Raw genomic sequence first — 72,089 nt, 5'->3', positions numbered from 1 at the left:
CCTGTGTACTCACTGTATATACTGACAGCAGCTCCCTGTGTACTCACTGTATATACTGACAGCAGCTCCCTGTGTACTCACTGTATATACTGACAGCAGCTTCCTGTGTACTCACTGTATATACTGACAGCAGCTCCCTGTGTACTCACTGTATATACTGACAGCAGCTCCCTGTGTACTCACTGTATATACTGACAGCAGCTCCCTGTGTACTCACTGTATATACTGACAGCAGCTCCCTGTACTCACTGTATATACTGACAGCAGCTCCCTGTGTACTCACTGTATATACTGACAGCAGCTCCCTGTGTACTCACTGTATATACTGACAGGAGCTCCCTGTGTACTCACTGTATATACTGACAGCAGCTCTCTGTACTCACTGTATATACTGACAGCAGCTCCCTGTGTACTGACTGTATATACTGACAGCAGCTCCCTGTACTCACTGTATATACTGACAGCAAGCTCCCTGTGTACTCACTGTATATACTAACAGCAGCTCCCCGTGTACTCAATGTATATACTGACAGCAGCTCTCTGTGTACTCAGTGTATATACTGACAGCAGCTCCCTGTGTACTCACTGTATATACTGACAGCAGCTCCCTGTGTACTCACTGTATATACTGACAGCGGCTCCCTGTACTCACTGTATATACTGACAGCAGCTCCCTGTGTACTCACTGTATATACTGACAGCAGCTCCCTGTGTACTCACTGTATATACTGACAGCAGCTCCCTGTGTACTCACTGTATATACTGACAGCAGCTCCCTGTACTCACTGTATATACTGACAGCAGCTCCCTGTGTACTCATTGTATATACTGACAGCAGCTCCCTGTGTACTCACTGTATATACTGACAGCAGCTCCCTGTACTCACTGTATATACTGACAGTAGCTCCCTGTACTCACTGTATATACTGACAGCAGCTCCCTGTGTACTCACTGTATATACTGACAGCAGCTCCCTGTGTACTCACTGTATATACTGACAGGAGCTCCCTGTGTACTCACTGTATATACTGACAGCAGCTCTCTGTACTCACTGTATATACTGACAGCAGCTCCCTGTGTACTTACTGTATATACTGACAGCAGCTCCCTGTACTCACTGTATATACTGACAGCAAGCTCCCTGTGTACTCACTGTATATACTAACAGCAGCTCCCCGTGTACTCAATGTATATACTGACAGCAGCTCTCTGTGTACTCACTGTATATACTGACAGCAGCTCCCTGTGTACTCACTGTATATACTGACAGCAGCTCCCTGTGTACTCACTGTATATACTGACAGCAGCTTCCTGTGTACTCACTGTATATACTGACAGCAGCTCCCTGTGTACTCACTGTATATACTGACAGCAGCTCCCTGTGTACTCACTGTATATACTGACAGCAGCTCCCTGTGTACTCACTGTATATACTGACAGCAGCTCCCTGTGTACTCACTGTATATACTGACAGCAGCTCCCTGTACTCACTGTATATACTGACAGCAGCTCCCTGTGTACTCATTGTATATACTGACAGCAGCTCCCTGTGTACTCACTGTATATACTGACAGCAGCTCCCTGTACTCACTGTATATACTGACAGCAGCTCCCTGTACTCACTGTATATACTGACAGCAGCTCCCTGTGTACTCACTGTATATACTGACAGCAGCTCCCTGTGTACTCACTGTATATACTGACAGGAGCTCCCTGTGTACTCACTGTATATACTGACAGCAGCTCTCTGTACTCACTGTATATACTGACAGCAGCTCCCTGTGTACTTACTGTATATACTGACAGCAGCTCCCTGTACTCACTGTATATACTGACAGCAAGCTCCCTGTGTACTCACTGTATATACTAACAGCAGCTCCCCGTGTACTCAATGTATATACTGACAGCAGCTCTCTGTGTACTCACTGTATATACTGACAGCAGCTCCCTGTGTACTCACTGTATATACTGACAGTAGCTCCCTGTGTACTCACTGTATATACTGACAGCAGCTCCCTGTGTACTCACTGTATATACTGACAGCAGCTCCCTGTGTACTCACTGTATATACTGACAGCAGCTTCCTGTGTACTCACTGTATATACTGACAGCAGCTCCCTGTGTACTCACTGTATATACTGACAGCAGCTCCCTGTGTACTCACTGTATATACTGACAGCAGCTCCCTGTGTACTCACTGTATATACTGACAGCAGCTCCCTGTACTCACTGTATATACTGACAGCAGCTCCCTGTGTACTCACTGTATATACTGACAGCAGCTCCCTGTGTACTCACTGTATATACTGACAGGAGCTCCCTGTGTACTCACTGTATATACTGACAGCAGCTCTCTGTACTCACTGTATATACTGACAGCAGCTCCCTGTGTACTTACTGTATATACTGACAGCAGCTCCCTGTACTCACTGTATATACTGACAGCAAGCTCCCTGTGTACTCACTGTATATACTAACAGCAGCTCCCCGTGTACTCAATGTATATACTGACAGCAGCTCTCTGTGTACTCACTGTATATACTGACAGCAGCTCCCTGTGTACTCACTGTATATACTGACAGCAGCTCCCTGTGTACTCACTGTATATACTGACAGCGGCTCCCTGTACTCACTGTATATACTGACAGCAGCTCCCTGTGTACTCACTGTATATACTGACAGCAGCTCCCTGTGTACTCACTGTATATACTGACAGCAGCTCCCTGTGTACTCACTGTATATACTGACAGCAGCTCCCTGTACTCACTGTATATACTGACAGCAGCTCCCTGTGTACTCATTGTATATACTGACAGCAGCTCCCTGTGTACTCACTGTATATACTGACAGCAGCTCCCTGTACTCACTGTATATACTGACAGTAGCTCCCTGTACTCACTGTATATACTGACAGCAGCTCCCTGTGTACTCACTGTATATACTGACAGCAGCTCCCTGTGTACTCACTGTATATACTGACAGGAGCTCCCTGTGTACTCACTGTATATACTGACAGCAGCTCTCTGTACTCACTGTATATACTGACAGCAGCTCCCTGTGTACTTACTGTATATACTGACAGCAGCTCCCTGTACTCACTGTATATACTGACAGCAAGCTCCCTGTGTACTCACTGTATATACTAACAGCAGCTCCCCGTGTACTCAATGTATATACTGACAGCAGCTCTCTGTGTACTCACTGTATATACTGACAGCAGCTCCCTGTGTACTCACTGTATATACTGACAGTAGCTCCCTGTGTACTCACTGTATATACTGACAGCAGCTCCCTGTGTACTCACTGTATATACTGACAGCAGCTCCCTGTGTACTCACTGTATATACTGACAGCAGCTTCCTGTGTACTCACTGTATATACTGACAGCAGCTCCCTGTGTACTCACTGTATATACTGACAGCAGCTCCCTGTGTACTCACTGTATATACTGACAGCAGCTCCCTGTGTACTCACTGTATATACTGACAGCAGCTCCCTGTACTCACTGTATATACTGACAGCAGCTCCCTGTGTACTCACTGTATATACTGACAGCAGCTCCCTGTGTACTCACTGTATATACTGACAGGAGCTCCCTGTGTACTCACTGTATATACTGACAGCAGCTCTCTGTACTCACTGTATATACTGACAGCAGCTCCCTGTGTACTTACTGTATATACTGACAGCAGCTCCCTGTACTCACTGTATATACTGACAGCAAGCTCCCTGTGTACTCACTGTATATACTAACAGCAGCTCCCCGTGTACTCAATGTATATACTGACAGCAGCTCTCTGTGTACTCACTGTATATACTGACAGCAGCTCCCTGTGTACTCACTGTATATACTGACAGTAGCTCCCTGTGTACTCACTGTATATACTGACAGCAGCTCCCTGTGTACTCACTGTATATACTGACAGCAGCTCCCTGTGTACTCACTGTATATACTGACAGCAGCTTCCTGTGTACTCACTGTATATACTGACAGCAGCTCCCTGTGTACTCACTGTATATACTGACAGCAGCTCCCTGTGTACTCACTGTATATACTGACAGCAGCTCCCTGTGTACTCACTGTATATACTGACAGCAGCTCCCTGTGTACTCACTGTATATACTGACAGCAGCTCCCTGTACTCACTGTATATACTGACAGCAGCTCCCTGTGTACTCATTGTATATACTGACAGCAGCTACCTGTGTACTCACTGTATATACTGACAGCAGCTCCCTGTACTCACTGTATATACTGACAGCAGCTCCCTGTACTCACTGTATATACTGACAGCAGCTCCCTGTGTACTCACTGTATATACTGACAGCAGCTCCCTGTGTACTCACTGTATATACTGACAGGAGCTCCCTGTGTACTCACTGTATATACTGACAGCAGCTCTCTGTACTCACTGTATATACTGACAGCAGCTCCCTGTGTACTTACTGTATATACTGACAGCAGCTCCCTGTACTCACTGTATATACTGACAGCAAGCTCCCTGTGTACTCACTGTATATACTAACAGCAGCTCCCCGTGTACTCAATGTATATACTGACAGCAGCTCTCTGTGTACTCACTGTATATACTGACAGCAGCTCCCTGTGTACTCACTGTATATACTGACAGTAGCTCCCTGTGTACTCACTGTATATACTGACAGCAGCTCCCTGTGTACTCACTGTATATACTGACAGCAGCTCCCTGTGTACTCACTGTATATACTGACAGCAGCTTCCTGTGTACTCACTGTATATACTGACAGCAGCTCCCTGTGTACTCACTGTATATACTGACAGCAGCTCCCTGTGTACTCACTGTATATACTGACAGCAGCTCCCTGTGTACTCACTGTATATACTGACAGCAGCTCCCTGTACTCACTGTATATACTGACAGCAGCTCCCTGTGTACTCACTGTATATACTGACAGCAGCTCCCTGTGTACTCACTGTATATACTGACAGGAGCTCCCTGTGTACTCACTGTATATACTGACAGCAGCTCTCTGTACTCACTGTATATACTGACAGCAGCTCCCTGTGTACTTACTGTATATACTGACAGCAGCTCCCTGTACTCACTGTATATACTGACAGCAAGCTCCCTGTGTACTCACTGTATATACTAACAGCAGCTCCCCGTGTACTCAATGTATATACTGACAGCAGCTCTCTGTGTACTCACTGTATATACTGACAGCAGCTCCCTGTGTACTCACTGTATATACTGACAGTAGCTCCCTGTGTACTCACTGTATATACTGACAGCAGCTCCCTGTGTACTCACTGTATATACTGACAGCAGCTCCCTGTGTACTCACTGTATATACTGACAGCAGCTTCCTGTGTACTCACTGTATATACTGACAGCAGCTCCCTGTGTACTCACTGTATATACTGACAGCAGCTCCCTGTGTACTCACTGTATATACTGACAGCAGCTCCCTGTACTCACTGTATATACTGACAGCAGCTCCCTGTGTACTCACTGTATATACTGACAGTAATTCCCTGTGTACCTCATACAGCTAATATCAGAATCCCCTCCTCCAGGCTGTGCTGCCCTGCTCGGTCGTGTTTCTGTCCATGAGATGGCCAACATGGAGGAGCATGTGACCGTGGACACCAGGGGGCGGGGCATGGTCACATTCTCCTCCATGTCAGCCTTGCCGCAGTCACTGATTGGCTGAGAGGGACCTCCGGGAGCCTCAGGTGCAGCTGCAGCATGGAGCAGGTAATGTACGCTCTGGCTGGTGGGGGGTTAAGGGGTCCGGATGACAATCCCGCTGCGAGTATGTAATCTCTGAAAATGACAGAGATCGCACCCGCAGCGGATTTTGCTGCGAACTTGCAGTGTGAGATCCGCTGGGGTTACGGTACATGTGAACCTACCCTCAGAGGCTAACAGTATTATTGGGTGTCTGAAGCTGGCAGTATTAGGCGGTCTGAGGTCTTTACTATTAAGGGATCTCTACGACGGGGGTCCCCATCTGTCACCACCACTAAGACAGGCACTAACATATGTGTGGTGTATGCACTTATGTTATATAGTTCTGTATTTATGACATGTGTGGTAGGACCCGCCACCGACAGAAAGGGGAAATGTCCAAAGGTTGCAGTGTACGTGCTGTGTAGGTGGTGTTGGAGAATCACAGACTCAGGTGATAACAATGACTTGGTTACTACTTGTAAACATGCAGCAGGTAATACAGATGAGCTCGGATATACACTTGATACAGTTCCAATAAATACTCGAACATAGAACCACCAGATCTGTGGGATAAGTGCGGAGTAGGATGTAGTAGAGTTGGTAGAGTTGTACTGAGGTAGTAGGGAGGAGCATGCCGTGAGAGTCTCAACCCAAGTACTAATGTGCTCTGCAGGGAGGTTGGAGTGTAGAGAAGAATTCTTGTAGAAGAAGGAGAAACAACCTGTGCCTGTGTATTGACCTTTCCTATAGTCTTCACACCACCTTCTGCCCACTAGCTTTGGCGGAACCGTACCAATGGGTGACACAGGCCCCAGACCTCGTTACCTGGGATGAGCGGAATGGTCAGAATTTTCTGGGTACACGCGCTGCGAGATGGAGTTCATCGACTTTTAGTAACTTTGCTCCACCCGGATCAGTTCCTAGCTCTTTGGCTTTTTTTGTGGATACTGTACTGCACTGTATAGTCCTCTGCGTGATTTGAGGGGATCAGTTGGCTAGTCCTCTCTTGGAGGGTTTGGCAGTGCATCCCACAGTGTGTTTGATGCTTCAATAAAGAGGTTGGTAAGAGGGCTCTGTCCCCTGTCCTACCCATGCGGGGTACTGACTAAGACTGTAGAGAGACCTGGCAGAGGGCCAGGGCCCAGGTAGAACCACTGTGGAGAGCTATCTGAGCTGCGTCCTTTCTCCACAGAATCCTGAGTGAAACTGATCTACACTTCCTCTTTCCCATGTAACTGTTTCCTTTAGTGCATATAAGCTGGGCTGTGAATGGGGGAGGAGTGTGTGTGAAAGTGGAAAGAGAGATAGGATAGGAGGAGAGAAGAAAGAACTCCTATTGGTCTATAAATCCATGTGGTACAAGAGAAAAAGCAGTAACTTTGGCTGGGACATTCACAATACTGACATCTAGTGGCAGACAATAAAATAACTTCTAAGAACTCCAGTTTCACTTAAACTGACAAAATACCTTTTTGGACAGGTGTACAAGACACAGACAAAAAAGACAATAAGTACAGACTTTTGCGCACGGTTTGGATAGCAGTAACACCCCTAGTGGGACACCACACATGTACTGTTGGTATATAGTCATGTATGCAATATGTCCACTGTTGTTATATAGTTGTGTTTGTGGGAGGAGGGAGTGTTGTTTCAATTTTTGCCTCAGGCAGCATAAAACCTAGAATCTGCCCTGGTGGAACCCCATATCTCCGCCCACATCTGCACCATACACTCTGCTCCTTCAGTGACATCATCAATGTCCAGGCCCCTCTCTAATTTGGCCATCACAGAGAGAACAAGGACTAAGCCTCTAGGTTGGCCAATTGTGGTGCTCACTGCTCATGTGGTGTTGTAGCAGCTGCGACCAGTCACTTGTGATGGGTCCCTTGGGCTCTTATAACGGTGGTCTGGAGTGCAGATATGACCCACCCAGACTGTCGGTACCACCACCTACAGAAAGGGGAGATGACCCAAGGATGGTGTAGCTGCTGTGTAGGTGCTGGTGCAACAATCAATGAGTCCCGGTAAAATAAATAAACTCTTATTTTACTGAAGGAATACTTTGGCATACAAGAAGACAATATACTTTAGACTTGACTGGACTAGATCTGCACTGAGAACTGTAGAGGTAGAATAGCAGTGCTGACTTGGTTGCATGCTGAGAACGTAGAGTGAGTTCAGAGAAGCAGAGAGGAGTAGATCGTTGTCCACTGCCGGGACAACTAAGGAGGAAACACACAGCCGGGACAACTAAGGAGGAAACACACAGCCGGGACAACTAAGGAGGAAACACACAGCCGGGACAACTAAGGAGGAAACACACAGCCGGGACAACTAAGGAGGAAACATACGGGCGGGACAACTAAGGAGGAAACCCACAGCCGGGACAACTAATGAGGAAACACACAGCCGGGACAACTAAGGAGGAAACACACAGCCGGGACAACTAAAGAGGAAACACACAGCCGGGACAACTAAGGAGGAAACACACAGCCGGGACAACTAAGGAGGAGACACACAGCCGGGACAACCAAGGAGGAAACCCACAGCCGGGACAACAAAGGAGGAAACACACAGCCGGGACAACTAAGGAGGAAACACACAGCTGGGACAACTAAGGAGGAAACACACAGCTGGGACAACTAAGGAGGAAACACACAGCCGGGACAACTAAGGAGGAAACACACAGCCGGGACAACTAAGGAGAAAACACACAGCCGGGACAACTAAGGAGGAAACACACAGGACAACTAAGGAGGAAACCCACAGCCGGGACAACTAAGGAGGAAACCCACAGGACAACTAAGGAGGAAACACACAGCCGGGACAACTAAGGAGGAAACACACAGCCGGGACAACTAAGGAGGAAACACATAGCCGGGACAACTAAGGAGGAAACACACAGGACAACTAAGGAGGAAACCCACTGCCGGGACAACTAAGGAAGAAACCCAAAGGACAACTAAGGAGGAAACACACAGCCGGGACAACTAAGGAGGAAACACACAGCCGGGACAACCACGGCGGAAACCCACCGCCGGGACAACTAAGGAAGAAACACACAGCCGGGACAACTAAGGAGGAGACCCCCAGCCGGGACAACTAAGGAGGAGACCCACAGCCGGGACAAGTAAGGAGGAGACACACAGCCGGGACAATAAGGAGGAAACACACAGCCGGGACAACTAAGGAGGAAACCCACAGCCGGGACAACTAAGGAGGAGACACACAGCCTGGACAACTAAGGAGGAAACACACAGCCGGGACAATAAGGAGGAAACACACAGCCGGGACAACTAAGGAGGAAACACACAGCCGGGACAACTATGGAGGAAACACAGCCGGGACAACTAAGGAGGAAACACACAGCCAGGACAACTAAAGAGGAGACCCCCAGCCGGGACAACTAAGGAGGAGACACACAACCGGGACAACTAAGGAAGAAACACAGAGCTGGGACAACTAAGGAGGAAACACACAGCCGGGACAACTAAGGAGGAAACACACAGCTGGGACAGCTAAGGAGGAAACACACAGCCAGGACAACTAAGGAAGAAACACACAGCCCAGACAACTAAGGAGAAAACACACAGCCCAGACAACTAAGGAGGAGACCCCCAGCCGGGACTACTAAGGAGGAGACCCACAGCCGGGACAAGTAAGGAGGAGACACACAGCCAGGACAACTAAGGAGGAAACACACAGCCGGGACAATAAGGAGGAAACACACAGCCGGGACAACTAAGGAGGAAACACACAGCCGGGACAACTAAGGAGGAGACCCACAGCCGGGACAACTAAGGAGGAAACACACAGCCGGGACAACTAAGGAAGAAACACACAGCCGGCACAACTAAGGAGGAGACCCCCAGCCGGGACAACTAAGGAGGAGACCCACAGCCGGGACAAGTAAGGAGAAGACACACAGCCGGGACAATAAGGAGGAAACACACAGCCCGGACAACTAAGGAGGAGACACACAGCCTGGACAGCTGTTTGTTTTCTCCTTAGTTATCCCGGCTGTGTGTTTCCTCCTTAGTTGTCCCAGCAGTGTATCTCCTCCTTAGTTGTCCCGGCTGTGGGTTTCCTGCTTAGTTGTCCCGGCTGTGTGTTTCCTCCTTAGTTGTCCCGGCTGGGGGTCTCCTCCTTAGTTGTCCCGGCTGGGGGTTTCCTCCTTAGTTGTCCCGGCTGTGAGTCTCCTCCTTAGTTGTCCCGGCTGGGGGTTTCCTCCTTAGTTGTCCCAGCTGGGGGTTTCCTCCTTAGTTGTCCCGGCTGGGGGTTTCCTCCTTAGTTGTCCCGGCTGTGAGTCTCCTCCTTAGTTGTCCCGGCTGGGGGTTTCTTCCTTAGTTGTCCCAGCTGGGGGTTTCCTCCTTAGTTGTCCCGGCTGGGGGTCTCCTCCTTAGTTGTCCCGGCTGGGGGTTTCCTCCTTAGTTGTCCCGGCTGGGGGTTTCCTCCTTAGTTGTCCCAGCTGGGGGTTTCCTCCTTAGTTGTCCCGGCTGGGGGTTTCCTCCTTAGTTGTCCCGGCTGGGGGTTTCCTCCTTAGTTGTCCCGGCTGGGGGTTTCCTCCTTAGTTGTCCCGGCTGGGGGTTTTCTCCTTAGTTGTCCCGGCTGTGGGTTTCCTCCTTAGTTGTCCCGGCTGTGTGTCCTCCTTACTTGTCCCGGCTGTGGTTCTCCTCCTTAGTTGTCCCGGCTGGGGGTCTCCTCCTTAGTTGTCCCGGCTGTGTGTTTCTTCCTTAGTTGTCCCGGCTGTGTGTTTCCTCCTTAGTTGTCCCGGCTGTGGGTCTCCTCCTTAGTTGTCCCGGCTGTGGGTTTCCTCCTTATTGTCCCGGCTGTGTGTTTCCTCCTTAGTTGTCCGGGCTGTGGGTTTCCTCCTTAGTTGTCCCGGCTGTGAGTCTCCTCCTTAGTTGTCCCGGCTGTGGGTTTCCTCCTTAGTTGTCCCGGCTGTGGGTTTCCTCCTTAGTTGTCCCAGCTGGGGGTTTCCTCCTTAGTTGTCCCAGCTGGGGGTTTCCTCCTTAGTTGTCCCGGCTGGGGGTTTCCTCCTTAGTTGTCCTGGCTGGGGGTTTCCTCCTTAGTTGTCCCGGCTGGGGGTTTCCTCCTTAGTTGTCCCGGCTGGGGGTTTTCTCCTTAGTTGTGCTTAGTTCATCCTGTCCCCTTTGCAGAGGTTGTACTCATTCTTTTTCCTCCTCCAAACACAGCAAGTGAAGATAATAGAAAAAAGTTATTTTGGTCTCATCTGACCACATGACCTTCTCCCATACCATCTCTGGATCAGATGGTCATTGTTGAACTTCAAACAGGCCTGGATATGAGCTGGCATCAGCAAGAGGACCTTGTATGCCCTGCAGGATTATAATCCATGGCGATGTAGTGTGATACAAAAGGTAATACTGTATGTGAGACTGTGGTTCTAGCTCTTTTCAGGTCACTGACCAGGTCCTCCCGTGTAGTTCTGGGCTGATTCCTGACCCTTTTCGGAATCATCCGTACCCTGCAAGGCAAGATCTTGCATGGAGCCCCAGACTAAGGAAAATTGAGCCAGAATTCTTGCTGGTTGGTCAGTGATCAAATGCTTATTTTATGCAATAGAGTGATTAATTATCATACAATGTGATTTTCGGGGAAATTTTGTATAGATTCTGTCTCTCAAAGAACCCCCCCCCCCCCCAATCCCTGGAAGTTAGTTAGTATGTAGTATCCCCCAATATTATAGGTAGCTCTAGTATCACCCACGGTAGATATCATCCCCAGTAATATAATTAAGAAAGAGGAGGTTGGTGCAGCTCACTTCCTGGTTTGGCCGAGGTTAAAGGGGAACTCTGGGTAGAGGTACAAAAAATGAAACTTCTGCAGAAGCATATAACATTACTTACCTATCTATTCCAGCTTTGAAACTACCAAAAATCCATTTGTTTTAGGGGTTTTTGTTGTGTTTTGTGTTTCTGTATTTCCTGGTAGAGCAGATGTACTCAGTACTACAGGTTCCAGAATGCAATGCTTTCCCTCAGCGGTTCATCACCGTCCCCCACCCTGCCTATTCCCCGCCCAAATCTATAGCAGAACATCTAGGCTGTGTTCACACATTGCAGTTTCATTGTGTTACTGAATTATTTGCAGTACTTTATCATTTCATTGTGTTTAGACCCGCACAGCACTGTATTCTCTACCTGTAACGCTGATATTGGAATAAAGCAAAGAACTTTTTCAATTAAAGTTTTTTTTTTCTTTTCGTTTCCACACACATATTATGATCAAGCATCTTTTATCTTTGAAGTTGATTCCCACAATAAGGAAATTATCCGATATTATCTTACATGGCATATACTGTTTAAGCTTGTTTTTTGTGCAGGTGGGATTGGCAGTGCCGGCTCTTATCCTCTCTGCTGTTTAGCAATATCTATTTGTGTTACTGCATCATTTTTGTGCAGATACTGCACTACTGCAATGACACTCCAACATGTGTGAACACAGCCCAAATTTCTCTGTGGACTTTTGCACAATCAGCGAAGTTGAAACACCTGCTTCTGGCCGGTCAGAAATGGTGAATCACGCCCTGCCCCCTGTCTGCATCATCAGCCTGTGTCTAGCAGACAGACACAATGTGAGACAGAGGACTGGAATATTTGTCTCCTAAGGGGGGATAGCAGTGGGAGCAGGAGACAATGTGGATTGGCACAGGGGCCATTGTTCTTCACTTCCTGGATTTCTATCAGCTACCAGTGTGGCAGAACCATACAGATACGGTAATACATTGTATAGACACATCTATATAACTTTTAATGTACTTTTAATAGAAAACAAGTTTTCCTTATCCGGAGTTCCCCTTTACCTGTACTATGACTAGCTTGATCATAGATAAAAACAAGAATCAAAGGAGAAAAAGAGTTATACAAGCATTTTTGTTTTTAAGAGAAATGTTTTCTCCAGTGACTGTATCCTAACAGCGTGTAGGTGTAATGAATTCCAAATGTTGCTTAAGGCTATGTTCACACTACGTACGCATCCGTACGCATTTCGTACGGCGCCGTACATGTGCGGCTGAAACAACGGCCGTTCGAATATTCGATGTGCGCACGGATGCGTACGCAGTGTGTACGCAATGCGTACGCATTGCGAACGTACGCCCGTAGTATACTTACGCTTCCTGAGCCCCCTACGAAGCGATCTGACAGCGGTCTTTTACTTTGAAATTTTCGCCTAGCCCCGGACACCCCACAGAGCCTTTTGGATCGGCATAGAAGAGCGGAAAAATGAAGAAATCACCACTTCATACGGATTCGCGCGATACGCTACGGGCGTAAGTTACAGCCTTCCGGCCGGAAACAATGGTCTTGTTCATTTCTTACGGCGCCGTATACGATCCCGGCGTACATTCGTACGAAGTGTGAACTGTGCGGCCGGGATCGTATACTTGGCATTGTACGCTAACTACGTAAGTTTCCGGCCGCATATTCACGGAGCGCACTACGGACGGAAACTTACGTAGTGTGAACATAGCCTAATGGTGCGTTCACACCTACAGGATCTGCAGCTGATTTCATTTAAATAACTGAACACAGCATCAAATCTGCTGCAGATCCTGTAGGTGTGAACGCACCCTAAAAGGTAATTGCTTTCTGACAATTGCTTTGATAAAAATCACTTGTGAGTTCTTTGAGATTCTAAGGGAATTGGTGGGGGGAGGGTGCAGGGGTCTTGGGTCAGGTCCTTTAACCCTTTAAGGACAGAGCAAATTTCGATTTTTGCGTTTTCGGTTTTTCCTCCTTGTGCATCTAAGGCCATAGCACTTGCATTTTTCCACCTAGAAACCCACATGAGCCCTTATTTTTTGCGTCACTAATTGTACTTTGCAATGACAGGCTGAATTTTTGCATAAAGTACACTGCGAAACCAGAAAAAAATTCAAAGTGTGGTGAAATTGAAAAAAAAAACGCATTTTGTTTATTTGGGGGAAATGTGTTTTTACGCCATTCGCCCTGGGGTAAAACTGACTTGTTATGCATGTTCCTCAAGTCGTTACGATTAAAACGATATATAACATGTATAACGTTTATTGTATCTAGTGGTCTGTAAAAAATTTAAACCATTGTCAACAAATATACAACACTTAAAACCATTCCATTCCCAGGCTTATAGCGCTTTTATCCTTTGGTCTATGGGGCTGTGCGAGGTGTCATTTTTTGCGCCATGATGTGATCTTTCTATCGGTACCTTGATTGCGCATATACGACTTTTTGATCGCTTTTTATTACAATTTTTCTGGATTTGATGCGACCAAAAATGCGCAATTTTGCACTTTGGGATTTTTTTGCGCTGACGCCGTTTACCGTACGAGATCAGGAATGTGATTAATTAATAGTTCGGGCGATTACGTACGCGGCGATAGCAAACATGTTTATTTATTTATTTATTTACTTTTATTTATAACCTGGGAAAAGGGGGGTGATTCAGACTTTTATTAGGGGAGGGGGCTTTTTACTAATAATGACATTTTTTTTTTAACTTTTACACTTATACTAGAAGCCCCCTGGGGTTAGGGTTATTCCCCCTGGGGTTAGGGTTATTCCCCCTGGGGGACTTCTAGTATATACACTTGGATCTCTCATTGAGATCTCTGCAGCATAGATATGCTGCAGAGATCCATGAGATAGGCACTCGTTTACTTCCGGCTGCTGCAGCCGGAAGTAAACGAGTGCCGAGCCGGGGACGGCGCCATCTTGGAGCAGTCCCCGGCCGGCTTCATTTACGGAGATCGCTCCTCCGGGATAACATCCCCACTAGACATCAGGGATGACGCTGCGTCCGGTAATCGGATGCAGCTGTCAACTTTGACAGCTGCATCCGATTACTGTATTAGCGGGCACGGTGATCGGACCGTGCCCGCTAATACCTGCGGTCCCGGGCTACACGCGGCACCCGGGACCGGCGCGGTTCAGAGCGGGGCCGCCGCGCGGCCCCGCTCTGAACTCCCTTACCGGCATCAGGGCGTAAATTTACGCCCGATGTCGTTAAGGGGTTAAGTGTACCCTCTCTATAGCACACCTCGTCAAACAGGCTCCACTGTAATGCAGTTTAACAGGATTTATTCAGGTATATACAGTAAACAGCAACCAAAAGGAACATGAGTGGTGACAGTAATGAAATGCTTCCTAGTAGCCACACAGACTGACTGCTTCTCACACGGGAGATACTTACAGGTACCAGTCCCATCCTGTAATCCATCTGATTCCCACTGGGCAGAACTCTCTTCTATGCGCAGCTCCTGTGCTATGATCTCTAGCTGCTGTGTCCACATAAATCTATCATTCTTTGTCACTGTTTCTACCTCACACACAACAGGACCTCACAACACCTTTTACCTCACAACACTCTGACTGGACTCCACACAAGCTCCTTAGTTGGCCCGGCTGTTTGTTTTCTCCTTAGTTGGCCCGGCTGTGTGTTTCCTCCTTAGTTGTCCCGGCTGTTTATTTCCTCTTTAGTTGGCCCGGCTGTTTGTTTCCTCCTTAGTTGGCCCGGCTGTTTGTTTCCTTTTTTGTTGGCCCGGCTGTTTGTTTCCTCCTTAGTTGTCCCGGCTGTGTGTTTCCTCCTTAGTTGTCCCGGCTGTTTGTTTCCTCCTTAGTTGGCCCGGCTGTTTGTTTCCTCTTTAGTTGTCCCGGCTGTTTGTTTCCTCCTTAGTTGGCCCGGCTGTTTGTTTCCTCCTTAGTTGTCCCGGCTGTGTGTTTCCTCCTTAGTTGTCCCGGCTATGTGTTTCCTCCTTAGTTGTCCCAGCTGTTTGTTTCCTCCTTAGTTGGCCCGGCTATGAGTTTTCTCCTTAGTTGCCCCGGCTGTGGGTTTCCTCCTTAGTTGTCCCGGCTGTGTGTTTCCTCCTTAGTTGTCCCGGCTGTGGGTTTCCTCCTTAGTTGTCCCGGCTGTGTGTTTCCTCCTTAGTTGTTCCGGCTGTTTGTTTCCTCCTTAGTTGTCCCGGCTGGGGGTTTCCTCCTTAGTTGTCCTGGCTGTGGATTTCCTCCTTAGTTGTCCCGGCTGTGGGTTTCCTCCTTAGGTGTCCCGGCTGTGGGTTTCCTCCTTTGTTGTCCCGGCTGTTTGTTTCCTCTTTAGTTGGCCCGGCTGTTTGTTTCCTCCTTAGTTGTCTCGGCAGTTTGTTTCCTCCTTAGTTGTCCCGGCTGTGGGTTTTCTCCTTAGTTGTCCTGGCTGTGGGTTTCCTCCTTAGTTGTCCCGGCTGTGGGTTTCCTCCTTAGTTGTCCCGGCTGTGGGTTTCCTTCTTTGTTGTCCCGGCTGTGGGTATCCTTCTTAGTTGTCCCGGCTGTGGGTTTCCTCCTTAGTTGTCCCGGCTGTGGGTTTCCTCCTTAGTTGTCCCGGCTGTGGATTTCCTCCTTTGTTGTCCCGGCTGTGGGTATCCTTCTTAGTTGTCCCGGCTGTGGGTTTCCTCCTTAGTTGTCCCGGCTGAATATAAATTTTTGGTGTTTCACTGCGTTCCATAGGCTTTTGCACAATCAGCGAAGTTGAAACACCTGCTTCTGGCCGGTCAGAGATGGTGAATCACGCCCTGCCCCCTGTCTGCATCATCAGCCTGTGTCTAGCAGACAGACACAATGTGAGACAGAGGACTGAAATATTTGTCTCCTAAGGGGGGAGAGCAGTGGGAGCAGGAGACAATGTGGATTGGCACAGGGGCCATTGTTCTTCACTTCCTGGATTTCTATCAGCCACCAGTGTGGCAGAACCATACAGATACGGTAATACATTGTATAGACACATCTATATAACTTTTAATGTACTTTTAATAGAAAACAAGTTTTCCTTATCCGGAGTTCCCCTTTACCTGTACTATGACTAGCTTGATCATAGATAAAAACAAGTATCAAAGGAGAAAAAGAGTTATACAAGCACTTTTGTTTTTAAGAGAAATGTTTTCTCCAGTGACTGTATCCTAACAGCGTGTAGGTGTAATGAATTCCAAATGTTGCTTAAGGCTATGTTCACACTACGTACGCATCCGTACGCATTTCGTACGGCGCCGTACATGTGCGGCTGAAACAACGGCCGTGCGAATATTCGATGTGCGTACGGATGCGTACGCAGTGTGTACGCAATGCGTACGCATTGCGAACGTACGCCCGTAGTATACTTACGCTTCCTGAGCCCCCTACGTAGCGATCTGACAGTGGTCTTTTACTTGGAAATCTTCGCCTAGCCCCGGACACCCCACAGAACCTTTTGGATCGGCATAGAAGAGCGGAAAAATGAAGAAATCACCACTACGTACGGATTCGCACGATACGCTACGGGCGTAAGTTACAGCCTTCCGGCCGGAAACAATGGTCTTGTTCATTTCTTACGGCGCCGTATACGATCCCGGCGTACATTCGTACGAAGTGTGAACTGTGCGGCCGGGATCGTATACTTTGCATTGTACGCTAACTACGTAAGTTTCCGGCCGCGTATTCACGGAGCGCGCTACGGACGGAAACTTACGTAGTGTGAACATAGCTTAATGGTTCGTTCACACCTACAGGATCTGCAGCTGATTTTCTGCAGCAGATTTTATTTAAATAACTGAACACAGCATCAAATCTGCTGCAGATCCTGTAGGTGTGAACGCACCCTAAAAGGTAATTGCTTTCTGACAATTGCTTTGATAACAATCACTTGTGAGTTCTTTGAGATTCTAAGGGAATTGGTGGGGGGAGGGTGCAGGGGTCTTGGGTCAGGTCCTTTAAGTGTACCCTCTCTATAGCACACCTCGTCAAACAGGCTCCACTGTAATGCAGTTTAACAGGATTTATTCAGGTATATACAGTAAACACCAACCAAAAGGAACATGAGTGGTGACAGTAATGAAATGCTTCCTAGTAGCCACACAGACTGACTGCTTCTCACACGGGAGATACTTACAGGTACCAGTCCCATCCTGTAATCCATCTGATTCCCACTGGGCAGAACTCTCTTCTATGCGCAGCTCCTGTGCTATGATCTCTAGCTGCTGTGTCCACATAAATCTATCATTCTTTGTCACTGTTTCTACCTCACACACAACAGGACCTCACAACACCTTTTACCTCACAACACTCTGACTGGACTCCACACAAGCTCCTTCTATGCCCCTTCTCTCCCAGCATGCTTAGCTCTCACTTTTAACTCCCTCACTGCTGGACAATTAGCAATGTTGTGTGCTGGTACTACTGGCATTCTCTAACTGCCAGACAGAGGTAATTAATAAACCCTTGATATTGACAGTCAAGCTTGCCTTGGGCCACATATTCATCTACATAGATAGATTACAAAGAGAGAGAGCGAGAGATGAAAGAATTGTTTCCTTTTCCCTATACTGCTCTGGAGGCTTGGCCAGGTGCTCTCTGATTGGTGTGATGTCAGTGGAGGGCAGGGTTAGAGACAGTGGCGTAGCCACCGTGGTCGCCGCTGCGACCCGGCCCAGCATCGCTTCCTGTGCCGGAAGTAGCAGCCCTGGTGCACACTGAGCTCCCTGGTGCTCCCTGGGTGAGTTGTGTTTTTTTTTTCTTTGTTTTTATTTGCTTTGCGCGGGACAAGATAAGGGGGGCAAATATGAGGACAACACGGGGCCATCTACAAGGGGGGGGCATGTATAAGAGGAAAACATGGGGGGCAACATAGGGTGGTATGTATAAGGGGACATTTACAAGGGGGGCAACATAAGGGGAACAACACAGAGGAGCCATCTATAAGGGGTCAACATGGGTGGGCATCTATATAGGGCACAACATAAGGGGGCATGTATAAGGGGACAACTCAGGGGAGCAACACAGAGGGGCCATCAATAAGGGGGCAACATAAGGGGGACAACACAGAGGGGCCATCTATAAGGGGGACAACACAGGGGGCATCTATAAGGGGACAACACAGGGGGGCCATCTACAAAGGGGGGCGACATAAGGGGCCATCTCTAAGGGGGCCAACACAGGGTTTATCTAAAAAGGGGACAACACAGGGGGCCATCTTTAAGGGAGGGGGGCAGCATAAGGGAGCCATCTATAAGGGGAGGCAACATAAGGAGGCATCTATAAGGGGAAAACACAGGGGGGCCATCTACAAAGGGGGGCAACATAAGGGGGCCATTTGTAAGAGGGACAACACAGGGGGGCATCTATAAGGGAGCGGGGGCAACATAAGGGGGCCATCTATAAGGGGAGGCAACATAAGGGGGGCAACTATAAGGAAGGCCATCTATAAGGGGGACAACACAGGGGGCCATCTAAAAGGGGGGAAAGGGGGACAACATGGGGCATCTGTAAGGGGGAATACACAGAGGAGCCATCTATAAGAGGGAATACACAGAAATGGGCAATCTGTAAGGGACACTACACAGAGGGGGGGCATCTATAAGGGGACCATCTGAAAAGGGGACTACACAGAGGGGGGCCATTGACTATAGGGGATACAAATAGGGGACCATCTAAAAGGGGAATCAAAGGACCAATCTATAAGGGGGACTACACAGGGGAGGCATCTACTAAAGGGGGACTACACAGAGAGGGGCTCTCAAGGAGATGCACATGGGGCCATCTATATGGAAGACTGATCAAGGGGCCATCTACACAGTGGGGGGCATATACATCATGTCAGCCTACCCACTACATGAGGGTGTTAAGGGGCCAATACAGATGTGCAGTTAGTAGAGAGATGAGGATGGTGACAGAGTGAGGAGCCTAATATGTTTGTCTGGCAGAATCTGTGGATTTGTGGCTCGGAGAAGTTCTCATGATGGCCCAGGGCAGATGGAGAAGAAAATGAAAAGGAAACAACTCTGATCAGAGAAGACGCCCCCTGTCAGTCACCTGATATAACTGCACTGTAATGTATATAGTGTAAAGAACCTGTGTACAGCTGGGTCAGCCTCTATGTGACTGTATGAGGTGATAGTGATATGTGTACAGTGGATCTTATTCAGTAGCAGCGGTGGTGTTAGTCAGTATGTGGTGGTATTAGTCAGTATGGTGGTGTTAGTCAGAATTTTTACACTGAACCTGGGAGTGCTGTGGATTTTCCTTTGCCTATGTGAATACGGTCCTGCTTCAGACCTGGATCAGCTGGCACCCCTTATCACCTGAAGTAGTGCTGCTATTCCTATACTAGTGTTATCTATCTATCTATCTCTTACCTATCTATTTGAACTCTTGCACCAGGGCCTAAGGGGCATTAGCCACGCCCCTGGTTAGAGATGAGGTATTACAGCTTGCCTGGCAACTGAATAGACCGAGTTTATGTGACTTTTGGTCTTAGAAAGGAGGGGGAGGACAGAGGAGCCAAGACCATGTGGAGTCAGGATGGGCTGCAGACAAAAGGTCCAATTCATGTAATAGAAACCTATTACAAACAAGCTTATAGTTTGGTTTGGGGTTGAACAGGGTTAAATTTTATTAAGTGGAGTACCCCTTTAATAAGCAATATTCTAACTTCCCCACTTAACAACTACTTATTCCGTTAGTCCCATGGCATTGGTCCACTTGCATTTGGGTAGTGGTTTCGTCATAGCTTCAGCTACCATCTGTTCAGTCTCACAGTAGTAGTGGATGCCGTCTGATACATGCTGCCTTTACATGCCAACTCATTTTTTGACACTTGGTCCTTCGTCAAGACATAATATAGATTAATATGCACAATAAAAGGTAAACACAACTCCAGGAAACAGTGACGCTTCCTGGAGTGCATGAAGGTTCATCAATATGTTACAGTAATCCAACTCTGTTGTCACGACACATTGACTTAGCATAATGCACCATGTACAATCATTAGATGTAAAAATCTAAAATTGTCTTTTTAATTGTGTTTTCTCTCTTTATTCTCATTCAATTTAAATTTCCCAAATTACCATGATTACAACTTTAAAAAAATATATATATTTAAGCCCTACAGCCCACCCACACGCACATATATGCAATGAAAATTTGAGTCACCAGTTGGCTAAATCTCCTCACAGCCTGGACCCGTGCTCCCTCCTCTTACTCCCAAACTTACACCTGTATAATCTAAACTCCCAAAGTTAAGTGTATATTTATTTTACAAGAGAAGAATTTATTTTGAACGAAATGATTCCCTAAGGCTTTCAAGTGCTTGATCTTTGCTTATGTTATACCAGTCTTTGGGTAGATTTGCAGGTTTTGCGTTGTATTCTTTTGCAAACTGGGCATTGAACTCTTTAAAGATAAATTTCCAGTAGTCGGATGCGTGGATGCTGGGATCGGGTTGGATCATCCAGTCTGGATAAAACTCACGATAATCTTTGTAGGGATGGAACTTCCATTCAGTATCTGAGTTCCTGAATGACTTCTCGGTAACAACGTCTGTAGAACATAGTGAGGAACACAGCACGTTAGTGTCCACATATCTGTATCTGCCCAAACCCTGAGGACGATGGACAGTGGCAAAGTGCTCTGTATGCTCCACAGATCCGGCCTCACACGGGACTTTACAGAATGGACACTGCTTCCCACATCCAATCACCTTCTTAAATAATTCTTCTTCAGGTTTTAGGATTACGACGTCAAGAATGGACTCAATGGTTATATGTCTCATTTCAGACAAGATGTCTTCTCTAAGGCCAGAAAGAAAAGACTCGACACCAGCTGCAAACTGAGTTACAGGCACTGAATTCTGAAAAACGATCACCTTGAGATCCTCCTGTGAGATGACTAAGTCCTTGTGCAGCATCTTACAGAGATTTTTTAGGAATTCTGCAACATCTCCACTTTCCAGTACTTGGGGGTTGTGAAGAATTTCTCTTAATTTCCTTAGGATGGATGAAATTATGTTTGACTGCAATAACTGCAAATCTTTGGGGTCTTCATAATGCTCTTTAATGAAATCTAAGATTCGTTCCTTGACAAAACGCTCATAGTTATTGATGTACTTGACGTATTGCTCAAATGAATGGTCTTCAAGAAGCTTAGAGAGCACCCGCAATTGAAAGAAGGTGCGGCTCATATATTTCATGTTGTCATCCCCATTCAGTATGTCGTTGACTATCTCTTGTCCGAGATGATGGTTCACGTACTGCACTATGGCTGGCTTGAGGCACAACTCACAGAAGCGTTTTGCCCTGGTTTTGCATTCATCTTTCTTCTGGAATACGTCTTTGAAAATAGAATAATATTCAGATTTCAAGTTTTCCAGGCTTAAATTTGGATTGTTTAGGTTTACAAAATTGTCGTGCATTTCTTGAAACATAGGGGCTGCTTTTCCTAAAAGTAGAAGCTTGAGGTCCAGCTCATAATGGTCTGTGGTGTGCAGGTTCTTCACGTCTTTCTGCTGTAGCCTTTCATTGACCATTCTAAGTAATTCTAAACAAAACGTATCGTGGTAATTCTCATTCATCTTCAAGCAATGGTCCACGTATCTCAAGCCTTTCTCCACCAAGTCTTCTGCCAACTGCTTTGATTTAAAGCTGTAGTCTTCTTTATAGAATTTTTGGGGGAATTTGTGAAAGATTTTGTCATGACATTTTTGGTACCATTTAAGATCAATGTGCTCATCCCGCACTTCATATGTTGTCTTTGCAAATTCATAAAGCGTCTTGATCTTCAGCAGCTTCTCATTGATGGCACCTGACTTGTGGCTCATATCCCTGCGCAGTTGTTGAAGCATGATTTGGTCAATGTTTTGCTTTGCTATAGATTTGACTTGAAGGCCTCTTACTGTATCATCCCACATGGTATTGAATTCTTTTTCAAGCTCCTTAATGTCCAGTTTTCTATCCCGAAATGAGTGGAGAAGTGATGTCACTTTTTTTTCCATTTGTGAGATGTAACCATCCTTTAAATCTTCAATCTTACGTTTTGTCTTTCGGATATGAGAGGCTTCTGCGCACTTGTTGGTTATTTCCACTTTAAGCTCTTTCCCAAGATGTTCTATACTTTTCAAAAAGTCCTCTTTGTATTTTTCCACCAGACTTGCATTTTCCAGCTCAGAATCAAAATATGTATCCAGTAATTGGTGCATTCTGTTCTCCTCTCTTCTCACTATTTCTGATGTTGACAGTTTTATATCATCCAATGCTTCTACGAGATTTCCTATTTGCTCATTCTTTATGGATGTCAACGCTTCAGTCATCCAGTTATATATCTCTTTTCGGAAGTTCCACTCCAGTTGTGAATATTTTACTGACAGCTGGTCATAGGCATCCGCTATCAGGCTGTTTCGAAAGCTGAATATAAATTTTTCGTGTTTCACTGCGTTCCATAGGCTTTTTAACCACTCTAGAAATTCTGGGATGCTCTGAGGCTTCTGTACTTTCTTTTTCAAGAACTCAAGCAAATATTTTTTGAATGTAAGAACCCCCTCGCTGTAGCCTGTGTTTATGGGAGCCATTGGTGGAGTGCCATACCAGAGGCCAGAAATATACCACGTGTGTTCATTAAGATCATACTCCATGATATCATTAAAAGCTGTTACCCCATCCAATTTTTCCATTTTTGCTGCAGCTTGGGTCATCTGATTCAGGTGCTCCAAGAGTTTATTCCTGTCTCTTAAACCAATGGTAGGAGCAGACACATCACTAACATTCTGATGAACGAAATAACAGCTGGGTTTCTTTCCTATTTTATTCATTCGGAGAAATGCATGGACCACAATTTGTAAAATATCCTTCATTTCGGCGAAATTTTCCATTGATATGTTAATGATGGTGATATCACTCAAGCCCACCACTAGGGTGGCCAACTCATTGTCATGTTCATAGCTGTCCACCAGAGAAGCTAATTCAGGAGCTTTCAACCCCTCAGTGTCAATCACCATTATGAATTCACATCCTAGTTCATCCTGTAAGTCCTCCTCTACTTTAATGAGAGTCATGAAGGCTCCTCGTGTGCATCGTCCACTGGCCACAGGGAACTGTAGACCAAACATGGTGTTCAGAAAGGTGGACTTCCCTGTACTCTGCACTCCCAGCACAGTTATCACCCTCATCCTACATCGTCCTCCAGTCTTCTTATCCAGCTCGGTCAGGACATCAGTTATCCACTGTATGGGAATGTTGGAGGAATCTCCATCAATTAACTCCAATTGGAACCCATCCAACAGGAGGTCGGCAGCTAATCCAGGGAGGTCACAGAATTTTCTTCCAGTATCTTTATGATTCAGTTTAAAAAACTGTGATTCATGCATTTGTCCCACTTCACGTATGAAATGTTCTAGTCCAAGGGAGCTATCAGACATCTTCTGATCTATTTGCTTCAGTACCGACACACAGGTAGAGTTTTGCAAATACTCAGTCTGTAATTCTTTTAGGTTTGATCGTGCAATATCATCAAGAAATATGTTCATCCACTTTAAGAAATAACGTTTCTCAACATAAGACAGGTTAGTAAGCGCAAACAAAAACTTCTTCATGTCTTCCTGAAGTTCTTGGCGGCTTTGTTGTCCACGCAGCTCCATCATTTGTCCATTTAGCTTTGACTTGTAGGTCTCGGCATCAACATCACCATGTTTCTTCATTCTACAAAGTTCTTTTTCATTTTTAGTAATCCTTTTCCACAGATCTCCCTGCAGGGACAATATTTGCTTCTTATACAATGAAATCTCATTGATTTGACCAGTTATTCTCATGGATAGATTCTTGCCTTTTTGACACTCTTCCAACTTTTCATCTACAAAGATTCCAAGTTTAGTTGCCGTGTCGGCAACTTCCTCTAATGTTATTGGTTTAGGACACGACTTGGTCAAACTTCTTATAAGATTTTGTATCTCTTTGACAATTTCAGCCTGATTCCTCTTTGAATCTTTCACCAAGATGTGTTTACTGGTCAAGTTTAGAGATGTCATTAACTTGCGTAGAAATTTCTTGGTTTCTTCTTGGCCATATTTGTCATTAGGCAAAGTAATAATGAGATAGAGATTTGGGTTGTCTGACACAGTACTCCCCAACATTCTCCAGTATTTTTCTTGTAGATCCTCAGCAAAAATAAAAATGGCAGAAGAGACTTTGGTCATCAAACTAAACTGCTTTGAATTAGATATTGGGTCTCCACGTAGATTCATGACAGCAATTGGATCGTGAAAAACATCCGAGCTTTGGCTTCCACTGGGAAAGTACCAGAAAAGCTCAAGAACACCTTCTGAGGCTGTTCGAGGATGATATCCACATTCAATGTCCTGATGCACAAAAAAGTCATGATGAGTATAGTTTGGACTAAGGACGTTGTTGAGGATTTTGGATTTTGAGAGACTACAATTGCCAAATCGCATAAATGAGAAGATTGGCATAGAAATGTTCACCAAGTTCTCTTCTCTAAATCCTTTGCTGCTTAGTAATGATGTTGGTCTCCACTTCTTTATAATGTCTCTCATGGGCCATAGCAGAAAGGTACATGGCTTTTTCTCATCAGCAGGAAGCACAATAGGAACTGCAAATTGGCACATGGACATTTTGGAGTAAATGACTTGTTGTAGAAAGCTGTCGGAGCAACGCAGAAGAGCACATAGGACATCCAGGGGATGTACAGAATTATAGCAATTTCTAGATGATATCTCAGTGGCTCCAAAGAGTTCATCTTCTGTACTGAAGCCACTTATGTCGGCATCTTCACGGTCATCCATCATGGTACTTCGTGCAGTTCCATCCAGCGCGATAAGTTTTCCGATAAAGTTCCATGGTAGCAAACTTTCAGCAGTAGATTCACAAACGTTGTCCTTCACGATACACATCACATGTTTTAAACTGAGCTTGGAGTCCTGGTACTCCTCCAGCCGGAGTTTGGACAGTAAGCAATCCATCCGTTTATCCTAGTTAAAATAAAAAAGAAAGTAATAGGTTAACATTGTGCATTAAAGTGGTTATTCAGTCTCTAGTTGCTAAATTATTATTAGTTATTTTTAAAGCTCCCTTGATTCCAGAGCACTATACAAGCCATAAAGGTTAACAAACAGGACATAACAAGATGAAAATAAAGAGATGTTACATTTACAGACATATATTTTATTGGATCTGTGTTCTGCATTCTACACAAAGTTCTATAGGTGGAGGTGAGGACATCTGTCTGCACACTCCCAAAATCTGCACCCCAAAGACATAGCGTCTTTACCATAAGGGCTCCCTCATCTCCTTACTGGGTGCTACACCACCACCTGCACCCCTCTACACAGAGCCGGCGTCAGCACCCGGCTTACTCGGGCAAGTGCCGGGGCCCACGGATGCTCAGGGGGCCCCCCGGCACTTGCCCGAGCAGTGAGCCAGACGCCTGCCACATCACCAACCCCCCCAACTCGGGGTCTGCATCGCTGACACCCGGGGGACCTGCCCTGCCTGCTGCACAGAGATGGGGAAGGACCTGCGGTGACGTCATGAGGGGGCGGGGCTGAGAACGGGAGAGGATGCTGGTGGATGAAAAACCTGTGATCTTTGTCATGTGACATGAGGGCTCACTTATATCTCCCCTCTATGCTGTGAGTTGTAGTCCTCCTCTTATATCTCCTCCTGTGATGTCGTCTGATCTCCCATAATAACAGGCTGTCCATGCTGGGAGTTGTAGTTCTCTTATATCTCCTCCTGTGATGTCGTCTGATCTCCCATAATAACAGGCTGTCCATGCTGGGAGTTGTAGTTGTCCTCTTATATCTCCTCCTGTGATGTCCTCTGATCTCCCATAATAACAGGCTGCCCATGCTGGGAGTTGTAGTTCTCTTATATCTCCTCCTGTGATGTCCTCTGATCTCCCATAATAACAGGCTGTCCATGCTGGGAGTTGTAGTTGTCCTCTTATATCTCCTCCTGTGATGTCCTCTGATCTCCCATAATAACAGGCTGTCCCTGCTGGGAGTTGTAGTCCTATTATATCTCCTCCTGTGATGTCCTCTGATCTCCCATAACAAGCTGTCCATGCTGGGAGTTGTAGTCCTATTATATCTCCTCCTGTAATGTCCTCTGATCTCCCATAATAAAAGGCTGGACACGCTGGGAGTTGTAGTTCTCTTCTTATATCTCCTCCTGTGATGTCCTCTGATCTCCTATAATAACAGGCTGGACATGCTGGGACTTGTAGTTCCCCATGGTATACCTCATGTAATGCCTCCTGATTGTAACTCCATTCTAGCCTGATCTAAGGTGAAGAAGCTAGAATACAGACTCCAGGGGGACGACCTCCTTCTAGCAACTCCATTCTAGTCCATTCTAACAGACGCAGAGCGATGACGTCATCACGCCTGCTGATGGATCCACAAGGCGCACACAAGGGAGAAGAGGACCCGTCCCCCGCCTTTGCTCATTACTATAGGGGCTGAGCAGGGGGCATTACTATGGGGGCAGAGCAGGGACATTACTATGGGGAGCAGGGGACATTACTATGGGGGCAGGGGGCATTTCTATGGGGGCCGGGGACATTTCTATGGGGGCAGGGGGCATTTCTATGGGGGCAGGTGACATTACTATGGGGGCATGGCAGGGGACATTACTATGGGGACAGAGGGTATTTTTACTATATGGAGGGCACAGCATTGGGACATTATTACTATATGGGGGGCACAGCACGGGACCCACAAACCTCCTTACTTTACTGCACATGACACCAAACAGTGGAGTTACTACTGTATAGGTGGTATATACTGTATGGGTGTATAGGTGGTATATACTGTATGAGTGGGAAAAAGAGAAGGAAGTTGCTGGAAATGTGCGGAGCCTAAGATGTTTGTCCGATAGGTTCTGAAGAGAAGAATTGTAGCTTGAAGAAATCATCATGGTGGTCCGGGCCAGATGCAGAGGAAAAGGAAAGTGACACCTTAGATCAAAGAAGACGTCACCTGTGAGTTACTGAATTACGTTTTTTTTCAGTATTTTGTCAAACTTTATTTGGTAGGTGTGCCCGAGGTATGCTATACAAAGGGGCCCGCTGAGGCGCTCTCGACCAAGGGCCCACAAAAACCTAGAGCCGGCCCTGCCTCTACACAACACAACAGCAACCATAGCCACTACAGCCCCTTCAGCCATTCGGAACCCTACAGCTTCTACAACTCTTTACGTTGTAGTCACTACTACCTTTAGCTACAGTACTACACTCCAGCACCTACAACTGATACATCTATTGCAACCTCGAAAGCAAAGGTGTGAAACCTGCGACCCTCCCGCCATTGCAAAACTTCAATTCCCATCTGGACAGCTAAAGCTAAATATGATGGGAACTGTACTCTTGCCACTACTAGAGGGCCACGAATTTGCCACCCCCTGCTCTAAACCTCAACAACCTCTACAAACCCTGCCACCATTACAGCCTCTACTGCCCCCTATAGTCACTCTCTTTTGGGCCCTGTTTGTGAATGGAGAAAACAGCATCAAATAACTCTGAGCACAAATAGTAACAAATTTGCTAAATGACTTCAAGGGATATTCCCGTCTTAGCTAATATAGACATGATACTTTTTTGCAAAAATAGCACCACCACTGTCCCCAGGTTGTGTGTGGTATTGCAAGTGTGCTCTATTAACTTTAATAGAACTGAGCTGCAATATTACAGCCAAGCTGAGGACAAGAGGAAAATGGTGGCGCTATTTTTTGAAGAAAACATCTTTTCTAATCCTGGATAACCCCTTTAAGTGAATCATCTCCAAGATTCTGGATTTCTTTAACCCCTTAAGGACAAAACCCGAAATGGCCTTAAGAACAAGGCGCAAATTTTCAGTTTTGCGTTTTTTCCTTCTCACCTTCTAAGAGCTATAACCCTTTTATCGGTCGGTCGGTCTGAATACAGCGATATGCAGGTTACAGCTTTTCTTTTTTTTTTTTATAACACTTTATTTATTGTTTTTGTAAAAGAGACAGGAGAAACATAGAAGTTACATACTTGATGCATATCAATCATCCGCTACCGACACGTAGCCAATAAAATGAACAATTTAAATTCCAATGTGTAACAGTGTATACTGCAATAACAAGGGTGGGGATAAGGGAAAAAGGGGGGGGGGGGGGGAAGGGAGGGGGGGGGAGTATAGGGCAGGGGTTAATAGGTGGCCAGGGAAAGGAAGGGAAAGGGGGGGGGGGAAAGGAGGGGGAGGAAAGAGGGAGGATGTAAGGGGTAGTGGGCAGAGGTTGACTGATGGCCAGGGAAGGGAGAGGGCGGGGAAACAGAACTAGTAAACAATCAGCTACTTATACCCATACCAAAGTATAATAATAAGTAAAAGTATGGCGCCAGTGACAGAAATCCTAATGGTGATACCCCAACATCTATACCTGAGAACAGTACATTTCAAGGTCACAGTGCTGGGGCCGAAGCATCTACTGGCCACGGCTCCCATTTTTTCAAGTATCCCTCATATACGCCTGTCCGGCGTGCTACGAGACCCTCCATAGTTCTGTTATAATTCACAGTAGTCATAATAGACCTAACGTCTGGTAGTTTAGATGACTTCCAATGCCAAGCTATAGCTGTTCTGGCAACCGTTAAGATATGAAAGGTAACGGTTAAATGAGGCATAGTGAAGTCCTCCAAACCCAGAGAGAGAAGTGCCACCTCCGGTCCCCACCCAATCGGGAAGGGTAAGATTGCAGAGAGTTTGGAGTGGACAGGGGCTGTAAGATGGGGAATGTCCACCAAATGTGGAGCAAAGTTCCAACTTGTTTACCACATCTCCAGCACACTGGGGATGCTTGGGGATAAATTTTGGAGAGTCTATAGGGGGTATAATACCACCTATAGAGAAGCTTACGGGACGCTTCTAGGTGTTTGACACATTTAGAGACTTTGTAGGGGAGCTGAAATATAAATTTCCATTGTGAAGTTTTGAATGACTTCCCCAAGTCAGATTCCCATTTAGGTTGAAAGAGGAATTTCATAGGTGTCATAAGTGCAATTAAGTTAGTGTAGGCCTGAGAAATCCCTTTAGTAGTTTGGGTTGGGTCGTTAAAGTACTTTTCATAAGCTGTAGAGGGGGAATCCCATGTCCACTTGAGTGTGGACAGGAGGTGGCGTAAATGCAGATATTTAAAGAAGTCATTCCTCGGAAGGGAATATTTAGATGCTATAGAGTCAAACGGGAGGAGAACATCTGTATCATATATATCCTTCAAGGTATGTATACCAGCAGCTACCCATTTGTGGAAATCAATATCCTTGATTACTGCTTGGATGGCCATAAGGGGCAGGTCCTTAAGACGCAAGGGACACAGGAGCTGGGTCGGGTTAGCTGACACCCATAGTTTGGCACTAGCAGAGATGGAAGGGGAGATGTGCTTCTTGGGAAGTGATGCTGATAAGTGTAAAGACCACAGCCAGTTACGCATATTGGGATTATTCACTATTTGTGCTTCTATGCCTACCCATTGGGGCCAGGTGTCAGATTGCAACCACCATTGTTTGAGTAGATCTGTAATAGGAGAGTAAACAGGGGCAACCAAGGCCTCCTAGGTGTTTTGGTAGATAAAGTACTGATGCCGGGATCCTGGGCCTAGCATGTTGCCAAATGAAGGACATGAGGGTGGATTGCAATTTGCGAATAATTGGGAGGGGAATAAGTACTGGTAGATTTCTAAATAAGTATAAAATTTTGGGGAGTAATATCATTTTTGCAGCGGCTATGTGGCCAAGCCATGAGATTTATAATTAGCAATTTCTTTAGAGATTTGGGCCATTAACGAAGAGAAGTTAAGGGATATTAGCTTATTGGGGGACCTAGTAAGGATGATGCCTAGATACGTTATTTCCCCTGTGGACCACTGGAAGGGGAAAAGCCTTTGGGGGGGGGGACATTAATATCCAATACTGTGGATTTCGTAACATTCAGTTTGTAATAACTAACTTGATTATGGACATAACTGCCGGCAATGAGGTGGACGGGTCAATTAGGGAGATAATGACATCGTCGGCAAATAAGCCGATACGATGCTCGTGATAATTAATGGTTATACCTTTAAGATTTGGAGATAGGCAAATGTGTTGGGCAAAGGGTTCCATAACTAGGGCGAATATTAGAGGGGATAGAGGGCACCCCTGGCGAGTGCCATTGGTGATAGTAAACGAGGAGGATAGTGCACCAGAAGTGAATACCTTGGCGGTAGGGCCAGTGTATAGGGCCATTATAGCAGTAATGATTCTAGGGGGAAATCCAAAGTGTTCCAGGACCGAGTGGAGATACCCCCAGTGCACCCTGTCGAACGCCTTCTCTGCATCCAGAGAGAGAAGCAGAGAAGGCGTTCGACCAGCACAAGTCTGGGATATAATATTTAAGAAACGGCGCGTTACGCCAAGGGTCTGACGACCCCGCACGAAACCCACCTGGTCTGCCGCTATTAAGCCGGGCAGGACGTCCCTTAGCCTGTGTGCTAACAATTTGGCATATATCTTTAGGTCACTGTTAAGTAGGGATATAGGCCTAAAATTGGGTGGTGTCACCGGGGCCTTCCCAGGCTTAGGTAGAGTGACCACTACCGCTTCCAGCATCTCCTCCCTGGGTCGCATTCCCGCTGCAAAATCAATAAAAAGTTTTACTAACATGGGGGTTATTAGATTACCATGGGTCTTGTAGAATTAATTTGGCCATCAGGCCCAGGGGATTTATGAGCCTTGAGGGTTTTTATAATGGACCATACTTCATCCTGTGTGAATTCAGCCGTGAGGGATTGTTCCAGTTCATGAGAGAGACAGGGAAGTCTTGCCTCCCGCAAGAAGGCGGAAATGGCTTCATTGGACGGCTGAGGTGTGGTGCTATCCTCTCCCAAATTATACAATTTCGCATAATACTCAGCGAATCTATTGGCTATGCCTTGTGGGTCATACACCTTTGTGCCATCTTCTCCAGACAGGAAAGGTATGCAAGCTTTAGCTTCACGTTGCTTCAATTGTCTGGCCAAGAGGGTTCCTGCTCTGTTCCCCTGAGCATAGTATGTCATTTTCAATTTCCTTAGTGCCATATCGTAATTATGCAAATTAAGAGTGTGGAGTTTAGCGTGTGCCTCAGAGATGGCGGAGGCTCTACTACTGGAAAATGATATCATATTTTGCCTATGGAGGTCTGCCAACTCCAGCTGTAATGCCAACCGCTGCCGCTGTTTAATCCTCCTGTCATAAGAGGTTTGGCTAATAAATTGTCCTCGGAGCACAGCTTTAAAGGCGCACCACAGTACATCATTAGCCACTGCTCCCGTGTCATTAGTGCTAATGCAGTGTTCCGGAACAGCCATTCTCATGCTCGTATTTCTAGTATAAACAGTTCTGTTCCGGAAAGCTATGGTCCACTGCAAACTGCGTGTATTGTGTCACCCCTGCGGTATTCAGGTCTGCCATTCCTGTCATTTATTGCATAGATATTCAGGTATCAGTGTTTAATGGTATTATGTCGCCTCCTAGTGTTCAAGGATGGTATTTCTCATGTATATTCCTCTGCATATGCCTAATGGTGTGATGATGCAATGGCTGGATGTCACGTGACTGTGCCCTGCTTCCATGGTAACACCAATGGTCATCGAGCTTTTGGCTGGGTTACCATGTGACTTCCTGTGCTACCTCAGTCTATTCCCTGCCACAAAGGGAATAGGTTGTGTGTTAGTCCTCTCTCTCCCTGCTAAAGAGAGAGGCCTCTGTGTGCTCTGCTGCTCCAGTCCACTGGCTGTGTTCCTGTCTCAAGTCTCAAGATTCTCGTCTGGGTGTCGATTCTTCAGTCATTCTTCAGTTCCTCTCATCATCATCTTCTCAAGTCATCAACAGCGGGTATTTCGTTCAGGTCTCATTCCACCCAGCATCTCTACTTCAGTATCACTGCAACTCCCATTATTCAGCACGCTTATCTCGCAGCCTATTGCAGCATCACCCATTACTTTGCTTTATTCAACATTGCCTTATTCCTGGTTGCATCTGGAGAGACTGTTACTACTAGTTACCACCGTTACAATAAATACACAACTACCGTTGTTTCTGAACCTTGGCATTGGTGTGTTCATTGGTGCCCTGACTAAGGACAACGAAGAATCGCATGCCCAGTATTCCCGCACGGTCAGGAGCCCGGTTTCCAGCTGTAGCACCCTCGTGCCTACACCGTGACAATATTCTCCTACAGCTGCCCCGATTCCTGCACCCTCACAACATCTGTATACTGCGGAGTGGCCCCTAGGGGCCAGGGCATCGCATTTGGCGTCACGAACAGGATTACGTTTGCATTGTGTGCCCCAAGACTGTGCCGAAACCCCAAAGAGACTTTGCTATATCGCCATGGGGATAATTGAGACACTCAGGGCCCTGAACTGTACACAAGATGGCCGCCGTCTTCTTCAATTTCTGGCTGCGCCATACCCCGGAGAGGAGGGGGTTAATTGCCATGCTGCCAAAGCGCGGGAATCGGCCGGCGCCATAGACTTTGCATTGAATACTCCTGATTGGCTGCCTGCGCCAGATGACGTCACTGTTGCCAGGCAGACTTTGGAACCGGATCCTCCAGCCTGGAGCTCCTCCCCTTCCTGCTACAAGTTCCGGCCAGTGCGTAGCAAGATGGCGTCCTGTGAGGAGTGTAACTTCGCGGCTGCCGTGCTTTCTCTACCGGAGCTTCCTACGCTTCTGCCCGAACTCGATCCAGCCTGTTTGCTAGCCCCGCTGCCCTCCGACAGTGACAGCAGTTGGGGATCTGTCCGGTCCGAAGACGGGGATCAAAGCCGGGCCTCCGCTCAAAGCTCCCCTGACAGCGACAAGGAGACGTCTTCTGGGTTCAGCGGTGCCTCCAGCCCTGAGCATTCTGGCTCCTCCCGCTACACCTTCTCCACCGGATTATCGCTTTCTTCCGAGGACGACCGGATCCTGGACAGGTCTTCACCGGTGCCTCCAGATCCTGACCCCGGGGGTAAGACTTTCTTTAAGGGCCCAATATCTCCAGGCCTATGGCGGCCTCCAGGGCGTGATTCTCCGCCCCTGCCACAATGGGTATTGGCCGGGAGCCCAAAGTAATGCAGCTAGTAGAGGATATACAGCGGGCTCTCTTCCTCCCTCCGCCCGCCACTAAAGCTGCCCCCGCTATGGCTACCACTGCGCCTGCAGCCTCCATTAATGCCCGGCAGTCTCCCGTAGCTACTACCGCCAGCGAAGCTGCCTCCACCAAAGCCGGCCTAGTGCCGGAACCACCGCCATCAGTGCCCTATCCTGATTATGCCCCACTCTGGGGTCATCCATATACCCCCTACCTGAAGTCTAATGCCGCGTCCGAGCGGCTCTTCATCCACAAATTGGAAAGACCCAGGCCAGGTGCAGCTCCTTTGGAGAGAAGGGGGACTGTCACAAAATTTGACAAGCAGAGGGGCTATGGTCTGGTAATGGACTCATACACCGGACTGCTAGTGCTGGTCAACAGGCGTGCAGTGATGCGAGATTACCAGCCAGCCTACCTTAACAACCTGACTCCTGGAGAGGTCATTGAGTATACCCTGATAGGGTCCCCAAAAGGTCGATGGGCTGCAGCAGTCACCCGGCCTAAGAATCCGATACAACGGCCCTTCCTGCCTTCTCCATCAGAGCAATGGGACGAGGACTGGCCTGATTTCAAACCCCTGGGCTCACTTGTCACCACGCCTGCTACTCCGGGCCCATCTACTTCGGCAGCTAGCACCGCTCCTTCCCCTGCTGTGGCTAAAGCTGCTGTCTCCTCCACTACCATCACCTACCACGTGGCCCCTACTGTCTCTCCTGTGACCACCGTGGACCCTACTGTCTCTCCTGTGACCACCGTGACCCCTAGCCTCGTGGTCACCACCGCGGCAGATGATGCTCCTGCTCCGGCTTCCTCCCGGTATCACCCCTGGGAGAAGAAGAGAGGGACCACTTGGGGTCCTCCAGGACATTTCCGTTAAGTGTCCTCCCAAGAGCTGGGTTCTATGACTGTTTTTTTTTTTTGTTTTTTGTGTGCTGCTCCTGTTTTGTTGTTGTTCCTGTGTGATTAAAAAAGTGTTATGCAACGTTCAAGGTTCGTGCCTGGTCCTCCTGATCAAGTCCCTGTACTAACCAGCTATGTGCTGATGGACACTTAGTGACCCAAATTGTTCTTCAGTGCCTGTCCCAGAGCCTTTACATGGACGATGTTCTATGTTGCCTAAAGAGACTCTACCACACAGAGACACTAACCCATTCCTTCCTAAAGCATTTTCCAGAGTATGTGATTGTCAGAGGGTTATCATTGCATTTCATGATTGTACTTCAGTATTGCACTTCAGTAGTCAAAAGTCTATTTTCTTGTCAGAGTCATATATATATATTTTCCTACCTCTGAGTAAGCAGACAAGTCATTTAGATAGTCTCAGAGTAAAGTGTGTCTTTTGAAAAAGTATTTCTTCTCACAATGTATATTCTCATGTCAGAGTCAGACAGTTTCCTCCTCCTCTGAGTAAAGAAGTCAGTCTACATATTTATATCTATAGCCTCAGAGAAAGTGTATTTTCTACAAGTGTATTTTCTAAAAAGTGTATTTTTCAGAAGGATCTTCTATTTTCTCCATGCATAATCTTATTGTGTATTATTGTCATATCTACAGCTGGAAGGATTATTTGAACCAGTTTTCTTCAGATGTCTTCAAAGTTATGTGAGCCAGTTCTCCTCAGGACCTCGCAGTATTTGTTGTCTTTTGTATTTCCCTTCCTTTTGTTTCCAGTGTTTGTTCACCTCTGTCTTGTCCCAACATAGTAGTTGCTACACATAGTAATACTCCAACATTTTCACTTGTCCATACACATTGCACCTTGGATGCCTTTTCGTGTGTTCGGCCTATGGAGTGCTTGTGTGGTATGATTGAGTGGTGTGTATGAGGGTACCCCAAATGTATGCTTGCTTTTGTTATTTTATTCTTTCTCTTCCAGGTATCCAAGACATTTCACAAACACGCCAAGGGAATACACAGGTCTTCACAGTTCTCCTCCAGTAGGGTAACACTTTATACAGGAAACCTACTGTCAAACTGACTGGAATATGGAGGGTCGCCCGCCAGCAGTTAAGTTGTCCTGGCTTCCATGTCAGATGGTCCACGCACTAACTACCTGTAACCAGAGTACGTTAGGCACCCCTAGGTGAAGTCCTGCCACTAGGGTTTTCATTCTCTTCATATCTCTCGTCACCTGTGCCTTGAGCGTGGGAAACACACATCTGCATATTCACTTACACTAACATTCCTTCCTCTTGTCCTGTTGTCCTGGTCCTCTATGTTCATTCGGCCACATCTACCTCAGCTTGTGGTTCGCCGAGGTCGGCTCATTTCTAGTAGGGAGGTATGCAGTGTCCCGGAACAGCCATTCTCATGCTCGTATTTCTAGTATAAACAGTTCTGTTCCGGAAAGCTATGGTCCACTGCAAACTGCGTGTATTGTGTCACCCCTGCGGTATTCAGGTCTGCCATTCCTGTCATTTATTGCATAGATATTCAGGTATCAGTGTTTAATGGTATTATGTCGCCTCCTAGTGTTCAAGGATAATATTTCTCATGTATATTCCTCTGCATATGCCTAATGGTGTGATGATGCAATGGCTGGATGTCACGTGACTGTGCCCTGCTTCCATGGTAACACCAATGGTCATCGAGCTTTTGGCTGGGTTACCATGTGACTTCCTGTGCTACCTCAGTCTATTCCCTGCCACAAAGGGAATAGGTTGTGTGTTAGTCCTCTCTCTCCCTGCTAAAGAGAGAGGCCTCTGTGTGCTCTGCTGCTCCAGTCCACTGGCTGTGTTCCTGTCTCAAGTCTCAAGATTCTCGTCTGGGTGTCAATTCTTCAGTCATTCTTCAGTTCCTCTCATCATCATCTTCTCAAGTCATCAACAGCGGGTATTTCGTTCAGGTCTCATTCCACCCAGCATCTCTACTTCAGTATCACTGCAACTCCCATTATTCAGCACGCTTATCTCGCAGCCTATTGCAGCATCACCCATTACTTTGCTTTATTCAAGATTGCCTTATTCCCGGTTGCATCCAGAGAGACTGTTACTACTAGTTACCACCGTTACAATAAATACACAACTACCGTTGTTTCTGAACCTTGGCATTGGTGTGATCATTGGTGCCCTGACTAAGGACAACGAAGAATCGCATGCCCAGTATTCCCGCACGGTCAGGAGCCCGGTTTCCAGCTGTAGCACCCTCGTGCCTACACCGTGACAATATTCTCCTACAGCTGCCCCGATTCCTGCACCCTCACAACATCTGTATACTGCGGAGTGGCCCCTAGGGGCCAGGGCATCGCACTAACATAATCTCACTATTGGCTGCTATTCGGGTACGGTATTCAGGGTGCTGCAAGATATAATTGTTGAGCCTCCATAAGGTAGCTGGGTGGTGGGGATATTGTTCCTTGAGCGCAAGGGAGATAGGGTCGTGGTCAGTCCAGGACATAATCCCTATATCAGCTTTATCAACAAGGGGAAGCAGTGATTTACCTACCAGAAAATAATCGATACGGGTGTATATCTGGTGCGGTGAGGAATAGAAAGTAAAGTCTCGAGCAGTCGGATTTAAGACCCTCCAGGCATCATAAAGATCCGATTTGGAGATCAGGGAAAAGAATCTAGTTGGCTCAGCGACAGCAGTGGCAGAAGTGGAGTCAACAGAAGGCCATAACGTGCAGTTAAAGTCGCCCACTATCAGAAGGTGACCCTCGCTAACACTTTTCGCTTTCTTCAGGGTAGAGCGGAGAAAAGGGAGTTGTTTGCCATTAGGGCTATACAGTACTACCAGGGTGTATATAACATTGTTAAGAGAGCAGACCATTATGAGGGATCTCCCATTGGCATCCACCTCTACACTTTTGATAGAGAAGGCGACAGTATCCTTAATTGCAACTACCACACCGCCTTTTTTGTTAGGCGCAGGGGCAGCAAATATATGAGGAAACTTTTTATGCTTAAGGCGACACACATCTGCCTCCAACAAATGTGTTTCCTGGACACATATTATATCTGCGTTGGATGTACGAGCTTCATTCCATAATCTGGAACGCTTATATGGAGAGTTCAATCCATGTGCATTAACTGATAAAATCTTGATACCCATAATGAAAATGGGAAGTGGATGCCAGACTGGGAGGACTGGGAGGCAAGGGGAGGTGCATCAGCATATTAGACAGAAGCATAAAGGCACTAAATGATAATGCTATTAGGAATGGGTGTAGCTGAGGCCAAAAACAAACAAACATAAAAACATACTAACAATCTAAGTAAAACTCTAACCATTGCAGAAATTGAGTTATAAGTGTAGAAGAATAGTGTACGAAAACGTACAGGGGGGAAAAAGGTGAAACCCAAAAAGGCATCAAACAATCACGTGGTTAAGGCCACTGATGCAACCTATACAACCCATGGTCCATGCGAACAAAAGTACCGATCACCAGTACAGGATCAGGCACCCGGAGGAGTTGTGAAAGTATGGGGAGCAGATCCTTCATTTAGTCTTGCGTTTCTTCTTGCCAGCCACTGTAATCCATTCTTCCTCGAGGCGGCGTACACCAGGGGCGGACAGGGAGGAAGAAGAGTCATCCTGTGGATGGAGAAGCCATTCCTCACAAAGTTGGCGAAGTTCCTTCGGGGTATTCACCACATATTTGGAGCTATGATAGGCAGGCCCGGGACAAGGAGTTTTGGTGCCCTAGGCAGAGAAGGCAAATTGCGCCCCCCCCCCCCCCCCCCCCCGAACCCAGCGTTATCAGAATCGGCGGTCAGTTTCCCTAAAGGCCCTATTCCAAGGAACGATTGTCGGGCCATATTCGGCTGATAATCGTCCTGTGGAATAGTAGGCAACGATCAGCCGACATCGTTCATGTCGGCTGATCGTTGCGTCGTTTGTCTTTCAAGCATGTTGAAAAACAAACGACTGATTCTATCATTTTACTGCAACACATACTGTACATGCCTTCACCACTGCAGTGGGATCCGGTGCCTTGCTAAAAAACATTTTTATCACAGGTTGAGAGTGTCAGGGAGGTGGGTCTGTGACAATGTCTGTGCACGCCCTGCTCTATGGCTGCTGCATCTTCAGATCGTCTCCACTCCTCCAGCTGTCACTTATTCTGGAGGACGTGGCAGCTTGAAGATACAGCAGTGGCCAGAGAGCAGGGCGTGCACAGACATCGTCACAGACCCACCTCCCTGGGATAAAAATGTTTTTTAGCAAGACACGGGATCACACAGCAGCGGGGAAGGTTTGAGACAGCAACTGTATTGCTTCCCACTGTGCCAGTGCTCCCCCTGCGCCCCCATGTAGTAGACAAGCCCCCAAAGCACCCCATATAAATTGGTTTGCCAAATATGTGCCCCCATACAGTATAGGAGATCTTCTTTGTGCCTCCATTTAGGTAGGGTTTAGTAGTGGAGGTATTGTGGATAAGGGGTGTAGTAGTACAGGTATAGATGAGAGGTGTAGTAGTGGAGGTATAGTGGATAAGGGGTGTAGTAGTTCAGGTACAGATAAGGGGTGTAGTAGTGGAGGTAGAGTGGATAAGGGGTGTAGTAGTTCAGGTATAGATAAGGGGTGTAGTAGTGGAGGTAGAGTGGATAAGGGGTGTAGTAGTTCAGGTATAGATAAGGGGTGTAGTAGTTCAGGTATAGATAAGGGGTGTAGTAGTACCGGTATGGATGAGTGTTGTGTCAGTACATGCAGGGAGTTGCAGTGTTGTCACAGGCTGACAGCTAACCTGTGACAACACTACAACTCCTTGCATGCACTGACAGCCTATGACATCACTACAACTCCCAGCATGTACTGGCAACCTGTGGCAACACTACAAACCTGTGGCAACACTACAAATCCCAGCATGCACTGGGATCCTGGGAGTCAGTACATGCTGGGAGTTGTAGTGTTGTCACAGGCAAGCTGTCAGTACATGCTGGGAGTTGTAGTGTTGTCACAGGCTAGCTGTCAGTACATGCTGGGAGTTGTAGTGTTGTCACAGGCAAGCTGTCAGTACATGCTGGGAGTTGTAGTGTTGTCACAGGCTAGCTGTCAGTACATGCTGGGAGTTGTAGTGTTGTCACAGGCAAGCTGTCAGTACATGCTGGGAGTTGTAGTGTTGTCACAGGCTGACAGCTAACCTGTGACAACACTACAACTGCCAGCAAGTACTGGGAGGGATACACACACATACACTCACTCACTCACTCTCACACACACATTCCCATGCAGGCACTTACATTTCATGAGGGATCTCCTTCTATCTTCCCAGCACCTGCAGCTCCTCTGTCGTCCTCCTCACCGGCACTATGCTCTCCCGCCCCTCCCCCTCCTGTCCTGCACAGACAGGAGACTGAAGCCACGAGGTGAGAGCCGGTGAGACCTACAGACTGCTGACAGGGGAGGGAGCACGACCCCAGACTGCATCCTAGTGAGAAGGACAGCTCTGTAATAGTCTGTTCTTCTCACTAAGCAATGCAGTATACAGCCAGCAGCACCGTCCCCTCTCTGTGAGTCACCTGGCCCCTACAGCACTCCCCTCACTGCGGCCCTGGTTACAGTGCAGGGTGGGCTGGCGGGCGAGCGGGGGACAGGATGGATGGGTAAGAAAATTAATTACCCATCCAGACTGCGCCCCCTGTAGTTTTGCGCCCTAGGCCATCGCCTACCCCTGCCTACTCTTTGTCCCGGCCCTGATGATAGGTAATGATGAGCTTTACGGGGAAACCCCACTTGTAGGAGATGTCATGGTCTCTCAAAAGCTTAGTTCCTGGGGCAAATTCCCTCCGTCTCGCCAGAGTAGCTGCAGACAGATCAGTGAAAATAAGAATATCTTGGAACCTCTCAGGAAGGTTGGGTTTGCTGCGTGCTGCCTCTGATATCTGTTCCTTAGCTTTGAATGGATGGATGGATGCCGCCAGGTTCTTGGGCTTAGGCAGCCTGTGAGCCCTGTCAATGGTGAGGTCAAGAGGTTCAGCATGTGGGAGGAGGGCTGCAAAGTAATCAGTCAGAAAGGTATGCAGGTCTTCAGGTTTGACCGCTTCAGGAATGCCACGGAAACGTAAGTTATTACGTCTGGAGCGATCCTCCATGTCAGCTATCTTAAGTTGTAGTGCAGCAAGCCTGTCATCCATGTCGGTAGTAGCATCCACAATTTCATTGTGCGCCACAGCGTATTCCGCCATTTTCCCTTCAATGTGGGACGTGCGGCCTCCGAGATCAGAAACTTCCTTATGCAATGAGGCTACCGCAGCTCTAATTTCGGCTTGCAGGGAGGTTTTTAGGTCCGTGATAAGGCCCCGCATAAACGTCTCTGTAAGCGGTGCCGTGTCAGGTGGGCCTCCATGCTGCCCTGTGTAGTGCGGAGCTGCTGCTGGAGACAGTGGTACATGAGGTGGCATGCAGCTCCGTGTCACAGGAACTGGAGCGCCTCGGTTGTGGCTACTAGGAGTAAGCGAGGATGGGGCAGAGGGGGACCCCAGACTGTCGGTACCTGAGAAATCCGAGGCTGGAGAGGCGCTGCCAGTGCTCAGAGAGTGTGCCAGTCCTTGCTGAGCGCTAGATTGTCTCCCTTCAGAGCAGCCGCCAGCGCCATCTTGAGAGCCTTCTAGGGCCGGGAAGAACTGAGTAAGTTTTACCGGGCTCTTCTTCTTCTTTTTCACGGCTATCATGGAGGTGAGGGTGAGCTCCGGTGTATCCCAAGGCAGCAGGTCCGTGAATTTCGGCGGGTTGTTTGCCGGTTTGTGCCGCTAAGGTCTAGACGGAGCTGCTCTTTCAAGCGTCCGCCGCCATGCGCCGCTAGCCACGCCCCCCAGGTTACAGCTTTTCTAATGTTTTACTATTTATGCTAACAGCAAAACTTTTTTGCAAATAGGTGTGATTACAATGACCCTATAGTCACTCTTATATCTTATACTCTTATTTTTTTATATATGGGGCTGTATGGGGCATCATTTTTTGCGCCATGATCTCTAGTTTTTATTAGTACCCTATTTGTGTAGATGAGACGTATTAATCAATTTTTATTAATTTAAAAAAAAATAAAATGTACTAAAAATCATCAATCTTGGCGTTTTATTTTTATTACCACTTTTTGTTTACGCCGTTCACTGTGTGGGAACAATATTGTTTTATTTTAATAGATCGGACGATTGCGCATGCTACGGTATATAATACATTTATTTCTTTTTATGTGTTTCATTTATAAAACCCGAAACTTCAACACCGCTCCCTGCTCCTGGCCCCCACCCTCCGTGTCGGGATCACGTCTCTTCAATGGGCTGGGTTAGCGCTTCTAACCCAGTCCACTGAAGTAAAGGACACTGAGACAGTGACAGATGCTGCTGCTGATCACTGTCTCTCTCTCTGACACAGCCCCCCCCCCACACACACAAAGTGTGTAACCCCATTCCCCCACCGTGTGCTCCCCCTCTCCCCGGAGCTCACCCGCCCCGCACGCTCGATATTAACCCCCCCCCCCCTTGCAGCTCACCCGCGCACATACATTCTGTGCAACCTACCCCCCCCCCCCCATATCTCGCCCGGTAACCCCCCCCGGAACCGACCCAGAGATCGCCCTCAGCACCCAACAACCCCCCCCCCATGTGTCCCGTTGGCCGCCCATGGCAACTAACCCCGCCCCCCCCCCCCCCCGCATCTTACCCAGGCACAGCACTGTAGAGACACCATGCCGCATCCCCACACACCCCACCTCCCCTGGCTTCTCAACCCGGTGGCCGCCATCACCATCTCTGCTACACCATCATCACAATCTCAGCTCTGCTACACCATCATCACCGTCGCAACTCTGCTACACAATCATCATCGCCATCATCATCTCGGCTTTGCTACTTCACCGTCATCAGGCATAAGCATTGCATGATGGAACATGTATTTTCCTATCTTCATTATATTGACTTGGTGAGTAAGACCAGCTAGGTTTGGAAGTATTACAATTTTTTAGCTCTTGGGGGAATACCCCTTTATTGGTGGGCCACCTCACGACCGCCATTAACAATGAGGACCTGGTTGCTCATAGCTGTTGTTCGGTCCGGCGGGGGGGGGGGGGGGGGGGGGGCGACGCAGCGGGGTGATCGGGCGGCGCCCTGTGACTCCCCAGGAAAGTGCCCGTGACTCCGGTGCTCCCATAGGCTTCTATGGGGGCATCTGGGCCGGAATTCCGGACAAAAATAGGACATGTCCTATTTTTTCCGGATTTATTTTCCGGAACGGACACCCTTCCCGAAAAATCCGGAAGGGTGTCCGTGAGTAATTAGAGTGTATGGGTCCGGAAATCCGCATGGTTTTTCCGGACGTATGAAGGGGGCCTTACACTTTAAATTTAAAAGAGAAGATGTCATTCTCCTCTGCTTCCTCCTTATATACAGAGGCATCTGGGGAATGAGACCTCCTGTACATACAGATAGACAACTATATACACAGCTGCAGACAATGTGTGTATACAGCTATAGGCAACGTGTCAGGGCTTTTCCTATCAAGACATGCTGGGAGTTGTAGTTCCCAGCAGCTGCAGGCAGCATATCACATTCTATCTTACTTACTTGAGGTCATCAGGTGAACTTTCCCCAGGACCGTGATCTCCTTATTGATCTCCTTGTGGACGGTGATCTCTTTGCTGAGATGTGAGGATCTGCTGAGATGTCTGCCGAGAAACACCCTGACTTATTTTCACTTTCTGTTCTGTGTGCAAAAAAGCACCATCTGCTGGTGATATACAGAATATAGTATGGATACTGCGCCATCTGCTGGTGATATACAGAATATAGTGTGGATACTGCGCCATCTGCTGGTGATATACAGAATATAGTGTGGATACTGTGCCATCTGCTGGTGATATACAGAATATAGTATGGATACTGCGCCATCTGCTGGTGATATACAGAATATAGTGTGGATACTGCGCCATCTGCTGGTGATATACAGAATATAGTGTGGATACTGTGCCATCTGCTGGTGATATACAGAATATAGTGTGGATACTGCGCCATCTGCTGGTGATATAGGGAATATAGTATGGATACTGCGCCATCTGCTGGTGATATAGGGAATATAGTGTGGATACTGCGCCATCTGCTGGTTATATACAGAATATAGTGTGGATACTGCGCCATCTGCTGGTGATATAGGGAATATAGTATGGATACTGCGCCATCTGCTGGTGATATACAGAATATAGTATGGATACTGCGCCATCTGCTGGTGATATACAGAATATAGTGTGGATACTGCACCATCTGCTGGTGATATAGGGAATATAGTGTGGATACTGCGCCATCTGCTGGTGATATACAGAATATAGTATGGATACTGCGCCATCTGCTGGTGATATACAGAATATAGTATGGATACTGCGCCATCTGCTGATGATATACAGAATATAGTGTGGATACTGCGCCATCTGCTGGTGATATACGGAATATAGTGTCTTAGGATTCTCTCAGCTGGTGGCAGGTGGAGACATACTGGGCAGCTACTTCCAGGGTGGCCTCCTCTTCCTCCAGCAGAATGTGGAGTTTCCTCTCCTCATCTATGGTGGAGAAGTCTTGGATGATGGTGGAGAGTCTCTGGAAGTAGGTGACCCTGGTGGATGAGTATTTGCTGCAGTGTAGCAAGAAGTGGGCCACATCCTCTAGGGCTCCCTGCTCACAGTGCTGGCACAGTTGGCTCTCCCGCAGCTTGTATATCTGTCTGTGTCATCCTGCCTCCATCTCCAGGCTGTGGCCTCTCAATCTATAGAGGCTTAGGGTGGTATTACACGGGTCGATGGCAGCCCGATAACACCTGTAAGCGAGCGCCAATCTGCTAGATCGGCGCTCTTTAACTGGGCCTATTAATCGGCCCGATAATCGTTTAACAAGGGCTGCAATGACATCGTCTCTGATGTCCTTGCAGCCCTAGCTTAAACTATATACATTACCTTTTCACGCTCCAAGGCCGCTCCTGCGGTCCGCTTCTCCCACAGGCCGGGACTGCCGCGGCCCGTGATTGGCTGAGCGGCCTGTCAGCTGACAGGCTGCTCTGAAGCTAGAGCGCGCGGGACCCCGAAAGAAGCGGACCGCAGGTGCAGCACTGGAGCATGGATTGGTAATGTATATCGCCAGTCTCCGACCGCGCACCACTATTACACATACCGATGCGCGGTCGGCGCCCAACAAATATAGGTTCTAATCTATATCAACGATCAGCCGATGATCGTTGTCATCGACTGATCGTTGTATTTATTACACGGAGCGATAATCAGCTGAATTGGGCCGATTATCGTTCCGTGTAATAGTACCCTTAGGGTCTGCCTGTGTTTGGGGTGGTGCAGCCTCTCTAGGTATGGCGCCATGGTGTAGTCTCTCTGCAGTGACTGGTAGATGGTGAGTTTCTGGGAGTTACCTATTTCTCTCCTCCATTCCTCTGTATATTGCCCCTGGTGTGTCTCTATCAGCCACTTTATTTGGGATTTTGTCAGGGCATGTTGTGGGGTTTGGCTGGACTGGTGGTGGATGCCCTGTTGGAGGGCACATTGGGCTTTGTGGTGATAGGAGTCTGGGCTGCTTTTCTGTATGTGAGCCCAGAATGAGAGCGCCCTCTTCTGCACCTGGAACCATAGTGGAAACCTGCCCAAATCTGCCCGACACGCCATGTTGGAGGTGCTGCGATGAACCTGGAGGAGGTACTTGCAGAACTCCAGATGAAAGGTCTCTGTTGGGCTTGAATCCCATTTTGACTGGGTAAGTGGCCGGACCCCAAACCTCACTGCCATAAAGCAGGATTGGGGCAATGACGCCATCAAAGATTTTTAGCCAAACCCTCACTGGTGGTTTGAGGTGGTACAGTTGCTTTCGTAAGGCATAGAAGGTTCTGCTGGTTTTTCCTTTGAGGACCTCTATTGCAGACTTGAAGCTCCCTGCTTGGTTAAGCTCCAGGCCCAGGTACGTGTAGCTGCTGGTGTTCTCCAGTGCTGACCCATTTTTCTGACCCTTCCTCTGGAACCCCATGGTTTTCTTAGAGTTGACGGGTAGTGCCCATGTATTGCTGAATTTTTCAAGGACTGACAGGCTTTCTTGGAGGCCGCTCTCTGTGGGGGACACCAACAGGAGGTCATCAACGTACAGCAAGAACTTCACCTCACGGTCATGCAGGAGGATCTTGCCCCATTTGGTGTTGTGGATATGGATCTTGATGAGGCTGTGCAGGGTGTAGATGTGGTCAGTGGTTCGGCATGAACACGGCTTGACTTTTACTGAGGACCTTATGCTGTGTGAGGAAGGTGAGGACTCTTCTGTTGATGATGCCGCTGAATAACTTCCCCAGATTGCTGCTCACACAGATCCCACGGTAGTTCGCTGGGTCATATTTGTCCCCACTTTTATGGATTGGCGTTATGAGGCCCTGGTTCCAGTCTTGTGGGGAGTGTGCGGAGCTCAGGACGAAGGTGAAAAGTTTGGCCAGTGCGGCGTGGATGTCTGGCGGGGTTTTTTTCCAGCATCTCGGGCGGGATGCCGTCAGCACCACTGGCCTTTCTGCATCTGAGTAGAGCGATGTTCTCCTGTATTTTCTGTGTGGTGATTGGCCGGTCCAGGGGGGGTGTGGAAGTCCTTAAAGGGGTTATCCAGCGCTACAAAAACATGGCCACTTTTTCCCCTACTGTTGTCTCCAGTTCAGGTGTGGTTTGCTATTAAGCTCCATTTTTTTCAATGGAACTGAGTTTCAAAACCCCACCCAAACTGGAGACAACAGTAGGGGGAAAGTGGCCATGTTTTTGTAGCGCTGGATAACCCCCTTTAATTGCCTCTTCTATGTGCCTCAGTTTTATGGTTATTTCTTGTTGTTCCTGGGTTTGCTCTTCTTCAATGATGTTTTTGTAGAGGTCCCTAAAGTAGTTGAGCCAGATGATGCCATTTTGGATATGGTGAGAGTTTTTCTTGGGCTTTGCGCCGATATGATGCCAGGTCTCCGAGAATGAGTTGTCCTGGAGGGAGTCCTCCAGCTAGTGGATCTTGTGGGAGAGGTAGCTTTGGTTTTTTTCTCTCTGAGTGTGTGCTTGTATTGCCTCTGTAGGGTGTCAAACCATTTCTGGGACTCTTTATCAGAGGGTCTCTTGATACTGTTTTTTTCAAGGTCTGCTAGTTCTGCCATTGTGTACAGGATCTTGTTAAAGTCCTTCACTGCCAGAGTGACACCTTGTTGGTTTGGCTCATAGGGGTTGCTGTGAAAGTTTTCGAGCATTCCTTTGATTTCTACTCGATTGGTCGCATTGGTGTATTTAGTGGCAGATTGTCTGCGCCACTTGAAGGACGGTGGCAGGTTGTAGAGACCCGTCTGGATACTGCACCATCTGCTGGTGATATACAGAATACAGTGTGACTACTGCGCCATCTGCTGGTGATATACAGAATATAGTGTGGATACTGCGCCATCTGCTCATGATGAAGAGGACACTGCAGCTGATATACAGAATATATTGTGAATACAGAGCCAAGCCAGGCCCCTTCAACCACTGTATCTATAATATGTAATACTGTCTGCTGAGCTACTGTATCTAAGCCTACCATGTGTAATACTGTATTAAACCACTGTATCTAAGCCTATTATATGTGACACTGTCTACTTTGCCATTGTATCTAAGCCTATACTGTGTGATACTGTCTACTGAACCACTACAGTCATGGCCAAAAGTTTTGAGAAAGATACAAATATTTCGAACTTAAAGCCTAAGGCTAGAATACCATGCTTGCCCAAAAGGGTAAGACTTAACTTTTATTATTCTTATATAAAATATGTGAAAGAAGAAAAAACGTGGTGATTGTGTATATACAGTGCTCCTAAAATAGTTGCACACTGTTGAGTATATATACGATAATCGATATATGCGTCCCCAGGGTAGTCACCCGCTTGTGGGATTTATGTCTGGAAGGTATATGACACTCGCAGTATATGATTTGTAATTGCACGTGCTATAGATACACTACTATTCCACAGTACGTTCTGTTAAGGGATAGGATCTTGCACAATTATTTATATTCACAAGACGCTCTAACTAATACAGAGAGAATTGAAAACTGCGATAACTCCTACTGACTCAATGTTAGTACCTAGGATGATTGGGTCAGGGATGTCTTATTAGACTAAGTATCGCTATATTGTTGCAAAGTGTAGGCGGTTTGTATTGTGATTATTAACTGTAGCGCTGGCCCACTGCCAACAGTCATACATAGCCTGCTTGCTAGTATTTTGACTACGGGACCTGACTGTAAGAGACAGGGAGAGGGCTTAGACCGCTATGTCTACTGATAGCCCATTCTTTTCCCTGTAATCGGCGAGTCTTGGTTCCCGTTATCGTAGATATCGCCACTACGAGTTAGTTGCGGTTCATTGTAGCGATAACAAAGTAGCACCATGTATTACGCTACTTGCGCTGTCGCGCTGCTAGCGGTCGGTGTGTAAGTCACTGTCCACTATTAGCCGTTCACTACGGCGAGTACCTCTGCGAGTGCTGCGAGTGCTGACAGCTCACAGCAAAGGATGCTACTTAGTCAGGTATGCTCAATGACTATTGCTCTCCGTATTTTAGATGCTAGTTACTGCCTTAGGGTCTACGTACACTTCCATATCTACTCAGTACAGTGTGCCTCTATGTTAAAATTGCCTATGCCATCTAGCTGCTAGATGGCATAGGCAATTTTAACATAGAGGCACACTGTACTGAGTAGATATGGAAGTGTACGTAGACCCTAAGGCAGTAACTAGCATCTAAAATACGGAGAGCAATAGGGGGGGTAACATATGGAGATATCTGCTGCAAGATTCACCCCTACAGGGGCAGATACAGGGGGTAACAAATGGAGATATCTGCTGAAATATTCACCCCTATGGGGGCAGATACAGGGGTAACCCATGGAGATATCTGCTGAAATATTCACCCCTACAGGGGCAGATACAGGGGGTAACAAATGGAGATATCTGCTGCAATATTTACCCCTATGGGGGCAGATACAGGGGGTAACACATGGCGATATCTGCTGTAATATTTACCCTTACGGGGGCAGATACAGGGGGTAACCCATGGAGATATCTGCTGAAATATTCACCCCTATGGGGGCAGATACAGGGGTAACCCATGGAGATATCTGCTGCAATATTCACCCCTATGTGGGCAGATACAGGGGTAACCCATGGAGATATCTGCTGCAATATTCACCCCTTCAGGGGCAGATACAGGGGTAACCCATGGAGATATCTGCTGCAATATTCACCCCTATGTGGGCAGATACAGGGGTAACCCATGGAGATATCTGCTGCAATATTCACCCCTATGTGGGCAGATACAGGGGTAACCCATGGAGATATCTGCTGCACTATTCACCCCTACAGGGGCAGATACAGGGGTAACCCATGGAGATATCTGCTGCAATATTCACCCCTATGTGGGCAGATACAGGGGTAACCCATGGTGATGTCTGCTGCAATATTCACCCCTATGGGGGCAGATATACGGGGTAACACATGACGATATCTGGTTGCAGCTATAAAGTCCATTCTAAATTGTTCTAAAAGTTGTCTATGGTCATTGGCATTGTCCCGACTGATGAGAATAAAGGTGTAGCGCACCCTAATGGCAGCCGGACACTAGAGGCCATGGATAGACGCTACATCTCTGTGATCAGGGAGGATATTTCTCTCTCGGGGTCGGTGAGATTTCCGATCCTCATCTTTTATCGCCAGTGATGTCATTGTTGCACAGAATTATACAATTTTGTTATATTAGCGTATCCCCGGGGTCGTGTTCCTTACAGCCATCTGTCCTGACCCATATTTTCTTCACATCCCCCCCCCCCCCCTTTGTCCTTCACTGGGGACCAGACTGGCCTGAGCCAGTGACGGGAAAAACCATCTTCAGTAAGCGGAGGGGGGGGGGGGGGGGGAGGGGGGGGAAGACAGCTGCTGCAGTGACGCAGTACAACATGGCTTTCAGCTGCAGACACTATACGGGTGACAATATACGGGGCCGGAGTGTTAGTGATGAATGGGGAGCTATCGCTGCTAGGGAACCTGATATGTGTATATATATATATATATATATATATATATATATACACACACACACACCACGGCCATATCGGGGAGAAAACCCTTCACTCTTTGTTCAAGATTTGTTAAAAAGGTAATGTTTTCATGGAGAGTCCACAGGTTCATCACTATATTCAGTCTGTAGAGAAGGCGGCCATTTCCTGGGGTCACAGTGGTCCCCGCACACACACACAATGGCCGGACTTACCCCCCACTGGCAGCCATTGTCCTCTTCTAGTGACATGGAAATTAATGGAAACCAAAGCCCACACTGGAGAGAAAGGAGACGTTTACTGTAAACAGCAGGAGCGTCTGCAAACATGGCCCCCCGTCCAGGGGGAGATTCATCCATGTTACACACCGTGGGTCAGGAACTTCTCATACAAAAGGGAGACAAAGATTGTGTGGTGAGGGGCCCCAACAATGAGGTGTGGTGAGGGCCCCCGACAATGAGGTGAGGAGCCCCGACAATGAGGTGTGCTGAGGAGCCCCCGAAAATGAGGCGTGGTGAGGACCCCCGACAATGAGGTATGGTGAGGAGCCCCGACAAGGAGGTGTGGTGCAGAGCCCCGACAATAAGGTGTGGTGAGGAGCCCTGACAATGAGGTTTGGTGAGGAGCCCCCGACAATGAGGTGTGGTGAGGAGCCCCCGACAATGAGGTGTGGTGAGGAGCCCCGACAATAAGGTGTGGAGGAGGTCCCCGACAATAAGGTGCGGTGAGGAGCCCCCGACAATGAGGCGTGGTGAGGAGCCCCGACAATGAGGTGTGGTGAGGAGCCCCGACAATGAGGTGAGGAGCCCCGACAATGAGGCGTGCTGAGGAGCCCCCGACAATGAGGCGTGGTGAGGAGCCCCGACAATAAGGAGTGGTAAGGAGCCCCGACAATGAGGTGTGGTGAGGAGCCCCGACAATGAGGTGTGGTGAGGAGCCCCGACAATTAGGTGTGGTGAAGAGCCCCCGACAATAAGTGTGTAGTGAGGGGCCCCGACAATGAGGCGTGGTGAGGAGCCCCTACAATGAGGTGTGGTGAGGAGCCCCGACAATGAGGTGTGCTGAGGAGCCCCCGACAAGGAGGCGTGGTGAGGAGCCCCGACAAGGAGGCGTGGTGAGGAGCCCCGACAAGGAGGCGTGGTGAGGAGCCCCGACAATGAGGTGTGGTGAGGGGCCCCGACAATGAGGTGTGGTGAGGAGCCCCTACAATGAGGTGTGGTGGAGGGCCCCGACGATGAGGTGTGGTGAGGAGCCCCCGACAATAAGTGTGTGGTGAGGGGCCCCGACAATGAGGCGTGGTGAGGAGCCCCGACAATGAGGTGTGGAGCCCCGACAATGAGGCGTGGTGAGGAGCCCCGACAATGAGGCGTGGAGCCCCGACAATGAGGTGTGGTGAGGGGACCCGACAATGAGGTGTTGTGAGGAGCCCCGACAATGAGGTGTGGTGAGGAGCCCCCGACAATAAGTGTGTGGTGAGGGGCCCCGACAATGAGGTGTGGTGAGGAGCCCCGACAATGAGGTGTGGAGCCCCGACAATGAGGTGAGGAGCCCCGACAATGAGGTGTGGTGAGGAGCCCCCGACAATGAGGTGTGGTGAGGAGCCCCGACAATGAGGCGTGGTGAGGAGCCCCGACAATAAGTGTGTGGTGAGGGGCCCCGACAATGAGGTGTGGTGAGGAGCCCCGACAATGAGGTGTGGAGCCCCGACAATGAGGTGAGGAGCCCCGACAATAAGGTGTGGTGAGGAGCCCCCGACAATGAGGTGTGGTGAGGAGCCCCGACAATGAGGTGTGGTGAGGAGCCCCCGACAATAAGTGTGTGGTGAGGGGCCCCGACAATGAGGTGTGGTGAGGAGCCCCGACAATGAGGTGTGGAGCCCCGACAATGAGGTGAGGAGCCCCGACAATAAGGTGTGGTGAGGAGCCCCGACAATGAGGTGTGGTGAGGAGCCCCCGACAATGAGGTGTGGTGAGGAGCCCCGACAATGAGGCGTGGTGAGGAGCCCCGACAAGGAGGTGTGGTGAGGAGCCCCGACAATGAGGTGTGGTGGAGACCCTCTGTAATCACCATGGATACTGATATAACTGACAATTATATGTGTGTGGTCAGTATATATACATACAGTATGTGTGTAGACAGATACAATGTGACGTGTATAGTCAGTATATGTGTGTATCTATACACATACACACACAGTGACCATATACATCGCTTTGCTCCCCCCTCCCCCTCATCACAAAGCCCTTCCTCCCCCGCCTCCCGGCTCAGATGGTTTGCCCCGAGTCCATAGAAGCCGCCGCACAGCCCCGCCCTCCTCACTGCGGCGCGGAGAAGCTAGAGGGAAGGTCCTTTGTGTGTGAAACAGATCCGAACAGCGATCATGGCGACCAACGGTAAGTGCCCCGGGGCTCCCCGTCTACCGGGACCGCAATGAGACGACTGATAATAATTCCGTCTCGTTTTATATTTGTGGCCTATCTGAGGCGGCGCTGGTGACTGCCGGGGCGGGGGTGCGGTGTCTGTGAGCTCGGGCCGGTGTTCCTGGTCGTTTAGTCACGGATCAGGTGTTGTCGGTTGAGCGGCGCCGGTTTCCCGCTCGCTAGCATTCTTTGTGGCGGAGGGCGGCCATTTTCCCTAGGTCTGGTGAGGGAGCGCCATTTCGAGCTGCAGGGGGCGTGGTTTGTTGCTGTGGAAACTGATGTCGGGATGTGAGGCGCGGTTATAGGCGCTGATTGGCTGCGTATGTGTAGAAAGGTCCGCGGCGCTGATTGGCTGGAGCTGTGTGGTATGAATGTTCCGCTGCTCTTGATTGGCTGATGAAAGGTAACCGTTGGCTGGAGCTCTGTGGTATGAACGTTTCGCTGCCTTTGATTGGCTGGCTGTATAAACGTTCTGTTGCCCTGATTGGCTGATGAAAGGTGACCGTTCCCTGGCGCTGATTGGCTGCTTTGTGCAGTTTCTCGCCGCTGATTGGCTGCCGCAGGTGAAAGTACTTGGTGTGGTGTGACCGGAAGTGAGTGCAGTGTGGCACAGAGCCGTATGGGGGCGCTCTGTAAGGCTTCTTTAGGGCTCTAACAGTAGTGACTGTGGTGGATTGTATATAGGGTCACTAGCGTTGTGTGCTGCAGAGATCCAGTCAGCCACCAGGGTGTCCGACCCCAGACAGGACTCATCTGATACATGGACTGCTGATGTATAGGACCGCAGATCTGTGGAGCCTGTAACCTGCTGGGACCTTCCCATAGATCACAGGAGACTGGAGAGCGTTCTCCTACTTTCGATCCCAGCACCAGTTACAGAAAATTGGTTTGGTGCTCTGGGGGCGGAGCTACATCCCCCATGCACTATCTGCCCCGCCCATCCTCATGGACATAATGGCAGCGCTCTGTGTGCTCATCCCTGCTGGGCGCCTGATAGATTTTAAAGAGGTTATCCAGCGCTAAAAAAACATGGCAACTTTTCCCCCCTCTTGTCTCCAGGTCAGGTGTGGTTTGCAATTAAGCTCCATTTACTTCAATGGAACTGAGTTTGAAACCCCACCCAATCTAGAGACAACAGTAGGGGAAGTGGCCATGTTTTTGTAGCGCTGGATAACCCCTTTAAAGATGAGGTGGGCGGATCGGTAGTAGCCCCTCCCCCAGGGCATCAAACTGCCTCACTTGCTCATGGAATAAAGTGAGGGTGGAAAATGAGGCTTATTCTCAGTCTCCCTGCCCTGTGGGGACAGCAGGTTACAGGCCTCACACAGTCAGAATCTCAGCTACAGTTCATGCTTCACTGTTCACCCGGTTAGATCAGAGAGGAGCGAGGTGGTGTCACAACCTGCAGCAGACCTGCATCCTAGGAATATATCCATGTTCTGGAAGCACAGACAGATATATGACCGGTACCATGTGTCTCCATGACCGAACAATGTTGGCAGTCTGCAATGTCATCAGCAGGTCTGTATGATCCTGTAGAGGAGGAGGAGCAGATTCCAGCACTGCCGCTCTTATCCTTCTCTGTGGCGCTCTTTGTTCTGTATCTTCATCTATGGTTCATCGTTATGGTGTCATCGGCTGATCGTTCATTTAGGTTCAAACCTAAAATCATCGGTCGCCACCCGGGCATCGCTACAGGGAATAGCGGTGCGCGGCAGGGACCGACTATTTCAGCAGCATCATACATTACCTGTCCAGGTGCAGGTCTTCTTCTCCCGGTCCTGCGACGCAGCAGCTTTGCAGCGCCCTGTCTGAACTGATAGACTGCTCAGCCAATCACTGGCCGGGACCGCCGCGGCCAGCGATTGGCTAAGCGGTCTGTCAATTCAGACAGGCCGCTCCGAAGCTGCTGCGGCGTGGGACCGGGAGAAGAAGACCTGCACCTGGACAGGTAATGTATGAAACAAGGGTTGCAAGGACATCAGTATCGATGTCCCTGCAGCCCTCGCTAAATGATTGTCGGGCTGTAGAATAGGCCCAGTAAACGAGCACCGATCTAGCAGATCGGTGCTCGTTTACATCGTTGATCAGGCCCTCCTCGGCCCGTGGAATAGGACCCTAAGGGGCCTATTCCACAGGAGCGATAATCGGCCCTATTCGGCCGGTTTTCGCTCCGTGGAATAGAGAGAACGATCAGCCGATCGTGTCATCAGCTGATCGTTCATTTAGGTTCAGACCTAAAATCGTCGTTCTCCACCAGCGCATCGCTACGGTTGAATAGCGGTGCGCGGCGGCGACCGACGATTTCAGCAGAACCTTACATTACCTGTCCGGGCTGCAGGTGTTCTCCCAGTCCTGCGCGGCAGCATCAGCTTTGGAGCGGCCTGACTGAACTGACAGACCGCTAAGCCAATCACTGTCTGGAAACGCTGTGGCCAGTGATTGGCTGAGCGGTCTGTCAGTTCAGTCAGGCCGCTCCAAAGCTGATGCTGCCGCGCAGGACCGGGAGAAGAACACCTGCAGCCCGGACAGGTAATGTATGAAACAAGGGCTGCAAGGACATCGGTAACAATGTCCCTGCATCCCTTGTTTCACGATCATCTGGGCCGTGGAATAGGCCCAGTAAATGAGCGGTGATCTAGCAGATCGGCGCTCGTTTACGTAGTTGATCGGGTCCTGCTCGGCCGGTGGAATAGGACCCTAGCACAGCACTGTATGGGGCTATTACTTCTGCAAAATCTGGGGAGGGAGACGTCACTAAATTTATATTTAACTAAACATATGAGCATGAACCATTGAGCAGGATGGTGTCCTGTGGTGACTGGTGTCTTTCACAGAGAAGGATAAGAGGACCAGATCTAACATCTGACGGTCTCTCCTCTACAGGTTTATATGTACAAACTTGCTGACAGTTTCCCGTTAATGTGGCAGTCCCACCATCAACATTTATCCTCCACCTTTTTGATGGGATTAAATTCTTTTTTACCTGGGCCGATCATCATTGAGTATCCCTAGGAACACTCATTTACTTGGTGATCAGCCCGCATAAAAGGACCAGCGATTTGATCAGCTGCACATCGGTATGTGTAACGGCTCTGCAAACAGGCGCCAATCTCGCTGATCGATTGCGTAGGTGGAGGCTCAATCTGTTCAGGGGGGCAGACTGCTAAGAACCTCACGCTCTCTGGAGGGTTCTCGATTCTTCTGTCAGAAAGCAGCATGGGTAACGTGTCAGCGCTGCGGCTCCCTTTACTGTGTATGGACAGCTCCCTTTACGGTGTATGGACAGCTCCCTTTACGGTGTATGGACAGCTCCCTTTACGGTGTATGGACAGCTCCCTTTACGGTGTATGGACAGCTCCCTTTACTGTGTATGGACAGCTCCCTTTACGGTGTATGGGACGGCTCATGTGGCCTTACTGTGTATGGACGGCTCACATGTCAGTGCTGCGGGTCCCTGTACTGTGTATGGACGGCTCATGTGGCCTTACTGTGTATGAGGCTGCTGGCGATGGTGGAAGACAGAGTGCGCCTGTCGCTGGCATCTCCCATAGATAATGAAGCGGTACTGCACGTGTGACCTTTATTCCGGCAGGATACTTGTGTTATCGAGATTCCGAGCAGTCTTCCCCGTGACCATATACCCGTCCTCTATGCTGTGACCCTTTGGGTAACATTGTCTTTTTCTCTCTGCAGATTACACCCAGCAGGCGAGCCAAGGGTAAGAGCTCACAGTGTACTTTGAGGGCACAGGGGTCATGTTGGGGATTGTATAATGTAGGATTACTTGTGTTTTTTTTTTGTTCATGTTTTTTTCCCCCCTCTGCTTAGATACGGGGCGTACCCATCCCAGCCAGCACAGAGCTACTCTCAGCAGGGCAGCCAGTCCTACAGCCAGCAGGGATACGGCAGCTACGGCCAGTCCGCCGGCTCCTCTTCCTACGGTCAGGGTGGAGGATATAGCTCGTCCTATGGGCAGGAGCAGAGCTGTGAGTTTCCTCTACAGTGTTTTGTGGTTGTGTTGATGTTGGGGGGTGGTTTGTACGTGTTTTTTTTTTGTTTATGACACTGATATATGGTTACTTTGTATGCAGCTGGATACAGCTCCCAGTCGGCTCCACAAGGCTATGGAGCAGGTAACTACAGCAGCTCCCAGACCTCAGCGACACCTTATGGGGGCAGCAGCGGTGCTCAGCAGCAGCAGTCGTCTCAGTCATCATATTCCAGCTACCCCCAGCAGCCCCCTGCCAGCAGCAACTCTGGAAGGTGAGGCACCACTTTCTGATCGCTCCTTAGGTTGTCACTTAGGTATCATCTGCAGTTGCTAAATCTTTGTCCCGTTTCCTCTCCTATAGCTACAGCAGCAACTCCCAGTCCTCATCCTACCAGCAGCAGCAGGGAAGCAGCTATGGCCAGCAGAGCAGCAGCGGCGGCTATGGCAGCCAGCAGGGTGGCTATGGAGGAGGACAGCACCAGTCCAGCTACGGGGGACAGCAGAGCAGCGGCAGCAGCAGTTATGGCAGTCAGCAACCGAGCTCCTATGGACAGCAGTCAGGATACAACGCTCCCCAGGGCTATGGCGGCCAGCAGCAGTCGTCTCAGTACAGCAGCGGATGTAAGAGGATGGGGTTTAGTGTTTTGTGGCTTTGCAGACTGGTATCATTTGGCTTGCCATATTGATAGAATGTTTCTATTGTAGCTGGTGGATACAACCAGGACTCTCCTTCCATGGGTGGAGGTGGAGGCGGAGGCTACGGTGGTGGCTCCGATCAGGGAGGCTATGGTGGTGGACCTGATAGTAGAGGCCGAGGGCGCGGAGGCTTCGGTGGCCGTGGAGGCTTTGACAGAGGTGGCAGAGGAAGCCGTGGAGGACGAGGCGGCATGGGGTAGGTATTTGACCATGGGCAGTGTGCGTGGGCGGAGCATGGATGTCTGAATGCTGATTGGCTGTCACAGTGAGGTGTTATTACAGGAGCGCTCAGAGGCGTATACGGCTTGTGAACTGAGTACTAAGCACTGACAACTTTGTGGCTGTAAAGAGAGGAACGGTCTCAAGCCAATAATGGTGGGAAAGTGTTTAAAAGTATTTTAAAGGTATATTTAAAAAAAAAAACTGCTGAGAGTCCGGTGCAGGCAGGATGGTGGCTCCATGTGGTCATAACTGGTACAGAGCAAATCTATCCAAAAAAAAAATGGTAAAAGAGTGACTGGTTACACAACTACTGGATATAGCAGATGTGTCCATACTGAGTACCCGGGTACATGGTATATAAGCATAACAGAGTCCTGATCTACTATCACAGTGTAACGGTGACCAGTCCATACTGCACAATGTTATCCTAGGTCTGTGTGTCTATGTCTCCGGGTTTGTGTGATGGTGACGTGGGGGGCACTGCCAATGGTGGGGTTAGGTGTGGGGGACGCAAGACAGGCAGCATGAGGTGAGTATGGCGGAGCTGGCCGCAGGGTTAGGAATACTACTGCCATGTTTGCTGTGTTGCTCTGCTTTAACAAATTCTGCATTTTATGTGCTACAGGTTTTCAAGGTGTCGTCAGCTTTCACACTAGCTTTATATCAGCACAGTATATATATATATATTTACACGTAGCCTCTATAAGCGTAGCTTTACAGAACTGTAACTACCGGTGTGCACAAAGCACTGACATATATGGTGAATTCTATGCAAACCTTGGTATCCAAACCACAATGAAAAAAAAAATAAACTGGTATCTGCACAGCTGTGCACGAAAGGTGGTCAATAGATATAGAGTGCAAGCCAATGCAAAGAGTGGCGTCCTATAGAGACAAGACAAGTGTGTTAGTGTGCAGAGTGCGTGCACACCTAGGCGTTGTGTGTGACGGATCAGATCTTCTGTAGCCTTCGGGAAGCTCAGTACAAATACTTCAATGTCTCCTAATTGTCTTCTCAGCGGTGGTGAACGGGGAGGATTCAGTAAATTCGGTGGTAAGTGAAGAGTTGTCAAATCTCCAACACAAATTCTTGTTACTGTTCATTTTCTTTGGGTTCATTCATAAGTCGGAGACCTGGGGGGAGGGGGCTCCATTCCACTGTCGGTGCCAGTGCACTTTATTTTATGTTCAGTTTTTCTTTTATTATTTTCTTTCTGGTTTAGTGAATACATATTGCAGGGTGATGTGTATTCGGTATAAGCCAACAGCAGGAGCTGCAGGGGTCTGGTTAACATTTGGGAAGCAGCAAAGTTGGTCAATGCATGTGTAAAGAGTCTCGCGGGTCCGTTAACCTTAAATAAGATGGTTATTAAACAAAAATTTAAAACTCAAAGTGTAATACGGAAAATGGTTTGAACCTAAATCTTACGTGACCAAATCCATGGTGGTTATAAAAGGTACAAGACAAACTAAGGTGTGCTGGTAACGCCGCTTATCATTGGGTTATTATCACTGAGGTGATGGAGAGAAAAAAACTAAAGTTGTATAAAACAATGGTTGAGCGGAAGTGATATTAAAAAAAAAAAAAAACACACAAAAGTGACAAAAGGTGAGGGTGTGTATAGGAGTGTGTCACTTCATGGTGGATGGTGTCACATTGTGCGTTCATAGTGTGGATTATAAGGCCTTACAAGCCTTGGGAGTTTTGCTCTACCTAAATGTAATAAATATCGGTTGTCTCTGCTCCTGGGTCCCAGATGTGGCCCTAGAGTCATGACCAGGATAGACTTGTGTGTAAATCTGTGTTGTGCGGGCACTAAGAGTGGCTAGTCTGAGCGTTCATACCTGTTTCTGTGTGTGAGGGAGGGGGATGTAGCCGACTTGTGACGACAGACCTGTAATATATCCTGTTCTCTGCTCTTCTCCAAAGGACCACGTGAAGGCGGCCCCCCCAGACATGACATGCGTAAGTGCTCTCTAAGATCCTACCCCCCCATTTCCCTATCACTGTGCCCGCTGCACAGAGGAGACGACTAACCGCTGCTTTACCTTACAGCCGAGCAGGATAACTCTGACAACAACACCATCTTTGTGCAAGGCCTTGGTGAGAACGTGACAGTGGAGTCGGTCGCTGACTACTTCAAGCAGATTGGAATAATTAAGGTGAGCGCAGGACAGAAGTTGAATTTCTCAATCGTTTAGATAAGTTAAAGCATCACGGAGCTGTAACTACATAGTGAGACAGGTCAGATAGGAAAAATGGGCTTTGGTCCTTAAGGCCAAAATTAGCACAGAGTAGGGTTGTTTTCTCCCATTCAGCTCTGTGTGAGGGGTCCCATGCAGCTGCCATTGCTGTGACAGCATTTTTTTTCCCCCATTGGTGTGGCCAAGGGGCGCTATGTCTGGTTGCTCCCCCTTCTGGCTGTGGAGCTGTGCCATTTTTAGTTAGGGACCCACGTGAATCGGGAACCTTTTAGCGGTGTGTGGGCCTACGCACTTTAATTAAAATGTAATTAACTCCTTACATAGTAGTATATAGTGCAGAGGAGCGGATGGATCAGTGATCCAAGTTTATGGATGTGCCGCCATGTCTGGCAAAAATTAGCCCAGTCCTGAAGGGGTTAATAAAGGCACGTGTCCACAAGCAATGAAAGTGAATTTGTTAGCCGTAGCCAACCAATCACAGCGCACCTTTCACGTTTTATTCTGCTTTTGAATAAAGGCTGTGCCATCATTGGTTGCTGTGGCCAATCCTCATCCCCTTCCTTACATTTGACATGTGCGCACACAGTGTTAGAATAGTTGTGTGGTGCGGGCACCGGAGCTAAACCTGCTCCATATTCATCGGGTCCGCTCACCCTACAGACTCAGCTTGACGTTGACTCCACTTGAAATTCCGCCAAAATTTTGTAGTGTGAACGGCCCCTAAGGCAGCAGGTGGCACCTCCTGTCTCATCCTGACAGCAGCCCAGACTGACTGAAGTATCAGTGTATTATACAATAAACACAACTTATGAAAAGTGTCTTAAAAGAAGTATTAAAAAATTTAAAGTGACAGCTCCCATTTATTAGAGTGAAAAACATAACTGGTAGTGACATTTATAAATCCTCAGACCATGACTATTGTGCCCGGTGAACTGTCAGATTTAAAAGAATACCCAATGCCAGATTTGCTGTTTTTGGTCACCTCACCTGTCAATAAAAAGAATAAAAGGTGATGAAAAAGTCCAATCTATAAGCGACACCCGTAATGAACAGTACAGCTCACCCTACAGGACACAACCCTGGCGCCAGGCTATATTACAGGGGTCGGATTACAAGCAAAACGCTACAAAAACTATTAGTGAAATGGCAGAATGGCTGGTTCCCTCAGACACATTCAGAGCCTGACACTGAACACAGTTTCCAGAGCTCGGCCATTGTTGGAGGTGGCAGTAGATGATGCAATGACATGAAATGTCTCTGCTGTGCGTCGCTCTGCTGTGGGTAATCGTTATGGGTTGTTCTCTTGGGTACAGACATTTATTGTGTGCTTTTCCTGTACAGACAAACAAGAAGACAGGACAGCCCATGATCAACCTGTACACAGACCGGGAGACCGGCAAGCTGAAGGGAGAAGCCACAGTGTCTTTTGATGACCCTCCCTCGGCTAAGGCGGCCATTGACTGGTTTGATGGTGAGTGGTCAGTGTGTGCAGGGTTAGTGATTCCTCCTCTGTGTGAGCGGCGGAGTATTAAGTCTCAGGATTTGTCTCTTTTTAGGTAAAGAGTTCTCAGGAAACCAGATCAAAGTCTCCTTTGCCACACGGAGGGCCGACTTCAACAGCCGCGGAGGTGGAAACGGGCGTGGAAGAGGACGTGGAGGTGTGTATAGGGCTGGATGTATTTGTCAGTCTGTATGTTGTAGTATCTCCTGCTTTGGACATTTGGCTGATTTTACACTTTTTTTTTTTTTTTACAGCAGGCCCTATGGGTCGTGGAGGATTTGGTGGTCCTAGCGGCAACAACAGCCGTGGAGGCGGTGGATACCCCAGTGGTGGTGGAGGACAGCAGAGAGCCGGCGACTGGAAGTGTCCAAACCCGTAAGTTAAAGAAGCATTGGCACATGCTGCAGGGCCAGTCACTGCCTAGAACCTTCTCTCACATGGTCAGTCACTGCTGAGAACCTTCTCTCACATGGTCAGTCACTGCTGAGAACCTTCTCTCACATGGTCAGTCACTGCTGAGAACCTTCTCTCACATGGTCAGTCACTGCTGAGAACCTTCTCGTTCACATGGTCAGTCACTGCTAAGAACCTTCTCTCACATGGTCAGTCACTGCTAAGAACCTTCTCGTTCACATGGTCAGTCACTGCTTAGAACCTTCTCGTTCACATGGTCAGTCACTGCTTAGAACCTTCTCGTTCACATGGTCAGTCACTGCTTAGAACCTTCTCTCTCACATGGTCAGTCACTGCTTAGAACCTTCTCTCACATGGTCAGTCACTGCTTAGAACCTTCTCTCACATGGTCAGTCACTGCTTAGAACCTTCTCGTTCACATGGTCAGTCACTGCTTAGAACCTTCTCGTTCACATGGTCAGTCACTGCTGAGAACCTTCTCTCACATGGTCAGTCACTGCTTAGAACCTTCTCTCTCATGGTCAGTCACTGCTGAGAACCTTCTCTCACATGGTCAGTCACTGCTGAGAACCTTCTCGTTCACATGGTCAGTCACTGCTTAGAACCTTCTCATTCACATGGTCAGTCACTGCTAAGAACCTTCTCGTTCACATGGTCAGTCACTGCTAAGAACCTTCTCGTTCACATGGTCAGTCACTGCTTAGAACCTTCTCTCACATGGTCAGTCACTGCTTAGAACCTTCTCTCTCACATGGTCAGTCACTGCTTAGAACCTTCTCTCACATGGTCAGTCACTGCTTAGAACCTTCTCTCACATGGTCAGTCACTGCTTAGAACCTTCTCTCACATGGTCAGTCACTGCTGAGAACCTTCTCTCACATGGTCAGTCACTGCTGAGACCCTTCTCACATGGTCAGTCACTGCTTAGAACCTTCTCTCACATGGTCAGTCACTGCTTAGAACCTTCTCTCACATGGTCAGTCACTGCTTAGAACCTTCTCCTCTCATGTCTCATGTTCCATTTCATCCTCAGGACTTGTGAGAACATGAACTTCTCATGGAGGAACGAGTGCAACCAGTGCAAGGCTCCAAAGCCCGATGGACCTGGAGGGCCAGGCGGCTCCCACATGGGTGAGGATCCTTAACCCTTTCCTGTAGCTGAGTTCTGTCAATCTTAAGATACCTAAACTAAACTCTTTCATACTTTAGGTGGTGAACGTGGAGGCTTCGGTGAAGACAGGAGAGGAGGTGGCGGCCGTGGTGGCTTCGATCGAGGTGGCTTCAGAGGGAGAGGTGGAGATAGGGGAGGATTCCGAGGCGGCAGAGGAGGAGACCGCGGTGGTTATGGACCAGGCAAAATGGACTCCAGGTAAGATGTTCTTTCATGTTAGTAAAACTTACTATACTTTGGACAGTAATGGCCGCTTATAAACCTGTAACCTCATTGTTCTCGTGTTTCAGGGGTGACCACCGACAGGACAGACGTGACCGGCCATACTAACTCTAACTTGCACCATTTTTACGGTTCTATTTTTATTTTATACGTATGATGTATCCTATGGATTCTGGCAGAACTGTTCTCGATTTCTGTACACTTTGTATTACCTCCGCAGTGCGCTGTGAATTTTATCCGTCTTTGTAAAGTCCTTGCCCATTAAACAGATAAACGTGTGTAAATTTCCTACACCATGTACCGTGTCTCGTCTCTCCCAATAAGCCTTTCCCCTGACAGGCTGTCACCTATCCACATGATACGGAAGGATCTAGGCTAGAGGTCATGCCGCATTGTTTACTCCTCCATCAGGGTCTGAACAATCCATTAGTCAGGTTTTCATATGTCATTTCTGTTGTGAGCAACACGAAACTAGTGCGACAGCTCATAAGCTACAAAACAGGATGAGCCATGATGAGGAGTGTGGTTCATTGTTCATACCTGGCTGAGGTGTCACCTGTTACATAACGTGCTGGATCCATGATGTGAGGGATCAGTAGAGGAATGGATCCTGGCTAGTTGTCTTACTGTCTGGGATAGGACACAAGGACATGGGGATGTGTAACTCTGATGGAAGGTTGTCACTGTTCCTGTCATATACCGTGTGTACATCATATTGGGGGAGGGGGGTCATGTTCTCAGTGCTCTGTAATGTTCTGTAAAAATTCCTTGATTGTAGGGATAGCACCAATAAAGTATTTCTGAACAGCTCCAGGTGTGTATGAACATGACAAGACAATGGCTGACGGGGTGATGACCTTTGACCAGCTTTCTGCAATGATTACAGCTTCTGTGCACATACAGGAGAATGTCTTAAAAGGGTTCTCGGATTCAAAAATAATTGTCCCCTATCCACAGTACAGGGGGCAAGTATAAGATTGTGAGGGTCTGACCTTTGTACCCCCAGAGATCTCTATAAGTTACCTGGCTCCTTTGGTATGATTCTCTATGGAGCTGCTGAGTACAGTGCTCTGGTGGCTCCATAGAGAATGAATGGAGCTGTGGGACACACACCGCAGCTCCATTCATAACAAAGGAACTGGGCGCCGTTCTAGAGATCGGGAACCCTCAAGCTATTTTTTTTCTTGTCCCTTGTACTGCGGCTAGGAGACAAGTTTTTTTTTTTAATTGGAGAACTTATTTTAAAGGGATTATCCAGGCCTTCAAAACTATGGCGACAAACAGCTCCACCCTTGTGCTTAGTTTGGTTTTTGCAGCTTGGTTCCAGTGAAGTGAATGGAGCTAAATTGTAATCGCACTCACAATCTGAGGACGGGTGATGCTGTTTTTGCTAGGAAGTAGTTGTGCATTTTATAATCCTGGAGTTCCCTTTTAAAGGACTAATACAGTACTATGTTACATCTTGCCAAAGATGGTATAGTGAGTGAAACTTGAGGAAAATTTAAAGGGGTTTTCCAGTCAATGGACTCGAGCTGTTTCCAGAAAGGTTTATCCATCACTGATTGGTGGGGTTCTGCTATATTCGCTCATCAGTGCGTTTTGCCTTTAAATTAAATAAAATTAAAGTGTTATTCCCAGTTAGCAGCTTACCTGGTTGAACGCTTCTGGTCCTGCTTCCTTGGAGTGACAGCTCAATCCCGTCCCAATCAGAGTAACACCCAGCTGGCTGTGTAACATGGACTGCTTCTGGAAACAAGGTTTGGTTGACGTCAAGTTCACGGTTTCAATTTAGAGAAAAAAATGTGATAGATCACGATATTGTATATAAAATGTGATCTGTTTTATTTAATGCGAGTGAATGGCATACGTATGGTGTAGAGCCACAACATGTTATTCCTACCTGATCTGCAGACATACAGCTACCATAGTTAAACGCTAAGGAGATGTGGAATGACTTGACCTAAGTGGCAGCAGTGTGGAACCTGAATTACAGCTGACAGATTACCTAGAAATACCGGATCAGTGATAAATCTGGTGATGTGTTACAATCTGGAGGGGACATCACCTGGAGACCTTCATATGGGGAGTAGAGATGCGCAAATTTACAGTATTAAAGAAGCAAAGCTCTTCAGCTGTTGGCTGGGCAGGCTGTCCTAAGTGATTGCTTCTACATCATCTCACCAGCAGGGGGCAGTGTGTCACCACATCTCGCCAGCAGGGGGCAGTGTGTCACCACATCTCACCAGCAGGGGGGCAGTGTGTCACCACAACTCACCAGCAGGGGGGCAGTGTATCACCACATCTCACCAGCAGGGGGCAGTGTGTCAACACATCTCACCAGCAGGGGGGCAGTGTGTCACCACATCTCACCAGCAGGGGGGCAGTGTGTCACCACATCTCACCAGCAGGGGGGCAGTGTGTCCTCCCTACAGCATAGGCAGGATTGAAGCGCTCATTACAAGGTTTTGTACTGACACCACAGTAATGGCTAAAATCTTTGCTAGCTTGAAGCTGACAGTGAGTGCCACACAGCAGACTGAGGTGTAGGCCTCTTGATAAATCTACTGGCGTGAAAGCAATGGGAACATAAATAAATGTGGCTCATGATACATTCATCCCATAATCTTTGGGACCTGATAACAGGGAAAACTGGGATACAGCCTATGGCTGTATCCCAGTTTCCCAGGCGGTCCTCTGGCTGTATCCACCCTCTCCATGGAGCGGGCAGTCAGAAGCTGGTTCGCTCATCTCTAAACACAATGTAGTCTGTAGATACTTGCAGTCACCAATAAATTATATTTGGTATGGTATATGTATACCCAGTGCCTGAGCCAACAAAAATAAGGAGTAATAAAAAATAAAAAAAGGCTTAACACATTTCGTTGAGACAGCAGTAAAATATCATTGAAAGGACCAAATACCATAAGTTATGCTCAGTCAATCGCAGAGGAGGGACGGCTGGAGCGGTTCAGCCGGTCTCCTGAAGATGATGTCATTTGACCCGAGATGGCAGCCAGGGTTGACAGTCATCTGGTGAGTATACTGCACCACACTTCCAAGAGTGGGGGAACATGGGGAAGGGGGCCATTCACTTACATAAAACACATTACAAAGTTATACAACTTTGTAATGTGTGTTATTTATAAATAATTTTAAATGCCGCACTACCCCTTTAAGAACATCTATAACGCTTACAATATACAGAGCTGTGACACAAAGACAGGTACATATGCCTGCATTCACTGACAGCAAGCAGAAATAGAACTATAACGCTTCATATTAAAGAAACAGGCTCAGGGATAAACGTAAGTATGGAAGCAGCACAGGTGCATGGAGATGATGCAGATAATATCTTTTTTGTTACCTGGATAACCCCTTTAAGCATTTTTTTCCTTATTTTTGCATTTTGAGTACTTTGTGTAATGTATAGTTCATTAATTCACCCTGGCGTCTGGAATGTTCTGGAGCTGCAGGCCCCTCCCTTCCCTCCGTCACTGATTTACAGCTTTCTCTTTGCAATAAAGCTATTGGTAATGGCAGGAGGATAGTGGGCCCTGACCTCATGCAGATCCTTTGCGCCAGCAATACCGTTATAACTAATAAACTATGGGGGGAATTTATCATGACATTCCTGTGCTCCCCATAAATCCCCGACCCTCGTGCTGGATTTACTAAGAGGCGCACACCTATCGGTAAATCTGGCGACTACCGCACGACAGGCGCAGAAATCTACAGCTGATCTGAGCGAGGCGTCGATTTTCTGTGTGCTCCTCCTGTTCCCACATGGTTTATCTGGAGTCTTCCCTGCAGATGTCTAGTCACAAAGATTCGGGAAGATCCAGTTTTTCCAGTTATCTGCTAAGATGTGCCAAATCTGTCTTCCAAGGAGCCTGAGGTTCTGTTGTGAGTTCTCTAATAGTGTAAGGGGGGGGGGGGGGGGGGGGGGGGGTGTCGTCATTCCACAGTCACATAAAGAAGCACAAGTCTAAGAGATCCTTCCCTTACGTCCCATTGGCATCACAACATATGGGGTAAATTCGCCCCTGCGAGCCCCTGGGACGAAGGAATATTTAATGAAAAAATAACAATTAAATTTTAATCCCCTCCTCCATGAGGTATAAATAGGCTCCACCTCCCCCTAGACCTCAGTCTTTTTTTACTTCGTTGCTGTTAGCCCTAGGGGACTTTGTCCCTCCTCCGTTTTTATGCTTTGTTAACCTGTTGCATTCAGGTTTTCTCTCCAGGTAATGATTGCTGGGATGCCGCTGGAGCCGGTGTCCAGGTAGTATCCTGATATTTGCTTCTGCAGGTCTTAGCTTTTAAGTTTTTCTTACCTAGTGCGTCTTGGAACGCACTCTGCGTGTCACCCGAGCCGCTGGCTTTTCTTCCAGTCGCGTTCGACTGTGGAACGCATCGGCGCTGCGTGCGTCTCAGCACTGCGGCATCAGCGCCATGTCACTTCCAGGGGCCGGCAGCGGCGCGCGCTCTCTGCATGCCGGATTAGCTGTGTGTTCAAGGCAGAAGGTAAGCTGTTGCTACCTCTAGGTCTGGCTGTCTTCCTCTGGAAGGATTTTCTGTGGCTCATTTGGATCTAATAGAAAACATCTGAGTGCAAAGTGCTGTGATCTCTCTTCTATATACTTAAAAGTAAGTGTTGCTGCCACCTAGTGTCTCTTTCCTGTATCACTCTAGCCAGGCTAGTGGTTTATATGTATTGTAATACATTGATTATTTGCAGATGTCTGAAATGGAGACCAGTCCTGCTGCTCGCAAAAGACCTTCTAAGGAAGCACTTCATTTGCCGAGTGTGAGACTCCTCTACCTGACGGCTATGGATACCGTAGGAGGATCATTTTTTCCAGATAAGATTCATCCTTTCTTTCATAAAAATATTTATGAATGCCTAAAAATATTTATAATGCCTAAGTACGCTGTCCTTCATGCAGACCTAAACCTATGAGGAGCCTGATGTTCAGGAGGTAGTTGTATGGGTCAAGGACTATGTGCAAAAGACTTTAGCGGCTAATGAGATTCGCCGCCCGTGTCCTAAGTTAAAGACCAAATGGAGCATTTCTCTCTCTACTCCCAGCCTCTGAGTATATTACTTTATGGCTGTAGGATTATGGTCATTTTCAGTTTTACTGTGATTGATGAAGTTAAGTCATCATCTTCTTCTGAAACCTCTTCTACTTCTGAAGATGAGAGAGAATTATTCAGGGGGTATTTCACAGCTGATAGAATTCACAAGCTCTGCTAAGCTGTGCAAGCTGAAATACACCCTGAGGAAATAGAAGAGGATAGGATTGGTCCTCCTCAAAAAAGCCTAGGGCTTTTTCTGTGGGAGAGACTTCATTGTCTATGTTACAGGCGGAATGGAAGGAACCGGAAGAGGCTCCGGGTTTGAGCAAGAGGTTTAAGACCTTATATGTTCTCAAGGAAGAACAATGTAAGGACTGGATTGAGCCTCCAAAGGTGGACCCGGCCATAGCCAAACTGTCGAAATGTACTGTGCTGCCTGCGGAGGACGGATCCAATCTTAAGGATCCGATGGATAGAAGGGTGGAGGTAGCCCTCAAGAGATCATATACGGCAGCGGCAGCCCAAGGGGCAGTCTCCATTTCTTCTTTGAGGTTTCTAGAAGCCTAAGAAGATGGCTGACCAAGGTCCAGGAAAATTTGGAAGGTAGAGCTAGCAGGGACAAGGTCCTTCGCTCCTTAAAAAAGGTCATTATGGCCATTGACTTCCTCTGCGATGATGCATCTCAGGGAACCAGGTTAGCGTAAAAAAACTAGTACGCTCTCAACCGCTGCCGAAGGGCGCTATGGTTAAAACCCTGGGTTGGAGATGCTATCTCCAAAATTCAGCTCTGTAATATGGAGTTCCAGCCAGGTAGGCTGTTTGGCTGTAAGTTGGATAAATTAATGGAGGAATTGTCTGACAAGGAGGGGAAGTCCCTACCATTGTCCTATAAGAGCGGTGATTCCTTACGCAGAGCAAAATCTCCTCAGCGAGGCAAAGGGAGATACCAGTACAGAGGTCGAGGAAGAAACTATTCCAGAAGAGGTTCCGGGAAGCAGCAGAATAAGGACACCAACAAGAAACCAGACTTCTGACGCAGAAGCTGTCCAGTGGGAACACGTCTGAGTTTGTTTCTCCCTGCCTGGGAAGAATTAAGAAAAGATCACTGGGTGTTAAATATTATTCAAAATGGTTATGTCCTTCATTTATCATCTCTTCCTCCTCCAAGATTTCTTTTGTCAAGAAATCTTAAGCCAGAAAGACACTTAGTCCTAGAGACGGAAATTCTTTACCTCCTTTCCATTGAGGCTTTAGAGGATGTTCCTCTATCCGAGATCGGTCAGGGAGTTTACTCCCCAGTGTTACTAGTGCTGAAGCCATCCGGAAATTGGAGGCTTATTATAGATTTGCGATATCTAAACAGGTGCATCGTAAAGAAGACGTTCCACATAGAGAACATAAGATCGGTAAAATCTATCCTCCAGGAGGGAGATTTTTTGGTCACCATAGATCTACCGGATGCATATCTTCATGTACCGATTCTGAAGGCTCACAGGAGAGCCTTCGCCATCCAAATACAGGGGAAGGTAAGACACTTACAATTCAAAGTCCTTCCATCCGGAATACCTCCGCACCCTTTGTTTTCACTAAGGTAGTGTCACCATGATGGTTCGCTTCGTTTACAGGGGATAAAGTTATCCCTTACCTGGACGATTGGTTGATTATGACTCAGACTCAGGATCTTCTGGGAGTTCAGTTGATCTATGTCCAGGACATACTTCAACAATTAGGTTGGCTTATCAACATAGAGAAATCAGACTTAATTCCTAATTCCTCCTCGTCAGGTATCCATAAGAACATAAATGCGCTTTCTAGGGCTCCTTGCCTCAGCTGCGGACGCGGTGCCATGGGCGTTATGGCACATGAGATTTCTTCAGAGAGAAGCACTAACAGTATGGAACCGAGGACTGAAGGATTTGGATGCGATGCATGTTCTATCGACTCAAACAAGACATTCTCTAATGTGGTGGAGACAAGTCAAACATGGAGTTTATTTTCAGAACCCACACTGGATAACCATCACGACAGATGCTTCAGGAACAGGTTGGGGAGCTCATCTGACAGTCATCACGACTGCAGGATCTTGGAGTCAACAGGAATCCGCTCTGCCCTCCAACGTGAGGGAGCTCAGAGCGATTTACCTAGCTCTTCTTCATTTTTCTCCTCCTATTTTACAGAGAGCAGTCAGAATCCGGATGAACGACATGACCTGTGTGGCGTACCTAAACAGGGAGGTACCAGATCCCTTTCTCTCCTCAGGGAAGTAGAGAAGATTTTTCTGTTAGGCAGAAACCAGAATAACCAGACTCTGCGATTCATATCAGGGGTGTCGACAATATATTGGCGGATTGAGTCGAGGCCTGACATTACCGGGGGGAATGGTCTCTCTCAAGGAGAGTGTTTCATTCAGTTAACCCAAGAGGTGGGGGCTTCCTCAGAGAGACCTCATGGCATCAGCAAGCAATGCCAAACTGAGGAATTTCTGTTCCCTTTACAGGGCAGACAATCCCACGGTATTGGACTCAATGACAATACCATGGACATACCAGCTGGCGTATATCTTTCCTCCCATAGCCATGATTCCCAGAGTTTGACTAAGATCAGTCTAGATCAGTCGTCAGTAATAATAATAACTCCCTTCTGGCCGAAGGGGTCATGGTTCACCCTGCCCATGAATATGAGCAGAGGGGAATTTTGGAGATTACCTCTGCATCCGGATCTAATATTCCAGGGTCAACATCTGTGCAGGAATCTTTCCAGCCTCAGCTTGACAACTTGGAGACTGAGAGGACCGTATTGGACTCTAGTTTTTCTGAGAAGGTATAGTATACTCTTTCTCACGCTCGTAGTAGCACTACAAATAAATCTTATGCACGTATTTGGAAGATTTTCAAGATTGGTGTGCAAGCAGGAGTATTGATGGACCTTAAACCTTCTACTCCACAGTCATTGGAGTTTTTACAGGAAGGCTTCTATAAAGGATTAAAACCTAGTTCCATCAAGGTGCAGATAGCAGCCCGCTCTGCACACCTAAACTCACGTTTCTTTCAGATCTTGGAGGTTAAAGAATTTTGTTAAGGCTAGACTAGGCCTAACCTGGTAAAGCAGGTAGACCCATGGGACTTATCCTTTGTGTTGAGACGCCTGTGTCTTCCTCCCTTTAAGCCTTGGGAGGAAGTAAACTTCAAGTTAACATTGAAAGTTTCTCTTTTACTAGCCATTACCTCTGCTAAGAGAGTTGGAGAACTTCAAGCCCTTGGCTCCGCACCTCCATACGTGATTTTTTCCCAAGACAAAGTTATCCTTAGGTTCCTTCCAGGATTCCTGCCTATGGTGGCTTCATTTGCCAACATCAACCAGCCAATAGTATTGCCTGTATTTTCTCCTACTGGATCATCTAAAGAAGACTTGGATCTTTCTTTATTGGACGTATCCAGAGCTATCAAGATCTATCTACATAGAGTAGGTGATTTTCGTAAAGACGAGAATTTCTTTATCCCTTTCGCAGGAAAGAACAAGGGGAGAAAGGCTTCAAAACCTTCAATATTCAGATGGATCTGTGACTCCATTGCCTTATGTTACTCCTCTGCTGATCTGGATCCACCAGAATTTACCAGGGCTCACTCTACTAGAGCTGTGGCCTCCACTTGGGCAGAGCGTGCCGCTGTGCCACTTGAGGACATATGCCAGGCAGCTACCTGGTCGTCTTTGACTACCTTTGTGAGATATTTCAGGCTGGATACTTCTTTTCTTGTCAAGAACAACCTTTGCAAGATCTGTTCTTAATGCGGACGTAATAAATAACCCGCCCATTGGGGATAATGCTTGCTAATTCCCCATATGTTGTGATGCCAATGGGACGTAAGGGAAGCTAAAATTATTATGTTAATTTGTTTTCCCTAAGACCCATGGCATCACAAGACTCCCTCCCTGTGTTTTATGTTTCTTTATAATTAGACTGAGGTCTAGGGGGAGGTGGAGCCTATTTATACCTCATGGAGGAGGGGATTAAAATTTAATTGTTATTTTTTCATTAAATATTCCTTCGTCCCAGGGGCTCGCAGGGGCGAATTTACCCCATATGTTGTGATGCCAATGGGTCTTAGGGAAACAAATTAACCATAATAATTTTAGCTTCTAGGAACCTTGTGTCTAATGCAGATTCAGATGTGGAGACTACGCTAAAGGTGAAATCCAGTCACGTTTCAGGCTTTTCTGGTTTCTTGGACCATCCTAAGTTTTTCTGAGAAATGAGAATCACCTCTGGAGTCAGTGTCTGGGCTTCTCACACTCTGCATTTACTGCTGCTCGATTCTTCTCGCTTTAGAGACGTCATGTATCCGATGGCTCCAAGTTATTCAGCAGCTTTGTCAGTTCTATAACTGTGGTTTCTGTGACCAGTGCCTCACGGTTTTGGCTTCCCCAGCAATTATATCCAGGAATTACCACTTGCCAGGGTGCAGGAAGTCCGAGGATTTATGGTCCATTCTCAATCATAGGTTCTTCCAGCTCACACTGAGGGGGTAATATGG

At 47.8% G+C, this 72,089-nt stretch overlaps 2 protein-coding genes across 3 annotated transcripts; one reads left to right on the top strand and one right to left on the bottom strand.

The window, feature by feature from the left end:
• Window positions 1-20,154: 20,154 nt before the first annotated feature.
• On the bottom strand, window positions 20,155-43,202 carry LOC138777284 (up-regulator of cell proliferation-like). Its single transcript, XM_069956272.1, has 2 exons — window positions 43,124-43,202; window positions 20,155-25,466 (listed from the first exon to the last, which is right to left on the bottom strand). The coding sequence occupies exon 2, from the start codon at window positions 25,455-25,457 to the stop codon at window positions 20,763-20,765; it is 4,695 nt and encodes a 1,564-aa protein (XP_069812373.1). The 5' UTR covers window positions 25,458-25,466; window positions 43,124-43,202; the 3' UTR covers window positions 20,155-20,762.
• Window positions 43,203-51,941: 8,739 nt separating this feature from the next.
• LOC138777285 (RNA-binding protein FUS-like) lies at window positions 51,942-62,769 on the top strand. 2 transcript variants are annotated; one of them, XM_069956274.1, is made up of 15 exons: window positions 51,942-52,026; window positions 55,750-55,774; window positions 55,885-56,042; window positions 56,148-56,319; window positions 56,409-56,668; window positions 56,753-56,939; window positions 57,985-58,019; window positions 58,896-58,931; window positions 59,022-59,128; window positions 60,512-60,641; window positions 60,727-60,828; window positions 60,926-61,046; window positions 62,119-62,216; window positions 62,295-62,454; window positions 62,547-62,769. In XM_069956274.1, exons 1-15 carry the CDS (start codon window positions 52,014-52,016, stop codon window positions 62,584-62,586), a joined length of 1,644 nt encoding a protein of 547 aa, XP_069812375.1. In that variant the 5' UTR covers window positions 51,942-52,013; the 3' UTR covers window positions 62,587-62,769. The 2 variants fall into 2 exon arrangements, with proteins under 2 accessions (XP_069812375.1, XP_069812376.1); XM_069956275.1 differs by lacking the exons at window positions 51,942-52,026; window positions 55,750-55,774; window positions 57,985-58,019 and having other exon boundaries at window positions 55,931-56,042.
• The last annotated feature ends 9,320 nt before the right edge of the window (window positions 62,770-72,089 follow it).

Source organism: Dendropsophus ebraccatus, unplaced genomic scaffold (genome assembly GCF_027789765.1).
Source record: "Dendropsophus ebraccatus isolate aDenEbr1 unplaced genomic scaffold, aDenEbr1.pat pat_scaffold_543_ctg1, whole genome shotgun sequence".
Classification (NCBI taxonomy): domain Eukaryota; kingdom Metazoa; phylum Chordata; class Amphibia; order Anura; family Hylidae; genus Dendropsophus; species Dendropsophus ebraccatus.
Note: the sequence above shows the minus strand (reverse complement) of the source record. Positions and strands in the feature narration are given on the sequence as shown.

What these genes read in the sequence shown, in the direction of transcription:
- LOC138777284 (XM_069956272.1), bottom strand. Translation starts at nt 25,457, where the DNA reads ATGGATTGCTTACTGTCCAAACTCCGGCTGGAGGAGTACCAGGACTCC.
- LOC138777285 (XM_069956274.1), top strand. An exon ending in GTCTCAGTACAGCAGCGGAT is followed by an intron (nt 56,669 to 56,752) that starts GTAAGAGGATGG and finishes TTTCTATTGTAG; the next exon opens with CTGGTGGATACAACCAGGAC. An exon ending in CCAGGCAAAATGGACTCCAG is followed by an intron (nt 62,455 to 62,546) that starts GTAAGATGTTCT and finishes CTCGTGTTTCAG; the next exon opens with GGGTGACCACCGACAGGACA.